The 72,089-nt window shown below is 43.5% G+C and overlaps 2 protein-coding genes across 3 annotated transcripts; one reads left to right on the top strand and one right to left on the bottom strand.

The window, feature by feature from the left end:
* The first annotated feature begins 27,380 nt into the window (after window positions 1-27,380).
* hsd11b2 (hydroxysteroid (11-beta) dehydrogenase 2) lies at window positions 27,381-44,877 on the top strand. 2 transcript variants are annotated; one of them, XM_023790404.2, is made up of 5 exons: window positions 27,382-27,867; window positions 35,148-35,360; window positions 39,829-40,014; window positions 41,863-42,000; window positions 43,329-44,877. In XM_023790404.2, the coding sequence occupies exons 1-5, from the start codon at window positions 27,594-27,596 to the stop codon at window positions 43,721-43,723; spliced, it is 1,206 nt and encodes a 401-aa protein (XP_023646172.1). In that variant the 5' UTR covers window positions 27,382-27,593; the 3' UTR covers window positions 43,724-44,877. The 2 variants fall into 2 exon arrangements, with proteins under 2 accessions (XP_072574457.1, XP_023646172.1); XM_072718356.1 differs by lacking the exon at window positions 39,829-40,014 and having other exon boundaries at window positions 27,381-27,867.
* Window positions 44,878-57,790: 12,913 nt separating this feature from the next.
* Window positions 57,791-65,383, bottom strand: atp6v0d1 (ATPase H+ transporting V0 subunit d1). Its single transcript, XM_023790411.2, has 8 exons — window positions 65,154-65,383; window positions 64,275-64,446; window positions 63,385-63,563; window positions 61,207-61,286; window positions 61,003-61,080; window positions 60,293-60,469; window positions 59,542-59,619; window positions 57,791-59,250 (listed from the first exon to the last, which is right to left on the bottom strand). Exons 1-8 carry the CDS (start codon window positions 65,281-65,283, stop codon window positions 59,089-59,091), a joined length of 1,056 nt encoding a protein of 351 aa, XP_023646179.1. The 5' UTR covers window positions 65,284-65,383; the 3' UTR covers window positions 57,791-59,088.
* Between the last annotated feature and the right edge of the window lie 6,706 nt (window positions 65,384-72,089).

Raw genomic sequence — 72,089 nt, 5'->3', positions numbered from 1 at the left:
AAAACAGTAATTTATGACTGCTTTCCCAGAAGCCTCCAAATATCAGTCTTTTTCAAAAGTTTTTCTTTAATGGACACAAATATCTGTTGTAGAATATAAAAGCAATCGTGTGAGTTTCATTGAGTTAAACAATGTCACAGTCAAACTAAACATGGTTCTATTCTGAGCTAAGTGTCCCCTCCAAGTGCTGGTTTATACTTAAATGTGCAAATAGAACTTGCAAAATTATTCAACAAACAGTTTGAATAAAATTTGAGAGATAGTGATAGTGATGAAAATGTCTGGCATGAAAAACTGAGACTAGAATTTCTATGGAACTGGAACATTTTGAGTTTACAGTGTATTTCTCAGTTTCTTCACACATCTTCAGATTTTCCCCCCTTGCATAGGTTCATTTCTCTCACACTGTTATCCATTTTCCAATGTATCCAACACAACCGTCAAAACTCAAAAGTTCTGTCAACTGTGAGTGTCGAAAATGCATCAAGTACAAGTGCCCCGTATGATAGCGTGTGGCATGTAAAAATTAAAAAAAACAACAAAAAAGATATTCTGGGCTATCAATATATCAATAAATATCAAAATAGCCCTGAATACCTGAGCATTTTAAATACAAGAGAATATAAAGAATGCACATAGAAATAACAAATGCACATATTCCTATAGCAAAGACCCTGTCATTTTCTGCTAATTAGATAGATAAAAAAATACTACAATATTTTTCATCAAACTAAAATGTATTTGTGCATTTTAGTTGATACTTGCATTCACACATCCATGCATTCATGTTCCCGCAGCTCATGCACTACAGGGCTGTGGTGAAGGAAGCACTGGGCACAAGGACAGGGAGAAGCCAGGACCAGATGTTAGTGCATGATGCTTGGAGTTCTGCAGTTTTGAAACATAAATAAGAACTGCAGCACTTTAGTCTGTACTCTCCTGCGCTCCTCCAGAAAGCCTACCACCCAGCATCTATTTGTTCATTTTGCTTAGCCCACATATTGTCATAAATATGTCACGCAGAATGTAATACTGCCCAGTACAATGTGTGCAGAATCTTCTATAGTCCTTGTGAGTTTTCATAACTTCCAGCAGGTCCTTGTGATCGTGTGGATGGTGGTCACATACCATCCCGCACCAGTTCTGTCTTTATTTACAACAGATGGGTGGAATCCTACGTTGTGCCAGATCATGGCAGGAAGAAAATGCTTGAATATGTGTTTTACTGTTTATGTTTCTCCAAGATAAAAACAAACTCACTACATCTCAAAAATGACACTTAATAGGTTTACTGTTTTGGACATCTCCTAATTTTTTTTATTGGAAAATAGTTGTTGAATGGCTCAGTTGGATCTAAGAAAGATTGCTGCAGGGTTATATTAAGGTCCCACTTATACTGCAGGGTAACCTGAAAATAGAAGATAAAACATTACAGCTTTCTTTGTTTCCTTCCCTTATTGGTAATGTCAAACCATCCACCCATCTCCAACATGCTTACTCAGGGACAGGCTGCTGGACTATAAGAAAAGTAACCCAGCATGTGAATAATCATGCTGAGGGTTAAGTGACGCTGTCTCTTCCTGTGTCTGATAGTATTTTCAGTACAACAGAAGTGGACTTTTCTTTGAGTCACACATGGGTCTGTGTGCAGTGTTTTGAAAACGTGAGCATTTATGTCTAAAAATGCACAATTAAATGAGGTCAGGTCAGGTTGGGGACCATGCACTGGTACAGCATGTTGCCACGCCCACCACATGACGAAACACCTTGTGATGCTGGTTTGCGACACCCCAGGTCGACACACGGTCCAGGCCCACCCTCTGGCAATGGTGGCCTATCTCCCGCAGCCAGGTGTTACGTGGGCGTCCCCTTGGCCTGGTCCAGCTGCTCGGGTCCTCAGCAGTGAGGGATCCAGTGAGCTGGATCACCCTCAGTGAAACGCGCCACATGGCTGTAGTGCTGTAACTGACTCCCCCACAATGCAGGTAATGCACCTCATTCGGGACTCCCAGAGCAACTGCTTGTCGACACAAAGTCAAACTAACAGCACCCAAGGATTCTCTGAAGACACCAAAGGAGTCCAGTTTTCGTCTCAGGTCACTGCATAGCATCCATGGTCTCGCAGCCATACAGCAAAACAGGGAGCACCAGGACTCTACAGACTTGGACATTCATCCTCTTACAAAGATATCAGGAGCGCCACACACCCCTTTCCAGTCACCTCATGACCCCCCCCCCCATGCTCACCCAATCCGCCTACTGACATAGGAAGTGTCACCAGAGACATGAAAGTTGCAGCCAAGGTAAGTGAACCTCTCGTCGTGGTCAACATTCTCTCCGCAAACAGACAAACTGCTGGTGGATGGACCCCAGGAGGTCATTAAAGGCCTGGAACCCGGTTTTTATCCAGGACACTCACAAGCCCAGACACTCAGAATCCTCTCGAGGGCCCCAATTAGAGCCTCCATGTTGCTCCGCAAAGATCACACAATCATCAACAAAGTCAAGACTGGCAAATCTTTTCTCACCAACAGATGCTCCACAGCAGCTGGACCCCATGACCCTGCCCAAAACCCAGTCCACGCAAACACTGGACAGTATAGGAACAAGAACTCACTCCTGATGAACCCCAGTCCACCACTATTAAATGAGAGGAGCCATAATTGGATAATCACATTACTTTGCAGGGATTCAAGAATTAATTTTTGAATACTCTCTCTATGTTTATTGGTTCTCTTTGCTGTTCAGAAATATTCATTTGATTCCTATTCTGGGTAATCCTCCAAATTATCCATCCCTTAAATAAAAACAAATTACTTGGCAAAATACAGTACTGAACATTGAATGGTTTAAGAAACAAATGCACCACTTTGACATCTTTGAATGAAAATTAACCACCCATCCCAGGAAGTTAGTCAGATGACAGCTCAGGTCAGTAGCCCTGCCCCTACTTTCCGCTGTTTTTGTACGAGTCATTTTAACAGCAAGTTTTTCGTTTTTTTCGGTAAAACATGCGTATCGGAAGCGTCGCTGAAGCAATGCAGCAGATACATTTACTTTCAGTGGTTTTTCTCATTACATCTTCACACGTTCATGATGAACGCAACAAATAAAACGATTGTTAATTCCATGTGCTCGTGAAGCTGGATTTTTATGACTGAGCATTGTGAATATCTGGCTGAATGGGAAACTATTCCTCTGGGGTTTGAGCTGGGAGCCTTTTGCCATTTCCTTAACTTCAGGACTTCTGCCTTGTTTCAGAGACGTTAAAGAGGCACTGGGGTTACTTAAAAATTGTTAGCAGATTTAAATGATGTCCATCAAAACTGTGATGATTGAAGAAAAAAAAAAACAGGATAGGAAAAAAACAGTCAAAGGGCCTCAGCACACAGTCTGATTGAGACAAACAAACTGCATGATCTTTCTGGGTGAATCACAAACATGGCAGATTCAAAATACAGTATGACTATTGAGGGCAATGAAAGTGTAATGTCAATGTTGCAGGGACTGGAGTGATGGAGGGGGGGGGGGTGTGTTAGGGTGATTCCAAGGGGCCATGACTGACAGGGAGCCTAAAAATTTGTAACGTAATTGCATTAATCCAGTTTGGGGGGCCCAACATTTCTAGAGGCGCTCTTGTACAGGGATGACTGACATTTTCCTGTTAAACTTATCCTGAAAACCATAAATGACAAAAAAAGATATTCAAAAGGTAATCACACTGTGGCGTTGTCCCGCACAGGAATTTACCCATGTGCATCATTCATACATTAGTAAGTAGTAATATATTAATCCAAAAATATATGGGATTAATTATATGAAAAATGTATGATACCTAATGCAATAAAATACTCAGGTTTATTAATAACTAGAAACATGATTGTTATGATTACATTTTCTAGCTCCCATGACCCAGGTTAAGTGGTTAGAAAAGAGATGAGTTTATTTTACAGGGGCAGCGTGTGGCTCAGTGGGCTAAGCCGTGTGTCACAAGGTCGCCGGTTCAAGCCCAGCCTCAGCATGTCTGCGGGTCCTTGAGGAAGACCCTCAACCCCCAGCTCCCTGGGCGCCGCTACAGGTGGCTGCCCTTCGCAGACAGCTTACTCTACAAAGAGCAAGTTGAGGGAGGCGTAAAAAGAATTTCCCCACGGGGATTAATAAAGTGTTCATTATTATTATTATATAATATACTAAGATTAAATAAAATACATGAATTGCTTTCTTTCTGGAGCTGTTAGATGCTCACTATTAAATGTTAGAATTGAGCTGATTAATCAAACTACAATACAGCTATAAAGGGGGATAACTGGGCTAAAAAGGGAGACTGGGAATTGAGGACGTGCTGAACAATGTTTTATGGTTACTTATAAAAAGCAGGGCTTGTTTTGGAGAGCTTCCCCTTTAAGATATTATCACAGTGTAATTCTGATATTTTGCCTTTAATTCACCACATTAATCTAATCACAGGAATCTTGCCAGGTCGTTGCACAACTAAAAATGTTTTTTTTTTTCATAAAAATGGTAAAATCTTGCTAAATAAGACTGATTATTGTCCCAAGATGAGTAACAAGATTGCAGTACTCTGGAACAGAGTAAAGACACACAATTTCTGGTCTGCATAGTGCAAATGTTTACATATACAATAGTCAGATTTGACTCCCACTCAGCCTTTTACCTTCTTTTGTCCATTTCCCATGGTTTAGCAACCATACTCCGATGTCAGAGTATATCGTTGCCATCGTTTTTTTTCACATGCAAGCACACATCTGTTTTGCAGTTGTCATATTTTAGCAGCATGAAGTCAAGCAATGACCACAATTTTGTTAAAGCTTTATTAATCTATTAATGTAACACATAAACACATGTAAACAGAGGAGACTGGATATATTCTTACATCTCACTTACACTAGAGATTCAGATTATTACCTGTTCCTCTCCTATAAACTTCCACAAGCACCAATTCCGATCTATATGTTTCTTCTCCTTAGAGAAATAGAACTTTAAAAGTATAAATATGAACTCCTTTTTTTTTTTTTACAATGCCCATGCCAAAGTTAAATGTTTGACTTTTTGTTTCTTAGAATTGCTCAGTTCCAAAGATACAGAAGTAGCTTGGACGTAGAGGTCTTAGGGACACAGCTGAGCTGGAACCTCGACGCGCTGACGGATCAGGGCGATCCGTAAGGCTTTCCAAATGTGCTGAATCAGTATCACTCAGGCAAAATCTCCGGTGTTAGACCGATTCTCTCTGCCATATTATCCGGGATATTTTTAATGTGAGAATCAGTGGAAAAAATGGAACCACAATTTGCTGACAAAGACTTATTATGCGCCATGGAAAATGACCTTAAGATGACTACATAGACAATTTGGTTCTGCAATAATACAGTTTGGATGTGTGCGTGTGTGTGTGTATGTGTGTGGGTTATGTCTATATTACATTGTGGGGACCAAATGTACCCCTCAATGTAATACAAACCTCTTATTTTGATGTTGTGGGGACCATTTTTCAGGTCCCCACAAAGATCTGTGACTGCAATCAAAAAACTAAAAATGCCAAAAATCGTGTATTTTGTTTGGTTACTTATAGTTAAGGTCCGGGCTGGGGGGGGGGGTTTGGGGTGTCATTGTTGGGATTAGGGTTTTGCCCATAGAAATGAATGAATGAATGGTCCCCACAAATAAATACAGACATGTGTGTGTGTGTGTGTGTGTGTGTGTGTGTACAGTTGTGTTTTGGATTGGAAGGAGGTAGACCAGATAAAGTCTCTTCCAGGGAGTCAGTGGTGGAAATCAGCACCACATGGCTCTCTGCTCAGTCATAGGAACATATGAACTCTACCCCATGTCCTCCTCTGCTCTCTGCTCCATTCCATTTCATTTATCTTCTTTTTCTATATTGCTTAGACGGAAGCCACTGAGCTCCAAACCAGCATCTGATGTTAAAAAAATAAACTAGTTGCAAGTTCCTCAATGCAACAGAAGATAATTTAATAGTTAATGACATGGACTCATACGGTACCTTTAAGTAAGATATAACCGGTTCAAGTTGTCTGTCAGCTCAACAGACAGCCAATCACTCCTTAACAATTATTTCTGCCCAAGGTTACTTTTGATCTTGAATTTCATCACTGTCAGATTACTCACTGAGACAAGTTGGAGTGGAAGGCTGCATTCATGTGAACTGCTACCAGACCCTAAATCGCATACCACTAACTTGTGGTAACAGAGAAATGAATATTATAGTCATTAACTGTCAAAATCCCTATTGTTAAGCATTTGATGAGAAAGGTGCACCTACCTCTAAGTATTTTATTAACCTTGCATTTAACCTTTATTTCAATGAGCAACAAAATCGAACTGCAGACATGAATCAGCCCAAAATGTATAAAATATTAGGAAAGGTTTGTGAACCTTAGTGATCATTTATGAAAATGAATGCAAATTTGAAAAAATCCATAGTACAGGCAGTTCTGCTATTACACATCCAAAATGTAAATTGGCTCATACATGATTGGCAAATAAGAGAAAGATGATTGTATAATTCTAATCTCTCATTATCTTACATTCAATTTCATTTCTTTACGTTTTGCTTAGTGGAATGTAAACTTGAATTTGAATTTGAAAAGGGGTCTGTTCAAAAATGTTTACTGTACAGGTGCATCGATTAATTATTACAGAATTATTACTGCATATTACTGTAACCAGAAAGCAATTTCTAAGGAACTGAGGCATCCAGACAGGCTGGACTTAAGGCCACATTTCCGGAATTCTTTTTCTTTCCAAAAAAGAAACTGGAAAAAGGTCATGGTACTATTAAAAAACAGAAAAAAAACGGGAGTATAGGATCTGGAGGCAAGTCATGCTTTGGATGCAGTGACTGTTTATTAGAAAATGAGTGAACATCATGGGAATGATGGAAAGCAGGAGACCTGACTACATAGAATCATAAGATCATTTGAAGAGCACACTGATGATTCAGAGAGTTTGTAGAGCTTTTTGCACAGATGCACCAAAGTAATGGGCAAAGTAATGCTTGACAAAGAGCCATGCACTACTTTCAAATGTCACACACTGATCCCCATCATCCTGCATGGGAGTGTGACTGTGACTCTTGGGGCTACTCTGCTGACTCAGGACCTTGTAAGCTGGCCTTCACTGACGCAATGACAATTTCAGCGCTATCAGAATAACGGAGAGTAAAATGTCAGCATGTCTGCCCTTGATCTCACGGTGAAGCAAAGTTGGTCTTATAGCAACACAGCAACACAATCACCATAAAAACAAGAAGATCAACAAAAAAGGTCCAGTGAATGAATGCAGTGTAAAATCCCACTGAAGTACTGAGGCAGCTGTCCTTAAAAAAGAGGTTCTGATTGTTTAAATGACAACATAAGATAACATATCACAACTCATGTAGGTACAATTACAGTAAGATAAACTTCCTTAGCTGGACACACTGGGAAAAGCTACTCATTTATAAAGGAACTCCATGTCTCTGGCAAAACGTTTAATAAATTTGGGCCTTTTGTCGTACAAAACATTAAATCAGGTAGCATATTTTTATCTAGTGAAGGGTATATTCAATGCATATTTGACTTTTCAAACTAGTGGTACAATCCAGAATTTTTCAGATAAATTTGCATGGCCCAGTAGTTAATAGATCATTTCTTTACCTAATAAGAATGCAACGTTGTTTACTCCAATTTCCTCTACGGACATTGTGCTTTGACTGCTACTAATTTGTTTTCCTCAAATTCCAGTGAAATGCCATTTCATGTTTAACAACCCACCACAACAAAGACTGATCAGACCAAATCTAACTCATCCCTTGCTGTTCCCAAACGAAGGGACTCACTGTGATATTAATGTTTTGCAATTCCAGCATCAGCATTATGCATCGCATAAATGCATTTTGTACACTGGAATCTGAAGCCGGCTGATGAATTAAATGGCGGCCTGGGGTATGACACACTGGCAGCTGCCTTACTCAATCAAAACGGAACTGATGCATCAATGTGGCCTCCTCCCTGGACTTGAAACATAATTCAAGCAGATGAATGCTGTGGGAAAAAATTTAACTTCCTGGGATTAAATGCTTTTAAAAATCCCTGCAATAAAACTGGATCATAAGAAAATTGTGCCACAATCACACATTAAAACCTGACCCACAGCATATGTGCAGGTAACTCAGTTACTATGCACAAATATAGTAACTGCATGAAATACATGAACTGTTATAATTGATTAATGATGAAAGAACATGGGATCAGTACATAACCAACACTTAGTTTCTGGTTAATTAATGCATTAAGTAAGAGTGTGCTACTATATTTGTGCCCTCCCCCCTCACGTGTTTTTTACATACAGGTGCCTTTGACACTTAAAGAAAGTTTTAGTTAGATATTTATTTTGTTACTGGTAGGTAGAATACAAAGACTGCAGTCTAATTCCTGGGCAGCAAGTAAGTTTGGCAGCATCTCTTGTTTGGGAGAATAATGTCAAAAATTTTCTGAAGTCAGAATGCAGTTGTGCTAGCTCAGGACCAAAGAGTGACCTAATGCCCAAGGCTGAAAGATATCTCTCACCTAATTTTGTGCTCATCAAATTCCTAGAGGAACAAGTGGTAATCCTGTAGGAGAAAAATGCTCAAGGAGGTGCACTTAACTTACTAAAGCCCTATATACGACAATTATGGTGCTTGGAGACCTTGGGAAACAAATCTCTAAATGTCCACAAGGCTTAATGCCCTTGCTATACGGGTTGGGGTTATTACTAAGTTCATAATCCTTGCTCTCCTATTATAAGAATGGGATGATTGCCTCAATGCTGCCCTTGTAGAAGGTAATCTGATAAACAGGAGTGGGATTCCTGAGGTCTTTCTTAGTTGAACTGAAGTCCCTAACAGAAACTAGCATTGACATAAAACCATCACCTGACCTGATTGAAATTCAGTCTCCATGGGTGCAAAGATTATCCTACTGACTTTACCTGCTATTTGTTGACTGTTGAACAGGAGTGGATTTTAGATACTTTATGAGGTGCAACCCTATTAGATCTCAAATCCTCAGGGTGCCAACTCCCATACTAAACTTATTCAATTAGGCTAGCACAACTGATTTCTCTGGAGGTTATAACTCAGAGTAAGAAGGGACAACTAACTTTCTTAATTTTAGGGACACTGTAGTCTTCCTAATGTCACATCCTGCACATCTAACCCTCCCGTCTCCTCCTTTACGTGGCCCAGATGAGCCACAACTGGTGCTTGTTACCACTCGTTAGTCCTTGTATTTGGTGCCAAAAGTCTTGTATTTTGTTTGGTTACTAATTTGTCTCGTCAGATCCAGTCCGGTCACTACATCACATTCTTGTTGCCTGTTCCCTCCCTTGTTCCAGTCCTTCTGTTTTTGATCCCTCGTAATCCTGTTTATTTCCAGTCTTTGTTCACCGTTTTGTTTCGCCACAACGCCTGCTCTTGAGTCTTTCGTCCTTCTTTTGTGACACCTGACATATTAAAAGGTACAACTGTGGATAAAAACACAAACTTGTAACCAAAAGGTTACAGGTTGAATTCGTAAGAGGGTCGTACTGTTGTACCTGGGTGAAGAGAAGCTGCCAAAATGACTTTCCCTACAAAACCAAGGATCCAGTTGAAATATGAGTAGAAATGAGTGCTTGGGATCATTAAGCAAGTTGCAGCAACATTCTTCATGGCTTCAACTAGTTTAAAAAAGAATTCTCTGTTCCATCAATTTTCTCATATTATTGTTCGGTGTTCAGTCGAGATGCTCTACTTTATAATGCACTTAATCCTCGGACCTCAGCTTATGTTGTAATTTAAGTTGTTATGGCAACTTTTGCTCTCAGCTCTCAGCTGCATCCTAATGGAGATTCTGGGCAGAAACTCAGGTCACACAGATGAAAAAACAAATAGCTACATTCCTATTTCGTGTTGAACTTTTTTTTTTCACAGCCATAATAATAGATAAGTTAACAGGCGGCCTTTTGATGTTCATGAACCACGCTGATAACATGAAAAAGAGGTGCTACGGTCAAGACTGGCTGGTGGCCGTGGGAGCATAAACTGATGCAATAAAAGATCATATCGTCGCTGTCCAATGAAAACCGCGTATGTCCACTTTTTGATTGTGACTTTTAGGTATAGAAGAATACACTCATTGGGCCTCATTCACCAATATTTTCTTAATAATTCTCTTAAATTGGTTCCTACGAAATTTGTTAAGAACAACTTACGTCGGACTCATGACGTGTTCTTAAGTAGCATAATTGTTCGCACCTTTGTTCTTAAGAAGAATCTTCGTAACTGAAAGCGCGTGCCAGTTTGTCCTAATTAGCATAGGGAAACGCCCTGCAATTTCCCATAAAAGGGCATGAGACTGTAGGGCCGTGTGCAAGGAATGGCGAAGAGATGCGCAGGCTGTGAGCCGTTTGGCACTAAGAGGAAAATTTTTTTTAAAGATGCTGAAGTAGAAGTATTAATACAAAATCCCGTTATAGTGGACTCACTTATAACTGAATATTGTCTATAACAGACGAGGTCCGCTGGTCCCGGTGTTCTGTCAAAAAATACTACCTATCGAGCTATCGAGCCTTTCTGCGCATGTGCAGTTCCACCGTTTTGGGATTAGGGTTAGGTTTTAGGGGTTAGGGTTAGGGTTAAGGTAAGGGTTTTAGGGGTTTTGGGGGGTTAGGGTTAGGGTAAGAGTTAGGGTTAGGGCTATCTATTAGCACTATGGTAGCATTTTTCGACAAGGTAGCATATATCGACAGAACACCGGCCGTGCGCCTTTAAGAACATGCAGAAAAAGCATTGGATATAGCGGACTCGTATATAACGGAATTTTGCTTACAACGGACAAACATCTTGGTCCCCAGGGCTGCTTTTAGCTGTAGTTTTGTTTTGCTATAACGGACATACAGGCTCCACCTACAAGGCGCCTGGCGTGCCGGTGATATCCAGCAGAGATACGGAGTCGGGATTATTAACAGTTACGCATCTGGTCAGGTAAAGTTGGATTACTACATGTACAATATAATGATCTATACCACAAGTGTGTCTGCTGGGGTGTCGCATGAGTAAATGGTGTCGTGTAGTTGTGTTCTGGGCATTCAGCAACTCTGAATATAACGGACTGTTTTGCTAGGTCCCTTGAAGTCCGTTTTAACTGGATCTTGCTGTACAGGAGGTAAATGCAAATAGACACATGTTATTTAGTAGCGTAACCAGTGGATATAAAGCCCCCAAGAAAGCTGATACATGGAGAGATATTGTCACGCCCGGCTCGTCCGATCCCCGTGTGTGCCACGCCCCCCTTGTTACCTCATGTTACTTCCCGATTGTGATCACCTATTACCTGTTATTTCGGCTTGTTTCATGTATATTAGTCCACGTCTTCCTTAGTTAGGTGTCCGTCATTGATGTTCTGTGCCTTGCTGTCTGGCCTTCTTCCCCGAATAAACCCTCGTTTCCCGCAATCCTGCCTGCTGGCCTCGTCCCTCGCCGCTTCCTGCCTGCACGATTGCCGCGATCGTAACAGAATGCCAGACCTGCAAGAAGACACACAGCAGCGGACCGAGAACCAGCGTCTCGGTCTGCTGCAAGAGGTGGTGTACTGGCTGTCCTAACCCGAGGTCCAGGAGGACCCCGTAGCCCGGGACTTGGCCAGCTGGAGCTTGAGTGTGCATAGATTCTGTTCTTAGCTAAGAACAAATTCAGATAAGAAAACATTGGTGAATGCCAGAATCTTCGTAAAAAAGTGCGTATGTGGGGTTTAAGAACAAATTTGTTCGTAAGAACGGTTGGTGAATGAGGCCCATTCTCTGTCTACTGATAGCTTTTGACATTTAATTGACCATTGAAGAGACGTGTTATGAATTAATTTAATTAACTAGTATTTACAATTTGTATTAGTTCACATTTTTATTCTTGGTTGTCCTTTGTATGGATTACTTAATATTGCTAAATAGCTAGCTAACTAACATCACTATTAATTGACAATGACATATCTGCCCTACTGAGAACAATCCACATAAGTCCATTTAAAACTTTAAAATGTTCACTGACAGCTGATGGTGCAAAGATTTTAATTTGTTTTAGGTTTATTTTGAAAAGTACTTTCTGAGGAAATGCATGTTTTCCAAACTCCAGGAATTTTGGAGATATGTGTTTTCATTGGACACCGATGATATGTACCACATCATATTTATAAAACATAAATTAATAAACTGTCAAGCAGGAAGCTCTTAATATCTCAATAAATGAAAGAGCCATATTGAGCAGCTTTGTGGGATTCACAACCGAAGGAATCTTGAAAAATGTTTGAAAGTTACCCAAAAAAATACTACTCTAATACATAGAGGTACTACAACGAGGAATATAGCAAAGTGTAGCAGCGATGCTGTGTGTACCAACTGAAGATGTACTAAACCGTCATACATCTAGCTATACAAATAACCTTAGGGTACAGGCATTGACAGGTACATATACAGTACAAATAAGCAAATGCACATCATCAGTCACTCTCAACAAAACTGTCATTATTATTTATTCTTAATGTCACGCTAAACATTCAAATCAAAAGATTTTTTTCAAACCACATTCTCTGTTCTATACTGAACATTTTTGAAAAGGATTAATGCTTTAATGCAGCCCACTCATGGGAAAGTGATCCGTCAAATTAAAAATTCTTGCTTTTGGCAAACAGGAGATGAACTAAGAACACGAAACAAGGTACGTTTCACTGCACTCTACATGGAGTTCATCAGGTTCCCCCCCCCCCCCCCCAATGTCAGCAAGAAATCGTAAGATACATGTCTTTAAGGAGAACAGCTCGTTCCTCACTGACTGCCAATCTGGGGTGGTGGGGGGGGAATCACTCCCTGATCACATGACAGTTAAAACAACTTCTATCAAGCAGTTATTCATGTTTATAATATCAGAATCATTATTTTTTCCCCTGGCTTGGATAAAAGTACATTTTTACTGTAGAACATTAAATGGGCCCATATTTTTCCCTATCCCTGTTTTGATTGGTAATAGAATGAAAAGGGAACATTCATGTATCAAATTTGTCACCATCTGACAAACATTAATCTGGCCTACCATTAATGCAATGACACTAGCTCTGCTTAATGTCTAATTCTCATGCATGCATGTGCCAGTCACATCACACTAGATGTGTACCATGCCAGAGTCCAACTGAACCATACCAAGCTCACCTCTTCAAGTGGGCCCAGTTACAGCACAGAGGGCTGGGGGTCAAATGTGCTTAATTTAAGCATGGTATGGATGGCCCAGTGCAAGTACGTCCTTAGAAAAAGGTGTAACCCTCTGGGCCAGTGCTGAGTCAGAATTCTCCTACTGTCCTGATTTGCATTTGTATAGCTCGCAGCCTGTTCATTTACATGAAAAAGTCGAGACCTAGGGCTTGTGGGGTCAATAGCCAAACTTCTCAGGCATGTGAAACTGCCAGGAACTAAAACTCCATGTCAATTCCGGGTATCTTATTATTCTGCCTAGAAATTCCCGTGATCAGTCATTAACCTGCATTTCAACCATTATTCACAGTGCTGCTTATTGAGAACATTCCCACTTTTCAGGCAATGGAGTGATTGCAGAAAAACTGAGTGTAACTGGAGAAAAACAAAACAGACAGACCATGACATCTTGATGAATTGTTGGAGCATGCACCTTTTTAGTCTGATAAAATCAAAATAACTGAGAATACTGCGGTCTGAATGTTGTCCCTACCAGCTTTTACAAAAATGTTTTCAGGTGGTTAGCATTGTTTGTGCTGTAAATATTGAATGACTCCTAACAAGGATTTTTCCAGTCAGTGAAGACTATAATAATTAAGCCCCTGTGCAATATGTGTGCTTCTGTATAAAATAATCCAAGACCAATCTCAAATATTCATAAGGAAAATGATTGATAAAGTTATTTTTAATCAACTCAACATGCAAATGCCTATTTATACCATTTTCAAGGCAGAATCCAACCGTATTTCAGCACCAATACTGCCTTCATCCAGCTACTACCTGACATTTGTATTGATTTTGGATACTAACAGGTTTTAGTGGAGCCTTTGATATTGTTGACCCTAAAATACTTGGGGAGGGTTATCAAGATTAGTTCTTGATTTTTTTGTCATATTTAGAAGGCATCTGCTGTTTTGTCACCATTGCCAATTATGAATCTGAGAGGCCTGACAGCTGGAGTCCCCCAGGGCTCAGTTCCTGAGTCAGTCTTACTTAACCTCTATCGATACGGATATGAAGGCAAAAAAAATTTGCAGTTCTGAGACAAACAGAGGATTATTACAGAAACTGGCCACACGAGGTAAAATTACAACACAAAAGGACCGCGAAGGCTCAGGAAACAAACAGAGGAAAATACTGAATTAACAAACAAAACACAAAATAAAGCACAACTAAGAGACTATGCAAAAACACAGAGTATAGAACTGGGCAGGAGAACCATGGACCAAACACAACATAACATTCATAATGGCAGATTGAGGAGAAGGCCAAAGGCACTTACATAGAAACAGGTAACCAACTAACGAGGGGGCAGCTGCGGAACATGACAATTATCCAATCACCCGAGACACGGAACATCAAGCAACCGGTGGGGCGAGTTACAATAATGGAGACAGAACCAGGGAACTCTAACAATCAGAAAACTGAGAACATTAATCAATCAATAAACAAGAGACTAATACTGGGAAGGGGGCAACATACAAGCGTAATACTATAAAACAAGGAGGAAGTGGAGCGAAGCAGACGCAAGAACAAAAGCAAAGACGGAAACACCAAACCAGGAATAAAGTGAAATAAAATGACAAAACAGGCGAGGGTAGAGCCTCAAAGCCACATGCTAAGTCTGCTAAACCACAAGGCAAGCAAGGGTGCAGAGACCACACACAAGAGGAACCAAACAGGGCGACCGGTAGGACCTACTGACCATGGTGAGGAAAAGACACATGGGGGCCAGGCTAGATCACCCTGACACTCTATATTTTCCCTCTAGGCCAAATCATGCTGGACAATGAGATTTCCTGCCTTAACTCTGCGCTCCCCCTAAATAATTATGCTGCTTGGGTCTGAAATAAATGTATTATTCTTATAATTATTATTGTTTACATTTATATACAGTATGTGGGCAAATATTTTGTCTGCTGGAAACGAGCAAAACACAAACGTTGAGTCGCTTCAGTTGGTGAAGTTAACAAGAGAAAAAAATGATCAAAGTTGCAGAAGTAAGACTGTCAAAATAAGAAATCAGAGCGAGTTACATACTTGTAAAAACGTAAAGTGTGCCTGTAAAGCATTGCATGAATAAGTTATTAGTTTTCAAAATTGTCTTTTGCTATCTAGTGTGAGAAATTCTTGGAGGACATTAAGGTCAAATGTATCTGCCCCCCCCCCTAACAGAAGAACTGGTCTGCCCCCCAGTTGAAATGGTCTAGAATCGGCACTGAATTTAGATCTTGGTTTCAACTGCAAGCAATGACTAAATCAGCCTTTTATCATTTTAAACACTTTGAGGTTTCATGCCCAAGTACAACTTACCAAAGCTTTTAACTCCAGCAAGGTAAAATACACCAGTGCTCTGTTATCTGACTATAACCTAAAAGGCCATTAGACAGCTGCAGCTGATTTAAAATGCTGCTGCTAGACTTCTAACAAGGGTAAAGGAAATTGAGCACATTAATCCCATTCTTAAATCTTTACACTGGCTTCAAATTAGCTACAGAATTAACTTTAGAATGTTGCTTGTCTATAAATCACTCAGTGGCTTAGGGCCAAGCTATATTTCTGATAAGCTTTAGGAATACTAGACCAGGAGTTCCCTTAGATCAGTTAGCAGTGCCTGGAGTTAGAATCAAACATGGCAAAGCGCCATCGAGCTATTATTTTGCACACAGCTGGAACTCGTGTTCAGAAGATCTTAGACGTGCTTCAATTTTATCTTCTTCATTTTTAATCTCTCCATCTTCTACACACTGCCTTTCCAGGTAAGGCTTGTAGTGGCAGAATGCCAAGCGGGTCAGCACAGACATCCCTATGCCAGCTGGCACATGCGATGCAACCAGCATGTCACGGGTCTGCATTTGGGCATCTGCCCATTGGCATGTGCCCAAAACAGCTCCCGTAGAGGCCAGCCTGGTGGCACCCTAATATGATGCCAAAACAACATCAGCTTTTTGAGGTCCCTCTAGTTTTCTGAACTCCTTGCCTTATCACAGAGCATCAGTTTGATGACCTTTTGGAGAAACCGATATTCAGCTACTTGTACTTATGACCTTGTTCATTTGGTAATTACCCACAGGTGTGACGATATATCCATAGACGGACACTTCACCAAGGGCCTCTTCCATGCTCTCAAAAGTACAGTCAGCAAATGCATTCATCTGTCAATCTCACAATGCCACTTACGTACCTTTTAAATGTGACCCAGAGGAACTTCAACTCCATCACTGAGGACAGACTCTTCCCCCTCACCTGAAAGGAGCAGTACAATCCTATCCAAGAGAGCATCAACACCTAGGATCTGGAGGTCTCACAGTTTCACACTTGGCATCCAGTACTGGAGGTCCTGGCTGGATGAAGCCAGAAGCACAATTTTCCATAAACTATGAGATATTGTGACATTTAGATTTGATTGAAATGAATTTGAACTGATGAGTAGTAATTCCAAATTGCCACATGTCTCTAAATGGCAATACTGTATGTATTCCTTCCATGTGCCCCCTGTAATTTGGTTCGACGAGGAGGTTCATCAGGAACTGCTGCTGCTGGATCACCAACAAAGCATCTAATTACACTGATTGTTTAGACCTTAAGAAGCCAACGTGACTGATGTGATTAATGACCATATTATTCTCACATGAAATGTATGCAAACTTATAAATATACACTCAAGAACGGCAGAAACACGATTCATTGACTGCCAGCTCTCACATCTGACACCTTTGTTCAACCTCTGATATTCGCGCTTGGTTTTATTTGGACTCCACGGGTGTGGGGGAGTGAGGCAGGGGAGTGAGGCACAGTAAAAGGGGCTCACATGGTTTGCAGTTTTATCCTTCCACAACTCAGGGCACCTCGATACAGATATTAAGAATGTGGACTTCACTCAATGGTACTGTACAACAAGAGGTCTTCTCCTGGGACACCTAGAACCGATGACCTTTGGATTTGGGGTGTGATTGCTAATGTATTCTGTTAAAAAAACACATTTCCCTGTTGCCTCATGCATGGAAAGAGGGGCTTCTGTTTACCACCGGTATTTTATCAGACAGGGAAAAAAGCACATGCTCCAACAATTCATCAAGTCCAGTGATTCCCAACCCGGTCTGATCTGATCCAATGACCTTTTGGATTGGATTTCCACCTCATTCAACCTCATCAGGAGAACACTTCTCACACCATTAAAATTTTTATACTCTTAAACCTCAAAGAAATATTTTGCTGTCTTTATTAAAAAGCCGTGAATTCACTAGTGCATTACCCAGCACATTAACAGGTGAAAATCAACACATTTTGTGCTGTAATGCTGCCCAGTAATTGAGCTATATAGACGAAGCCAATGCAGCAGGCTAAGTCTCTGTGCCTGAGATTGGATAATCGCCAGTTCAAGCCCCGGCTTCGGCAGAACAGTCACATGTCTGTGCGCCCTTGAGCGAGGCCCTTAACCCCCAGCTCCAGGAGAGCCGCATGTTGGCTGACCCTGCCCCCCCCCCCCCCCCCCCCCAAGCTAAGTAGAGCAAGATGGAGCAGGTGAAGAGAAGACCTCCAATGTACCTGTACTCATACTTGTGCAAATGGAAAATAAAGTATCTTTATCATTGAGATCTTTAGGTAATCTGAAGCTACACTGTCCATTAGCTAATTACACATTGTCAGGAAGCAGCAGTCCAATGTTTGCAATGTACTTGCGAAAGGATCTTGTGAGTAGTAACTGGAATATAGTCATAGTTCTCATGATTGATTACGTAACATATAACTAACACAGATCAGTACTGGCTGCATTCTCCAGGATGATAGCAGTAAGTTAGAGTCACTTAATCCAATTTGACAGAGAAAAGGAGCATGATCCAACAATTCGTCAAGTCCAGTGTTTCCCAATCCAGTCCTTGGGGACCCACAGACAGTCCAGGTTTTTGCTCCCTCCCAGCTCCCAAACAACAGAATTCAGCAAGAAAGCAAAATCTTCAAGTAGATCTAAACTGAGAACACATTAAATCCGATGTACCTGCTAAAATCAAAATAGTAACTGTATAAGAATGGTGATGAATGCAACCTCCTCATTTCCTACGACGATGAATTCCATAAGCGACCTGACTATTCACTAATGATAAAGATATGAGATATAAATGGGGACACATTGGGTTTGGAGTCTCCTCTTCCCCACTCACTAGTGAAAACAGCAGCCTACCGCTGAGTCTTATGAACCAGAAACTGATCATGAAGTTCTTTCAAACAGCTGAAAAAGTCACTACATTATCGCATAGCGCACAACAATTGGCACATATGCTCATCGAAAAACACGAACCAAAAACAAGCTTATGAGAGAGACTGATTGAAGGTGCTTTTAGAGGAACACGGTGCCTTCAGTCTAGGGTGCTTCAGCAGATGTTTTCTTTCTTTAATTTGACAGGTATGATCTATGTACATTTGAGGAAATTACATTTAATCTGGGAGTTCAGTTTTAAGTTTTAAGATTCTTTATTATTACAAATAGAACAATAGGGGAATTGGTCATCAGGCAACATTAGGGGAATAGTGCAGTATTTTAGGGAGAGAAACTTGCAGTGAAACCACCAGTGTGCTTAAGAGACATATCAACCTGAGCTGCTTCTGTTAATGAATACAGAGAATGTGTGAAGTTCTTAGGTGTTTAAACTTTTAATAGAAATTAAGAAAATATGAACATCTTTTTTGGAAAATTAATCCCAAAACACACAGCTTGTTTGAAGATAGTTATTGTTCTATGAATTCATTTTGTGTATTTCACTGCTGGTGAAAACAAAAGTTTTGGGACACACCTCTTAATCATTAAATTCAGGTGTTTCATTCAGACCCATTGCTGCTCGTGTGTAAAACTGAGTACCTTGCCATGTAGTCAGGTTTACAAACATTTGTGAAAAAATGGGTCATTCTGAAGAACCCACTGAGTTCCAAACTTCATCTGCCATTAACCCCAGCACAAAAACTGTGCACTGGGAGCTTCATGGAATGGGCTTCCATGGCTGAGCAGCTGCATGCAAGCCTCACCTCACCAAGAGCAGTGCCAAGCGTTAGATGGAGTGGTATAAAGCACACTGCCACTGGACTCTGGAGCAGTGGAAATGTGTTCTGTGGAGTGATGAATCACGCTTCTCTGTCTGACAGTCTGATATATGAGTCTGGGTTTGGCGGATGCCAGGAGAAGGTTACCTGCCTGACTGCATTGTGCCAACTGTAAAGTTTGGTGGAGGAGGGATAATGGTATGGGGGTGTTTTTCAGGGGTTGGGCTGGGCCCCTTAGTTCCAGTGAAGGGAACTCTTATTGTTTCAGTATAATAAGAAATTTTGGACAATTCTATGCTTCCACCTTTTTCAGAACAGTTTTGGGACGGCCATTTTCTGTTCCAGCATGATTGTGCCCCAGCGCCCAAAACAAGGTCCATAAAGACATGGTTGGGTGAGTTTGGTGTGGAAGAACTTGACTGACCCACACAGAACCCTGACCTCAAACCCATAGAACACCTTTGGGATGAACTAGAACGGAGATTGTGAGCCAGAACTTTACGTTCCTACATCAGTGCTTGACCTTATAAATGCTCTTCTGGATGACTGGGAAAAAATTCCCACAGACACTGTAGGCGACTGTTTAAAACCTTTCAAGTCGCCAAGCGGCTGATCAGGGGAAAGTTAACCTGCCTGACGCGCTAGCTGACAATAATCCAAGGGCTGTTCTTTCGGTTTAATCCTTTATTCGATATCAAATCTTCAAGCACGAAGCGTTAAACATCCTACGAGACAGCTCATGAGACATCTGTAGGATCCACGAGTAGCAATAAAATCCATTAGTTTCAAAGGCAATAATCCGTAAAAGCGAAACACATTCACTGACATTCGCGATTATATTTGCGAACACATTGCGTTCACATTTGCGGTCAGCAAAAGGTAGGCCTTCCCCTATCACCCACTCACTACCGCTTCCACCTAACATGTGATATTACAAATCGCTACCGCCACCACACCACGTGACCCAGCGTGCGCGATTACGCAAACCCCGCCTACCTCCGTCTCCTACAGACACACTCCAAGGTCTTGTGGAGAACCTTCTCAGAAGAGTGGCAGCTGTTACAGCTGCAAACTCCATATTGATGCCAATGGATTTAAAATGGGACGTCATAAAAGTTCCTATGGGTTTAATGGCCAGGTGTCCCAATACTTTTGTCCATATAGTGTATTCTGCATTGTTAAAAGTGAAGGAAGCTTAACACCAGAAGAATTCCCTTTTTAAGTAGACTTTTTCTTCAGCTGAACTAATTAAGTCACTTTAATTAACGAGCTGATTGAATGAAGGCCACAAGTCATCAACATTTTCATGCACTTCAGATGAGGACGTTATATCAGATACGAGCTCGGTTTGTCTTTGAGGTCAGCAGTGTTTTTTTTTGTGACCCGTTCTAACCGAAGCCTTAAAAAAGCATATGACTCGCACAAATGTACCCGTTTTACTTATTAATCAATCCAGAGAATTATCATTGATAATTATCCATGAATTGTGAATGAACGTTTGCATCAACAAAGCACCGGATGCCACCAGGCCACTGAGCACCACGTCCAGACCAGGCTGCCTGTGAACAATCCGAAAACTATCCAGCAGGAGAAACAATCCACCTTTAACAGAGACCATGGGGTGATAGCAGCGGCCAATATCTAACCGTGCAAAAACAGACAAAACCGAGTGATTTAAGTCTTGGATTGTCTTGCCATCTGCATCTGCCTGCTCCAACATTAGCACAGGCTCCTCCTGCTGTTTTCTCTCTCTCTCTCCCACACACACACACACACACACACACACATGCATGCATGGACATTCATGTCGGACGTCTCATTATTCTTAACTTAATACCAAAATGCAAACTATCCCTTTTTTCTCATAGTTATCAGTGTCCTTTAACTAATTGTATTACAGAAGATTTATTTGAGATTAGTCCGTCTGGACAGATAAAGAAGCAGCTGCTGCTTAGGTGGTGAGAATCGTAAGGTCACGTGATTCTTCGTCTCTCTCATGCCTCCATGATATTTGAACACTTATAGGTAATTACATCTGTGTTCTAAACAACTTTGATTATGGAAGGAAGCCCACGACGTGTGTTTGCCGTAGGACACACAAACACTGATACATTATTGGGAATTTAGAGATGCTCAGACTGCTTCTGAGCTTCACTGCCCGAGTGAAATCAGGAAACGCGTATCTCTATTCAGTAAAAGACACATTGAATCACTTAAATTGCACGATATTTTAAAAAGCTGACCCATTCCATTACCTATGCTTACTCTGAACTCATGAAAGTACCTAAATTATTGATACAATTAATTGATAAAATTTGGTAAATATCAACTAAATATTTAAAAGCTGTATTATACGGATATGAGACTGTAATGAGACGGCACATTCGGTCCTACCTATGTCAGTGTTTCACCCAATAATCAAAACCAGCCAATACAACCCCCAGGACCCCCTTAAGTGGGTGAAGACCCCCCCCCCCCCACCACACCATGCTCAGCCCAATGTTATACCCTTGAGTACATCCTTAAAGGATTTTCAGTCTATTTAAAAGAAGACACAAAAAACAAAGTATAACTAACCTGAGAAATACCAGACAATAGTGTATCATTTATATTTTCAACCACTTTTTAGTAGTAATTTAAATTAATGTTTGGCTGTTATCAACTTCTTATCACAAAGTAACAACAGGTGGCGTCATTGAGTTGGAAACACTACAGATTGCCACAAATTAATGTCGTTATGTTCCTATAATATGCCATTTGCCTGTATAAACTGATGGCAACAAATGACACAGCTTATTTTCCAATAGTAACTCTTTAATCTGATTTGAGTGAAACTGGGCCCTTCTGTATTTGTGGTCACATCTTTTGCATAAACTGTAGTAAGTCAGAGGTTATGTGGATGTTCTCACCAAACGATGTTTCAACAGTGCTTTTCGTAAGAAACTAGATGCCCAAATGGTTTAAATTTATGCTGCTGTGAATTATTACATGGGGAATCCCATCACAGGCAGAAACACAAATGGTGTGTGTGTGTGTGTGGGGGGGGGGGGGGCAGATATATATATTACATTGTGGGGACATTTATTTTGACATTTTAAGGATCATTTTTTTATGTCCATAGGAATGGATGGATGGTCCCCACAAAGATATGAGAACAGGTCTGTTTGTGTGTGTGTGTGGGTCAGATATACATTACATTGTGGGGACCTTTTTCTTAGTGTTATGTCCATAGGAATGGATGGACAGTCCCCACAAAGATATGAGTACAGGTCTGTGTGTGTGTGTGTGTGTGTATATATGTGTGTGTATATGTGTGTGTAGTACATCATGATTGTACACAGCATTTATTTGCATTTCTGTCTCTGAGGTTCTTTCGGATTTCTTGTGTCATGCAGCAGACAGAATCACTAGGGCTACTTCCCACCATTTGACCCATGCATGGTAACACCATCTGAGTGTCCATTCTGCTTTCTGGATTGTTCCATGGTGCACCTTTCCCTGGGCAGCCCCAGAGGACCTCGCTCTTCCATGCTCACAGGACACAGTACCCGCGCTGAGCCACCACACTCCCACGACGTGTGTTTGCCGCTTCCCGACAAGATGATTGCATAACCAGTGTGTTGAAACCCCCGGACAAACCATGCAAATATCAGGAATGCAGGTGTGGGGAATTTCGCTTGCTGTGGTCTGGAATTTAACCCCGTACAGCCCATATGACCTAATTAAATGAAGTCCCATGGGTGTCTACAAGCTGAAGTGGATCAAAATATGTATATATTGTTAATGCTGAAGGTTAATTTCTTTTTTATTTTGTCTTCTGCTTCTCAGTTTATGCAAAGTCACTATAAAGAAGCCGACATGTGACCCTCGGGCAGATAACCCAGTTTGATCTTAATCTGGTGGAGAGCACAGGATGCGCATGAAGGGAGTTCGTCTCCGAAGATCTACACATACAGTACACAGAAGGTACATTTGGATACACTCCAATAAGATCAGCGAAATAATACGTACAGTCCGTCACAAATTCCTGCAACCTTAAGCATCCTCATGACTGGCATACCTAATTCTCTCAGGATAACATAGATCCCATGCTGCAAGGACCTTCTTCCTGAATTTTCTCTGAAGAGTGGAATTGGGGGATTGATGAATGCTAGTCCCAGAGGTGGACAGCTCAGCTCCAGGAAGTAAAAATCCAGACCAAGACTTAGTTTCAACCAACCAGTTGAGTTACTCTGTGACTCTTTATACTCAACTGCTTGGCTGAAACTAAATCTTGCCTAGCCCTTAATTGTTCTAGCGACGCTGTTTTCAGGGTCAGAGCTAAAAACCAACAGATACTGTGACCCTCCGTGGGAGAGAATGCTGTTACACTGCTGTTACACTGCTGTTACACCACTGTTTAAGAGGGACGACAGCAGTGGAGGGTTAGGGGTGGGAAGCAGATGCGTTTCTAAGGTCAGATAACATTCTGGGCTTTGTCAAGAAATTGTCACACGTGACGACATGGTGACCGTGATTGTTAAAAGGGATTGTAAGAAAGCCCTCTAGGCCCACCCGTGGCACTGCCCATGTTGGAGACGCACAACAATATTGGCGAGCATATTATGACCATCATTAATACAAAGTTTAGAAAACTGTGAAGATTCACACTTTTCATGTGCAGCTAAACAAACAAGTACAATCAGTACCGGTTTCAAAAATGATACGTGTTTTATGGGTTTTTTGTATGAGATCCCTGGAATTAGTGTAGGAGTCCTTTGTTTGGGACCCTGTAATTAGAGTAGGAGTGCGCATCTATCCATTACGTCTGCAGTTAACCATTGGCTTGAATATGTGGGGTGATGGAACTCGTCCAAATTAATGACTACACCTATAACAATTCTTGTGAAATGTAGAAGGAAGAGTGATGCAAGCTATGAGTCTTGTGTTTTGCTTGTTTGGCCAGAGTTTTTAAGATTATATAATGAAAATAGGACTTTTGGAAATTCTCCTAAGTTTTATTTTAAAGGCAAATGGCCAAAGAGTTCAGCCTGCTTCTTTCCAGACAGTCAGCGGATGACAGGGGATGCTGCTGGTACCGTTTCTGAAGGGACATGGTTCTACGGCTGACTCACATGACGCAAATAAGTGCTCAAAATGCACCTTCTGGAATGCCGAGGCACAAATGTTTCAGTTCCTTTGTAGCCAGCAGGAACACCCCTCCCAAGTGGGCACAGGGTGTCACACACGGATTTCTCCAACATTGTTTGCATTTATAGTTGATCAAGCCATTGCCATTTGGACATACAGTGCATATTGCATTTTCAGGATCGTTGTTGTTCTATGTTACATACCCATAGTTCCAGAGTGTTTTTGCTGGCTTTGTGCCATTTGCAGCTCCTGCATGACCTCTGTGAGTCAACCCTTCAGATTTCACAGCTGGACGGTATGCAGGATCCCAGGTGCAAGTTCACGTGGGTGGGCCGACAAACCACAGCAAAGCTTCACAAGGTCACAGTTTTGCACTGAGAGACTGGCTTTGATGACGACGGCCAACCGGGCTGGATCTACTTCAAATGGCACCCTTTGTAACAGCCCTTATGAAACGGCACCTTCATGACGGTTCTCTTTGGAGACCTATATTGCAGTGCCAGTAAGAACCAAAAGCACACCTGTGTGCTCCTGGAAAACAGCCTGCCACGTAAAATCTCGGAATGGGAGTTTTGGCCTCACCTATAAACTAGGGATGGCCTGCAAGGAACAGATATGACTGTGCCAGTATTACTCCATTACTCCACCACTCAGAATGACAAGCAGTTCAGATATTGCTCAGTGGCGGTGCAAACTGTTTACTGTTTATTGTGAACTGAACCGCAGATGGGTTACAAATATACCAGAGAGCTGATCCACGTTAGACAGTCGTCACCCTGGATAAGCATGTTGTTTTGGGGGTTATGATTGATAGCTGCTGATCTCTTTTTCCTGATTTGCATTACCACGGGTTACTCATCCCTGACTTTTAAAAAGTTCTCTGGTTGTTTTCCTATGCTGTTTGCTTATTTCATAGAACTGACGTGGAGTTTGAAAGCAGAAGTGGACACTCCCCAGTCCTTCGCTGCTGCTCCCCTCGCCAGCCACGGCGTATAACCGCGGCCACCAAAGAAGGGTCACCTTGTCCTTGGTAATAAGGCTACATAGTCTGTCTGCCATTAATGTAGCAGTCCTGCTTTGTGCCTGCATTTCCTCCTCACAGTGCCACCTGCGTGCTTGGGAAGACAGCAGCGTGTGCTAAGGGTGGTGGTGGAGGTCAAGGCAAAAACACACAGATCCCAGCCAGAGTGAGAAAACTTCCAAAGCAACAAGTAGGTATATTATGGCTTCCAGCTATAAAACTGAATTTTTTTTTTTAACATATTTTGCAATATCTGGGTTATCTTGTTACTTTCTTCCTGGTACAAGCCTAGTTAACCACATGCTTTGAAGTTGCCCACAGAACTGGGAAATGCTGCGGCTAAATCAAATGACCCCCCCCCCCCCTTCCCCAGTATATGGAACTACCACTCTGGGCAAGGTATCACATGTCAAAGGTGGGTGTCTGCCTTCTCATTGAGTGCTGAGCCAGGCTCAATATATGCCAGTACTCAGAGGGCATTATTTCACAGCGCCCATAAGATACGTACTGTACCATTGTGTAGGATTGCGCTCTTGTACCAAAGTAGGTTTGAATGGCTATTTGTGATTATATTGCCCATCTCAGGGAAAGCAAGGAGGTCACATACCCTACTCAGTCATCTCTAGGGCCAGGTTCCCCCTGCCCCTCCCGATAGAAAAGGACATATGATCTGTCCAGCAGAAGCGAAAATTCCTGCCTAAATGACACAGAAATCTGGGCTAAATCAGTGACTCATGTCACAGTTTACTTTACGTAGCCATAAAGGACAGCAGGAAGGTGGCATTGCGTTCCAGGCCGCGACTGCAAACCCGACGGCCGGCTGAGTTCACTGACCGACCGGTGAGGTTGCAAAGGAGTGGCAACAGACACTCCGGAGTCATGTGACCCAGCAGTGATAGTGGCATCACTGTGCTCTCCAGTAATACCCAGAATGCACCACACTGTGGTCGTGCCTGTGCTGACCGTACCACCCATGCACTGCCGCCTGCTTTGCGCCTGTTTCCACTTCTAGTTCACAATGAGATTCAGGGCTGTTGCTCTGGAAAACTCATGGACCTCTCGCCAAGAGATGCTCCTGTTTTGCATTCTTCCGTGGTAAGATTTAAATAAGAAAGGTGGAATCGGTTATAGTACTAGCAAGCAGCTTTGATTTAGTTCCAGCTAACAGCAAACCCCATGCTGATAGCAGATTTTTCACGCCCCTTGTGCAAAGCAAAGCGTCTCGATTCTGCCAACTGGGACACCTGCCTAAAGAGTCCAGAATGTGCATGTTCCTCTGAAGGCTCTGAGTCGATTATGCACAGAGCAGAACTGCTGGCTCCCACCAGAACCGGCCAGAAAAGACCTGTTTTGCCAGGCTGGTGCTGGGGGCACTTCCAGGCATGCTTAAGCGGTCGGGGAAAAAGCAGGGGGTCCGTTGGCAAGCGGACGAGGCAGCTGCCGCAGCCCCCACCCCGTTTTTATTCCACAAGTGGCTTCAAGAGAAACAGTTAAACCTCCACCGGGATCTTTACTGGTGGCCAATATCGCCGCACTCACAGTGCCACGCCAGGCACTACGGGCTCTGACTGCCGCAGCACGTATTTTAGACCTCCGCCAGACCCAAAGTCACCCCCGTCTGCACCCTGACAACTTCGAGCATTTCCTCAGAATGGCAGCGGGTCTCTTTACACATGCGGGTGCTTCTCTCGGGGAGACCGATGCGAGTGCACGCGCTGCCCCATTTTCTTTCAGCGCCTTGCACTGCAGAGGATGGAGGCGAAGTGCAATGAACGGGACGCGCATAAAGACAGCACGCTCCCTGGGAGACGAGGAGAGAAAAGGAGTCTTGAAGAGTAGTAAAACTCTTTTGGCACTGATTAGATCTCCTTCGAAGCAGCCCCACCCCCCTTCTGCAGCGTGCTATATATACACACAGTTTTCAGGACTCATTCATCAGCCTGCACTCTGCCTGCGCCGTATGTGTATGCGTGTGTGTGTGCGTGCCTGAGTCTTAAGGGGGTACATGGTCTTTTCTTTGTGAGACACATCCCCTCCTCTGTCAGAAAACGAGAGAGAGTGAGAGAGAGAGAAAGAGAGAGGGAGGAAACGAGTAAGGGGGAGAACTGCACTTCAGATCTCACATGCCATGGAAGAGCATGCGCTGCTCTTCTGGATTTCCATGGGACTTATGTCCGCCATGGTCGGCGGGGCCATGAGGAAGATCCTGGCGACGCACGTCAGCACCGGTCCCACCATGGCGGCCTGGCTGGGGGTCACCATGCTGGTGGAGCGACTTAGCTCGCTGGGCCTCCCTGCCGTGCTGGCGCTGGCCGCTCTGGGAGCCGTCTGCCTCCTTGTGCCCTACTGGAGCCCCCCGGTGGCCCCTCTTCCCACAGAGGGCAGGGCGGTCTTCATCACAGGTAGGGGCGCCCGCCGGCTCCGCCGCCTCTCTACCTACCCGCCGAGGCACTAGTTGCACAACTTCCCCCTCTGTCACTCTATCTTTCTGCCAGCGCTCTCTCCCTCTTTCTTTCTCTCTCTCTCAAATGCACCGGCTTGCAAGGCTCCAACACACCCCTGACATGTTAAATTTCACACAAGGAGCAGCTGCACGACCCCCATCGGGTGTCAGTCTGCATCTGGGCTTCGGAAATGTCCTGGTGTGCAGCCCCTTCCTGGTGCTACATTTTCAGCACAAACTACTACCAGCAAGTCTATGCTCTCATTTATGATGCAGCACACTGAACCCCTAAACACATATTTTCTATCTAATTTCAAAACTAATGTAAGCCTTTTGGTGAAAACTGATTACCTCCACTTCACTTAATGTACTGTTTGAAAGCATAAGTTCTTGTGATCAAGCTTAGTTCTTATATAACTCTCAGGATAGCATCTCTCAGTGCAGTGTGTGTTAAATATTAATGAGCTTATTAAATCCTTTTTATATTGAAGTAATCACCGGCTTATAATCCTGTGTATTACTTTTCAAGATATGCAGCCAACATCTGCTGTAAATTGCTAAAACAGAATTAAATGATTAGTGCTTTAATGCTGTATGTATTGAATAACTATATTAAATCCCTGAGCAAAGTCTGTGTATAGTTCATCAAATACTGCACAAAGTGCTTGTGTAAATGCCAGAAAATGACCTGTAACCAAATTTGGGTTTTCTTTTTGATATTCCCATGTGATCCTTGTGAGTGGAAATTATATTATACTTCATGGGCTTTCTTGACTTCATTAACATCATGACCTCATTATCAACACGTATATCTTATTGCCTAAACTTTCAGTGAAATCCAGGCATAAATTACTTGTAGACTTTGAGCACAGCCAATGGGCATTGCTGAACCTCACAACACCGAAAATGAGGAGACTGATTCTTACAAAAATCATATTTTTAACATGTGTTTATTATTATTGTTGCCATTAGTTTAAAAATACTTTTAAGAGCTATGCTGCCCAATCTGGTCTTTAGAAATCAAAATGCATTACACATTTGCCGTGTAATTATCCTAAATAAATAAAATCCATAGTTATTCCCATTAATCCTAAAAATGCATAATGTAGCCCAGTGTCAACATTTCAACTCCAATAGTTCACGTCACACACTTCTGTACAACATAGAACCCCTATGCAGATCCACATAACGCTTTTGTATGGGAACATGTTGCTTCAAGACTGATATTTGCTGAATGGAGTAGATCCATATAGATATATAAAAGATTAGCTGTACTTTATGGTACCTGCTGCAAGCAAGACAAAATACTATCGTACTAACCCCGATTATTAAAAGCGCGCACACACGCTCACACTGAATAAACACCATTCTTCTCTGGCCTGAATCCAAAGGTGTGGGCGGGACAAACAACTTTCCGAAGTGAGAACAGAATTTATCTGCTTCATGCCGAGTAACGACACGGAGAAAAGCATGCTGACTGATCTGTTTCATAGAGAATCCCGTGTGCGGTTCCGCTCTCTCGCTCCCGGCTGTCCTCTAACCTGCAGGAACAGCGGACGGTGCGTGATGTTCACCTGCCCAAGCGCAATCTCCACGCTCTTCTTACAATAACTGGCTTTAAATCGTGCTTTAACCAGACAAAAAAGTGATTAAATATAAAAATGCACATAAATTTGTTACAGGTTGTCACTTAGACACTCTGGAGAAGTTGGGATTATTTTATGTCGATGGTCGGTTATTCTTTACATCGGTGATCATGAAATATCAAAGCATGAACCCAGATCGACACTGAAGATCCAGTCACAAAAGGTGGAAATGTTTTCACGGCACTTAGAGCAGGTATAGTTACCCCCAGAACACCTGTGATATGCTGCTTCAGCCTGCTCGCCGCATTGCTCTGTTCCTTAACCGATTATAGTGTGCGTAGTACCAACATGCGTGAAACATGCAAACTACGTTGGTCTGAGTGTAAAAACAGATTTAAAAAATACTGCGTACCTCAAGTAAGAACAGTGTATTACAATAGTTTAGCTCGAAATCACAAAACATGGATATGAATATCGTTTGAAATAGATGAGTAGGCAATTTAAATTCCCATGGAAACAGCATTAACCAAGTTTCAAGCGAAAGAGCATAGTGTACTGGCAAACTTAAATAATACGTGTAATAAAGGTTGATGTACGTTTCACATCGTTTGATGGTTTAATAAGGCACTCATTTATGATCGTATACTCTGCGGTGAGTAAAAATTAACGTTGTGTACACAATGATACATTAAAACGTAAGATATAGCGTGCGGAGAAGGAGCGTCCAGGTTTATGATTAAAAGCGTCGACCAGGTACAGTACTTGTACTGAGTGGGCTGCTCACTTCATTACCAAAACAAAAGTTTGTGGGTATGCACTGACAGTTTGAAAGTGACAAAATAAACCTGGAAAAGAATTACAGTGGCTAGGACTAGTAAGAGGCAGTCTAGTGGCATGGAAACGAGACTCGGATCACCTTCTTACCCAATGGCTTAGGGAGCGAAGCGTCCCCGCCCGACGCATAGCGCAAGCCGCCGTGCTTTGGCATAATGTTCAGCTCACTAAGCTGAAAAAGTTGAATTTCATCCAATGACGCTGTTGTTGCCGTTGGAAGTGGTGTCATATTTCTTTATCACAGATATCCGGGAGAGACCAGGATTTCATTCGTGCTTTCAAAGACTACGTAACGTTCAAAGACGCATCGCTGTTTTCGAGGAACAATGGATAATTAAGCGAAAACCAGTAGTAGACCAATGAAACAAAGTATTAAGGATTCAAGATGTTGTTTTTTCCAATGCAACAAGTTCATTGAAAAGCTTACTCATTCAGCCGCACCTAGTACAAAGAACAACTTACTGGATACAAATAAATATGCAAGAGGTGCAATAGTGCTGTGAAAACAAGTGACACACTTTTCAACACAAATAAAGCACAGATTTTACAGTAGTCCAGATTTAACTATCAATTATGTAGACCACGTGGGGAAATCTAGTATTCCACGTTCAGATGTCACTGCCAGATTTCAGGACTGAATGGTTCCTAACAGACATTTTATTAATGGGCTTTTCCTGACCTGCATTGAATCACCTTGTAACTTTGTAAAAAAATAAAGGGAAAAAATGTTAAACCTCTTATGAATCAATTTAAATGGGGGGGGGGGGGGGGGGGGGGCAGCATAGCTGTGGGGATGAAAGCTGGAATTGCACAGACTGGCTCAGTTTCCAACTTGTTCAGTGGGTCACTGTGAATTAACGTGCTGAACAAGATGGTATATACCAGCCCTTGTTTATGTTGCACAAGAAAAACTGCCGTAAAGCCTTATGCTGTGTTTTCTTCTTAATGTTATTTAACCACATTTAATCTGTATCATGAAAAAATCTTATTTAGTCCTACATTACCAAGGTCAACATAGGAAAGTAATGTCTTGGGTTCATTTTAGGAATGTCTGGAAGGTAGTTTACAGCAAGAGAGTTTGAATTACACCCAGTTTGCAGTACTTACGGCCCAGTACTAGATCTTCCCACTAACCTTGTCCATTTGAGTAGGCAGCAAACAGCTTCATGATGTAGAACATGTTTAAGGGGAAAAGCTTAAATTGTGCACGTGTGTGTGGGGGGGTCAGGAACAGCTTAAACATCCCTGGCAAAGTAGAAATAGCTCTTTTCTGTGTTTTTCAATAAAGATCAGAGATTAAAGGGGGGCCTTATCCAGATGTTTTTCCTCGTGATGAGGGCATAGAAAAGCTGAGTCTCCGGGAAAAGCAGGTGTGCTGCTCGTGAAGTTTGTCTTTGTTTTCACTCTTTTAACTGCAGCAGCCCGTGGTTAAATAGTACAGTGACCGGTGAGATTAAACAGCTCGTACAAGTGTTAATGTGCATTGGTTTCCAGGCACGTCCAGTGCCACCAAGGGAGACCAAAAATACAGCGTGTTCCTGGAAGTATCACAGAGGTGAAAACATGACAAGCCTGTCACCTCCAGTCCTATGGGTTCTATTGTTGTAACTTTGAGAGGCTATTTAACCTGCTTTACCTCAGAAATATATAAAACTATCAGCGTGACAAGCTATAAATTGATTTTTCCAACAAAAACAGCAAAGCTGTTGTTTGGTACCAGCCTTTTGCTATGGCATTTCAAGAAATCTGAAAGGACACTTTCTGCAAGCTACAATCGCTGTGTCTCCATGGCACCAAGATTTGCATCACATGCATGTTTCTCATGCCACAGTACAAAAACACTGATTGCACTTGTTTGCGTTCAAAATAATGATACTGATCTAACCCACTTATCTTCGTGTCCATAGTCCCGCTTTGTTGTGATTTCGGCAAAACACGTGCCAGTTTTCCGTCTGCTTTTTAATGAATGCATGTAGAACCCTATCTACACATTCAATTAGGTGCTCAATTTGGTTAATTGGCTAGTAATTGCATGAGCTACTTCTGTGTAACATTTCAGGTGTACCACACTGTTTTTTGTTCTTAGTTCCACATGCTCGGGGGGGCTGGCTCGATCCCCATCGACTGTACATCGAGCTTAAACTTCGTAGACTTCTGAGTAAACGAATTCCACACCATTCCCATCTGTTTCGACGTGCTATGTGCCTGGTGTGATTGCCCATTAGGTATTGATTGTGTGTTCTCATACCATTCGGTTTCTTTGATCGCTAGACGATTCTCAGCTCTTCCCGAGAACCTGCTGAGCTGTTGTTGCGTAAAAGCAAGCGGAGTCAGACGCCATCCGCTGTAGCTGCCACTTTTATGGGACTTCTGCCTCTTCTTTGTCTTTTTTTCCCCCTTTCAGCCCATTTGAAGCTGGGGCCTATTAGCTGAAGTAATACGCTGGCTTATACGGGTCGCCGTGGTCTCCCTCAGGTCAGTGCACAGACTGAAAACAAATAAAGCGAGAATAAAGCGTGTACTCAAAAATGGTTGCGTCAACATACTGTTACGATGTTATCAGAATCATTTTGGAAACCATCCAAGGAATTCATTGGGAACCCAGCACATTCAAGTAATTTCTGGTTAATCTAATGTGGGTGAAAGACTAAAAACATCACACGCAGACAGCGAATCTCAATGGGGGCGTAAACAAGATTATTGGCTTTTGTCTTACTTGTCGCAAGCCTTGCCAGCAGCCTGTCAATATTTGGCTAACCAACACGCTACTGCTTGAAGTTGATTGGCACGAGAGATCAGATCAGTAAGCATGACTTACTCTGTCGTCCTCGTCCTGGTGAGTCACACACAAAGTTGAACCTCTCACACCCCAGGGAACTCTGTGTGCTGTTTATTCAGCAATATTAACCCAATGTCACTCAACAGATTTACTTTATGCCGCCAAACCACGGGTGTGCAGTTTTACGCACTGTTCTTGGACGATGTCCAGCATCAGTCTGTAGTTGAAAGGCCCTGTAAACTTGACTCTAAAAATATCTTCACTACACAATCTTATGCAATTGATACAGCTTCACCTCACCCTATTACGATTTGTCAACAGCAAAAACGAAACTTAGCAAAAAAATACCTGACGAATGAAGCCATCTTATTTTGAGACTTTCATTGTCAAATCGATTGCATGCGTCTCATTTTACATTTTGACTTTTAGTTTGAATACTGGCAATGTCTGTTGCGGCTAAATAAACATTCCAATGGCTGCTCTTGACCACCCCTTAAATTAATTCCCAATGATGAAATCTTTGTTTTATTCCGTTGATTTATTCTGTGTAAACCGAGTGATTCTGTATACAGATGTGTGTGAAATTTAACTGCAACGTGAAAGAACAATTTCACTTTTCAGTAACTCAGAACAAATGTTAGTTAAGCATTTAATCGGGCTAATTTGTGCATTCTTTGGAATACAGCTGCTTGACTTATATGCTATTTACATGTGACACATCTCCTGAGATCTTTTGGCGTGATGGCCCTACCCACAGGGTACGGAATGCACACAGGATATCTGGCCTGCAATAGGACACAGCCTGACCTCCGCATAATTTGTGAATCTGGCATGTATCCTCAGACTACCTTATCTTATGATAAGGTCCAGCAGAAATATGAGAAATATGGAGGTGTGATTATGATAACAGGACAAGTCATCTTTCACTATGAACACGCCGTTCAGGGTAAAGGTGACAAGTGTTAACTTTCACCGGAATGAATCGGATGCATATGTTACCTTCAATGCATTGTTCATTGAAATGCTTATCATCTGCTTATTGTCCAGCCATGGCAGACTTTTCACTCCTTAGTTATCAATCGATAGAATGTCAAGTGTCAAGTACACATACTCCCTGTACTAGACAAAATGGACCTTGTGATGTTTTTCTTGAAGGTTTTCAGCATGCCTTTCTGTTACTCATTTACTTATTGCTAAATTAGGAATGACAGGCTACACCTAGAAATGTCATTCATCAGTTTTGAGGGAAAATAGACCCCTCTTTAAATGACACCCTCTTAGATACTTGCAACAGTGCCAAGGTCCATTTGAGTTGTATATCTAGTTTCACTAAATGGTAGCAAAACCTCATTGCAAACTTACAGCAGATTGTTCATTTGCATTGTTTGTTACTCAGTGTTTACACATATCATGAATAAGTGTCAAAACTGTGTTTCCCAGCCATACTTGTAAGGGATTATGTATCTAAAACTATGTTTGTTTGAAGAACAGGAGACGTGAAATGCTTTTTTTGAGAAGCGCATTCGACTGTAACGCAATGGAGCGTGTCTTTGACTTTATATTATATGGATGGCCGACTATTTGCAATGCATAGTCATGGGTTGTTGCTACCTTTGTAGTTACATATTTGTGAAAGTTATCAAGATGAAAATGCTATTCATTCTACTGAAAGCGATTCCATCCTGGGATAACATTCCAAGGGAAGTTTAGTGACATTCTGTGAAAGCCAGGTAGATCAAGTTGAAAGAACAGTAAGTTCTAGTACACCAAAATAAATCTGGAACAAATCAGTGTTCTCAAATATTTAGATGAAGTACTGATACCAGACAAGGAACAAAACATCACACCACAGAATGCAAATAGGATGTGTTCAATATGCTGGTATCATTGTCATTAAAATAGTGTATATTTAATACTGACTTTAATGCAGTCTCAATAACGTGTCAATAAGGAGAAGGAAAATTCCCAATAACAGAAGTAAGCATGGATGTACCCTCATTTGGTAACTGGGTTTAACACACACTCTTTATTTTCTGTCAGGTTGTGACTCCGGTTTCGGGAAGTCAGCCGCTCAGAAGCTGGATGCGCTTGGGTTCGAGGTGTTCGCCAGCGTCCTGGATCTGAGTGGAGAAGGAGCCCAAGAGCTGCAGCGGGTTTGCTCGTCCCGTCTCACACTCATCCAGATGGACATAACCCAAGCCCAGGACATTCAGCAGGCGCTGGCTCGCACCAAGGCCAAACTGGGGCTCCGAGGTGAGATGCACATTAATGACAGCTGGAGTGATTCCTAACACATGGGGGGGGTCACGTGCTTCTTCACGTCTCATATTGTGGGACAGGCATAAACATTCATGTCTTCGACTTGTAGCTCCCCGCCGGCAATTCATTGTGAATTTCAGACATGCAGTGTTACTGACACATTAATTGTTTTTACACTGAAGACGATTTTATAACATTTTTTATTAGCTTAATTAAAAAAAAAAAAATCCACCATATTAAAGTTTAGGTGAAAATAAGGAATGCTGAAGATGTAATTAATGCAACAAAAGTCTGTTTATTGGGAGGGGTAAATAAATCAAAATACTGGGGGGATACACGTCCTCCAGGTTCCTACGCTCTTAACACAGTGAGTGTCTCTGTCTGTATGCACAATTTGGGGGGGTTGTTTACTTAAAAAACAGTGTATTGGCTGTACAGGATGTGGCCAATATGAAATCTGACTCCTGGCAGATAGGGGCAAACTGGATCTCCTCGCATGCGGGGATCACTCACCTGTCACTCATCCCTCCCACGTTCTCTGTCCAACAAGCTCACACTTGCTTAGTCACTCAGTCACTCGCGCTTTTCTTCTGCCTCACTGCATGCTCACCTACCCAGTAACCTTGCTCACTTTACAATTTCCAGCCGAGAGCTGCGGGGCCTGTTTGTTTCCATGACTCTTCACATGCAGAGTGAGCCCGGCCCTCGGGCACATGTATCTCAACACGCCGCACACGCTGTGCCTCTCGTGTTCCACTGAAGGCGCAATGTGTATGTCCAAAGGGGGGAGCTATCCCGATGACATCAGAGTGTGTGGAGAAGAGGGAAGGGGGGGGGGGGGGGGCGAAGACCTCTACACCTGTGGAATCCCTATAGGATGCTTGGCCATGTTCGGTTGGGGGAGGGGGGGGGGGGCGTGGCTTCGATCAAGATCCCATCTGGTCGATACAGGGTGTCCTAAAATGTCCAAATGTATCTTAAACAGCTGCAGGAACAATGAGGGAGATGAATCTCCTTCTCCCTGAGCCTAATGAAGAAACGCCGCCGTTCCAGAGAAACCCAGCTTGGCCGTCGATTCGCTGCACAGTGTCGCTGAAAACAGGCGATTATACAAGACGAGCTCAAAGGGAAGCGTTTAAAGCAAAGCTCCCGGTTCATATTGGGACTGGTGAAGCATGTATCAGCTATTATCGATGCCCATTTCCCATGACGGCAATTTAGTGCAGCTTGAATCATCACCAAAACTGTCTTGTTGTGAACCAGGGAGGCAGGGAAAACAATGATACGCTGAGAGAAACACAGGAGACATTCCCAAGCGCCCTTGACAGCCCCGCTGTTAAAAGCAGGAGCACCGGAGGACGTGTTAAAACATCCTGTTTATGGGTCATCCCAGGCTGTACATCAAGAAGGCAACAGCGGGACCAGGGCTGGCCGCCTGCCAAGGGATGAAGTTCACATGTGAACACAGTCCTTTTAAATAGCTCCTGCTCCAGATTTTGCTCTCGCGTTAAGGTCATGTTTTGAATTAGCTCTATTTTAGAATTGTTCAAAAGATGTGAACGCCAGCTTAAATGAATGTACAAGGCTTATAACACACGACGCGGGATGAATGTAACTCATCGGATCCTGATATTATGAAATTTTAACTAGGTTCTTAGGAATTCTTGGGTTGCCATAGACTCTGTCTGGCCCTTCGTGGACAGACTCAGAGCCAGCATTCAGCTCCCCTTGAGTAGCTGGGGTTGAGGACGTCACTCAAGGGGCCCGACACTGTTATGATTACTGTCCACGGGTTTCAAACGCACTACCTTCTGGATGCAGACATAGCTCAGTAGCCCGCTGAGCTGCACAGCATCCCTTTGCGTTTTTTTGTAAACACTGTGTTGCACTCTGTGGCCTCTGGTAGCCTCTGGTAGCCTCTGGTAGCCTCTGAGTCATTCATTAGACAGCTGCGATAAGGGCTTTTATGTTTACCTCTAGCTATGCGGGACACCTGCTTTAGGTTAGTGGGTGGACTAACAGGGGGGGCCCCTCATTAGCTGTGCAGGCGTGAGCTACCAGCGCTGGCAGCGTCCTAGACTACAGTCAGCACGGTTTGTTTGTGGGCGAAGTGTGAGCATTTGGGGGGGTTTGCTGCATCCTGTCCGCAGAAAAGCATGCACCCCCGTGAGCAGAGCTGAGTCATGGAAGTCCAGGAGATGGAGACAGGACCACAAGACCAGCAGAGAAGCAGACATTCTCCATCAAACATTTTGGAGGATGTATGTTCACACAATAGCTTTATAGAAAGAGGAACTGGGAAGAAATAGTGTACATGTTAATTTGCAGAAAATACAGGCACTATCAGAGAGGCACAGTTCAATTAAACTCAACAGGGAACAAAATCAACGCAATTTTATTTTAAAAAAACCTTTCTAATAACAAAACAAGGCTTTTTTTCTTTAGTTATGTTGAAGGTAAAAAAAAATATAAAACAGAAACTGAAAAGTCAAACCAAATGAAATAATCTATACACTGTCCTTCACCTGCTCGCCAAAGCAAAACAGTGCAGTTACTCAACAATCTATCAGAATTACAACATGATCTGTGAACCTTGAAACAGTAAGAAAAAGTAGATGTGCAGGTCATTTGAGCTCATGGACTTTATTCCCCCATAACAGAGACATGCAGAGGAAATGAGAAGATAACTGAGCTGCAGTGAAGGGAGGACAGAATGGACTCATGGTTTGGGCCAATCGGAGAAATGATGGGAAATCATGCATGCAGTAAAACATTATATTGGCTGTTGCTGCCTGGTGGGGGGTGTCCAGTGACCAGACATTTGAACACTACATGAACTTTTTCGAGACTGAATTTACGCTGATTTTGATTCTGGCACCGTGGAATATTTCTAAAAATTCCAAAAGCATAGATGGGTGATGCCAGGCTTTGATGAAGGTCCACGCCCCTGTGGGTTCCGCTCCTGACCTCTTGTCTGCTTCTCGTGTCGTGAGTGTCCATGGGAAACGTCTAGGCCCCATGAACGTTTCTGCCAGCACGCGTGTCTGCTCTCCTCGTCCCCCTCTGGGTCTCGCTGTTTCACGTGGACACGGAGCACACACTGTTCCCTGTCTGGCTTTCTGCTTTTGGCCCTCTCTGCACTCTTCTCTGCTCTTTCCATCTTGCACCCCCCCCCCTCCCCCCCGCCCCTTTTTTCCTCTCGAGTACGATGGAATCGAAAACGAAGCAGGGGGTTTGGAAATCAGCATAAATCACGAAATCGGCTGCACTCTTGGAAATGTAAGGCAAAAATTTAACTCGAGCACAGGGGAGAGGATGGAGGTTAGTGTAGGGAGGGTGGGGGTTAAGGAAACTACCTTAAGCAAGGGCACTTGATGTTACCGCAACATGAATGTCTGTGATTTTGAAACAATCGGACTTTTCTGGACCGCCGTTGCCTCGTGTTACACCCATAGCTCTCTGTTTTACTCCCCTTTACTCCTCTTCCTATGTTTGCCCAAGCTGGCATCTCTGACAACATCCATCCAGATGTCTGTAGACCACCCAACCATGGCGGAACATTCTGGGTGAAACATAGAGGGAAGGGGGGGACTGGGCTAGTCCAACTGAGTTGAGCAAAGCTCACCATGCCCCCCATGCCAAGCTCACCATGCCCCCCATGCAAAGCTCACCATGCCCCCCATGCCAAACTCACCATGCCCCCCATGCAAAGCTCACCATGCCCCCCATGCAAAGCTCACCATGCCTCACATGCAAAGCTCACCATGCCTCCCATGCAAAGCTCACCATGCTCCCCATGCCAAGCTCACCATGCCCCCCATGCAAAGCTCACCATGCGCCCCATGCAAAGCTCACCATGCCCCCCATGCAAAGCTCACCATGCCTCCCATGCAAAGCTCACCATGCCCCCCATGCAAAGCTCACCATGCCCCCCATGCCAAACTCACCATGCCCCCCATGCAAAGCTCACCATGCCCCCCATGCCAAGCTCACCATGCCTCACATGCAAAGCTCACCATGCCTCCCATGCAAAGCTCACCATGCTCCCCATGCCAAGCTCACCATGCCCCCCATGCAAAGCTCACCATGCCACCCATGCAATGCTCATCATGCCCTCCATGCCAGCCTGCTGGTAGGAAGCTCCACAATGCAACCTGTTGTCTGTGTTATATGGTGCCCCCCCCCCCCCAGTGGTGGACACCTGGTAGTGCAGGTGGTATGAGTGTCCAAGGCTTGTCACGTCAACTCTGGTACTGTAGGGCTCATCTACCTGAAAGCTGACCTGCTTGATCATCATCTTCACTGAACCAGATAAACCCCATACCAGCATCTCCAAGCCTCACCATATGCTTCACACACAGCTAAACTGAGCCCTGTCACAGGGTCTGATCTCAGCAGCTAACAGAGGTGAGCTCAGCTTCCAGTTAGGTGACATCCAGTCCTCCTTCCTTTTTCTCGACAGGCCTGTGGGGGCTGGTGAATAACGCTGGGGTGTGCGTGAACTTCGGCGATGCGGAGCTTTCTCTCATGTCCAACTACAAGGGCTGCATGGAGGTCAACTTCTTCGGCACACTGAGTGTCACTCAGACATTCCTGCCTCTTCTGCGGCGGGCGAAAGGCAGGATTGTGACAGTGTCCAGCCCCTCAGGTACAGAGACCCGAAGGCGTTCTACACCTCTCCACTGAAATGTTCTGTCGCCGTGCTTTTTCAAATGAACTTGCTCATGACTTCCACTCTGTTCTACAAATCCGTGGAACCTGGAATCTTTCCTGTGCATTTAATAAACATTTTCTAATCCACTGAATGCTATGAAGATGTTGAAGGGTCCTTCACCATTGCTTAAAGCCACCACAGACACCACATGTGACAAAATATTCAACCTAGCAATACATCTACATATGTCTGCTTTATATTGAGGTAATGTCCAAAAGAACATTTGACAGGCTGCAGAGCACCTGAAGGCCTAGGAGAACATCTGAGGAATTTGAGAACATGAGATGGGCCTGTCTCTGTAATATTTGTGCAGTCCCAGTGCCCTTCGTAACGGATGGCCTGAGCATGACTGCGCCGTGATGACACAATGATGGGATGCCTCTTCGAAGTGCCTGGATCACTGCAGGGGTCTCTTCGCTTTTGACATCATATTATAAATGTTTTGAGTCTCGATCACAGCATTTCAGTCCAATGGTGGCGCGTGAAAAAAATTGCCAGCTGGGCGAATGTCGGAAATCCTGCCGGCCGGTGGATCGGGTACGGAAAAAATGCAATGCTCTTGGTCCTGCAGCAAACACAACCAAAACTCACAGACACACAACTCCATGCAAGCTGCCAAGTAAAAGGACTGGATTAGCTTGACTGAAGAGCCAGGGTTGTTCAGGCACTTTGCTATAAACAGTCAATTTAGTACCTTCCAAGGCGTTTTTCTCCCCGTGAGCTGGTTTGCCACAGAAGCCCCTGGAAAGGCTGCTGTTGGTTCCCCTCCTGGCCTGCTCTGCTTGCCAATGCATTCTCATTCACACATGCGTTCTCAGTATCAACTAGTCAGATTCTAGTAGCAGGGCTATTTTTACCACCATGGCGTCCTTATGCAGCAGCACGAGCAGATGCGGCTGTCGGGCACATGGGGTGAAAATGGCAGGCCGTCGTGCTGCATCGCAGATGCTGTCCCCCAGCTCCAATTCTGCACAGACCAGAGGCCTACAATCCAATGTCCAGCTCCGGTGCTCAACGAGTATCGTGTCAGTTGACTGGATAAAAGGCTGCGCAATTTGCTTTGAATAGGTGTCAGTTTACTGCATTGGCTGTGAATGATCTTGCAGTTTATGCTGTGCCACCCTATGGTATGCTTTGCTAGGGAGTCCTGTCTATTGGATTTCTATGTTGCAGAGAGGAGTGTTGTGCTACACTTTGCTGATCTATCCTACCCATGCTATACCATTATGCATTGTGCCGTCTCCTACCCATGCTATACCATTATGCATTGTGCCGTCTCCTACCCATGCTATACCATTATGCATTGTGCCGTCTCCTACCCATGCTATACCATTTTGCATTGTGCCGTCTCCTACCCATGCTATACCATTTTGCATTGTGCCGTATCCTACCCATGCTATACCATTTTGCATTGTGCCGTATCCTATCCATGCTATACCATTATGCATTGTGCCGTATCCTATCCATGCTATACCATTTTGCATTGTGCCGTATCCTACCCATGCTATACCATTTTGCATTGTGCCGTCTCCTACCCATGCTATACCATTATGCATTGTGCCGTCTCCTACCCATGCTATACCATTATGCATTGTGCCGTCTCCTACCCATGCTATACCATTATGCATTGTGCCATATCCTATCCATGCTATACCATTTTGCATTGTGCCGTATCCTACCCATGCTATACCATTTTGCATTGTGCCGTATCCTATCCATGCTATACCATTATGCATTGTGCCGTTGCATGCTGTGACGCGTGCCGTACGCATTACTTTGCAGGGGAGCAGCCGTTTCCCTGCCTGGCAGCGTATGGTGCTTCCAAAGCGGCACTGAACCTGTTCATCAACACTCTGCGGCATGAGCTGGAACCCTGGGGTGTCAAGGTGTCCACCATACTCCCGGCATCATTCAAGACAGGTAATGTGTGTCACACCAAAGGCACTCCAGTGCATCGTGGGATAGCGCACATCAAAGCTCCGACAACATCAAAGCTGTGCCCACGGCAAGGTTCTGCCCACATGAAGCCTCCTCCCACCTCATTATAACACTAGTTGTTGGAATCACAAAAAAGTCCATGCAGAGACATAAATAACAGACAACAGAAAAGGCTTGGGTTCGGACATTTAGAAATCGGTTAAAGATCTGATTGTTATTCTAAACACGTACACAAAATCGGCCAGTGAGATTCCATCGTGGGGCAGCTTCTTGGACCTCCGGCGATTGGCTGTATGTTGATACGTATCTGGCTAGCAAGCCACCTGCCCACAGGGTGCAAATTCAGTCGCAGAGCTCCAACATGTGCATCCACATCCTCACGGGCCAGCGTCCAAGGATTCACATGTGCAGATTGTACTCCAAGTCAAATCAGCCGGATCCTGGGGCATATGGCACGTTAATGTAAGCAGCTGCCTAACCGTGTAAAGTGGTAATATGTTAAGTTACATAAGCTGGCTTTGATAAAGACTGTTATTAGTATAGTATTCATGGGCTTGCCGAGCCCCTGTCATTTACAAGCAGGCCGTCACAGCCTACAGTTTAAGGTCTGACAGCATCCCCTGGACCTTCCTTTAGACGCATGGGTCAGTTGTTCCATCCTGCATCCAGGGGGCTATGAGATACATTTAAAGGGAAGGCTGCTTTGTTCCACTTCTGTGCTCACCTACCGCTGTGGGATGTTGCGTTAAGGGAAGGTGCTCTAAATCCCTGGATAAACCGTACCCGCGGTCTTCTTGACGTCGATGCTTCCTGTACACTTAATCAACCGGCTGCCCCTCCGGCAAAACTGAAAAAAGACCAGAAGAACGAGATTAGGGGGTGAGCGTTGAAGTGAGCGCAGTGGAAGGATCTAAACAGTGCAGGGGGGGGGGGGCATCCCCACCCAGTGAAATTCAGTTCGGCGAGAAGTGCTGCAGTCCCACATGTGCCGGGGGGGGGGATTCAACACAGTCACTGAATTGAATGGTGTATCTCAAAGAAGCCACTCCTCCTCCACAAGCACAGCTCAGCTAATGGAACATGATTCAGTGTCAGCTAAATAAACACATGAACACCAGTCAGACTTGCACTGCGTGGGGCTTCTTCTGAGCCAGCAGAGTTTACTTTGGGTTTACTTTGATTCAGGGATTGAAGTAAAAGCCCTGCGCAGACGGTGGCCCCTACTGGACACCTACTGGATCACTAAATAGACAAACAGCCAAGCCCTCATGTCTGAGTGACCCCTGCCCCCTGTCGGCATTCTTTTCTAGGTCAATCCAGTAATTCTGAGTACTGGGAGCTCCAGTACAAGCACCTCCTCCAGAACCTACCTCCAGCCCTCCTGGAGGAGTACGGCGAGGAGTACATGCTGGAGACGAAGCAGCTTTTTCAGCAACACGCCAAGATGGCGAATGAGGACCTGAGCCCCGTCATCGACACCATCCTCGACGCTCTGGTGTCACCGCGGCCCAAGGTGCGCTACTACGCCGGCCCAGGCGTGGGCCTCATGTACTTCATCCACAGCTACTTCCCCATGTCCCTGAGCGACCGCTTCCTACAGAGACTCTTCGTGAAGAAGAAAGTGCTGCCTCGGGCACTGCAGAAGCACGGCAGCAACAGCAGCGACAGCCACAACAACAACAACATCGACAAAGTAGGCGAATAAACGCGGATCGGCACACGCAGAGATGCGATAGGACCAGCCATTTAACGTACTCACAGTGATGTTTTCCCACTGTACCCTCTTCCTTACCTGTGTTTTGTACTTTTTGAAGGGATCACCAAATCGCACCCAAACGTCTACATCTTACTGGAGGACATGGCACATATATGCGTGTAATAAGGTCAAACAGGGGACAGTAGGCTAAAGTTCACAAAGCCAGACTGTCAAGCAGCTTTTCTGTGCTGTCTTGGAAAGGAGGTTTTCTGCTGAGGGAGATTATACATACTGTCCACCTGATAACTACAGATACCACTAGATTGGTTACATCATGTGACGTGTTAAAATCTCAGCTCTTGGGAGTTTTACTTACAGAAAAATGTTCTGAGAGAAAAAGGAAAATTGATTGGTTCAGATAGATAACCAATCAGATTGTAGAGGAGGTGGGGCCAAGAAACTAGAACAGGTGGGACCAAGACATCTGATTGGTTCGTCCCACTTCCTCTAGTTGCTTGGACCCACCTCCTCTACAATCTGATTGGTTATCTCTCTGAACCAGTCATTTTTCCTTCTGCCCCCAGAAGATTTTTGTGTAAGTAAAACTCCCATGAGCAAAATGTCAACCTAAATGCACTGACACGTATGGAAAAAAAAGCTGCCTGCCTTTTGTCTGTATGACTGTATTTGTGTGCGTGCGAATGTATGCGTTTGAATATTTCGGTGTGTGCTTGTGTATGTGTGTGGGTGTTTCTGTGTTTGTCGGCAGGCTGCGTCTGGGGTTTCGCTGTACACTGGAATCGTATTGTTTCTGGGCAGAACCGATCCAGCAGGACCACTTCACCAATGCCACGTACTGATTTGGGTTCACAGCACAGCAGCTGAATCTCACGCAATGCCTCAGCTCTCGGTTTTGTAAATAAACACCTTGATATTCACTTTGGGTGCAAAGACCGAATTGCCAAGGGTCATTTTTACTGTATTACTCTCTGTTCGTGTTTTTTTCCTCTTATGTTGTTCTTTGAATCAAAATATTTATGCCAGTTTCTTCACGAATCAATAAGACTGTGAATTTTGTAAAAAAAAAAAATAATAAAAATAAGCAAATTGTTCATACAGTTAATTCTTTGATAGTATTAAAAAATAAAATATTTTGAATTGTCTCTTGTGTTCCTAAAGGTACCATGCTTTTATTTCTCATCAAGATTTCATTGAGAGCCACATTAATTATTTAAAATTTCTTGTCCTCAAACACTTCACCCGAGTATATTTTAGTTTGCCCCCACGTTTCCTAATTTCTTATTACATTTTGATTCATGAAGTGGGAAATTTCCCACTCTGCCAACAACCAGCTATAAAAACAAAGCAGTTGTGGACTTTTTCCCCGCTGGTCAGCAGTTTGGCCGCCTTATTAGATAATGATCGGCAGTCGGTCTGTACCCGTTCCGGGAATCTTCCCCGGGCTTCGTTGAAACGGCAGGCTGGCAGAAACCCCACAGAGGCTGGCATAGAGATTTCCTAACGCGAGTGGGGTGGCACTTTTGGCCCCTGTGGTGAAGAATGGCTGCCAGCCGCGTCATTTGCTAGGACAGGTGCCCTCGCTCGCTGTTTCCATGTCACATGATGCAAACTGTCAGGTTGCATGAAGTCAAATTCCACTTAGGGCGTTTCTAAAGCTACTCTCCATGGAACAGTATGATTTATTACACAGTGGCTCGGCATAGGAGCACGGTGGATTGTGGGTTCGCTTCCGGGCCCCTGGGCACGAGAGCACGGTGAATTGTGGGTTCGCTTCTGGGCCCCTGGGCACGAGAGCATGTTGGATTGTGGGTCCGCTACCGGGCCCCTGGGCACGAGAGCACGGTGGATTGTGGGTTCGCTTCCGGGCCCCTGGGCACGAGAGCACGGTGGATTGTGGGTTCGCTTCCGGGCCCCTGGGCACGAGAGCACGGTGGATTGTGGGTTCGCTTCCGGGCCCCGGCTCTGTGTGTGTGCAGCGTGCATGTTCTCCCTACCATTGTGCCACTTTCCTTTGGGTTCTCTGTTTTCCTTCTGCACTCAGTCAGCTTGAGCCCTGCAATACATTGGCATCCCATCCACAGTATCTGATGCCCAATTTCTATGGACAATGGATACATTGTATTACGAAGAGCATTAAGTCAAAATATGGTGCCGTGATCTATAAGTTGGTGGGCCTAGATATTTTTCGGATAATAGAGCTGTTCTTTCACATGTTTCTTATTCAGCCCCTGATCTGAACGGGCACCAAAACAACTATTCAGCAGCACAGGTGCATCTTAATTCCACTTAAGATTTCGATGCACCTTTTCCTCATATGCAATTACTAGCCGTTATCCAGTCCTGAGATGACCGGTCATGCATTCAGTATGTGGCTACAGTGTACCTCTCTCTTATCTGGGATGACTGGTGGGCTTAAGGCCCTCCATTTGCCCCTCACCCAGTAACAAGTCTCTTCTCAGCCAGAGCAACTGCATGATATTTCCTTTATCCCTGCAGTTGTTGCCAGCTTTCTTAGTTCCGTTGGCGATCTTTGCCATCTTCTCCCCGCTCGCTTTCTCCCTCATGATCCCCGTGCAGAGCCCCCACGCAGTGCGAGTCACCCCCAGGTCAGCACTGAGCCCTAGACATGTTTACTTAGCTGGGCTGCAGACTCGAGAGCTGTGCTTCAGAAATGTTTTCATCCCGCTCGCCAGTTCAATTGCAGCTGGGAATGATGTGGTTTGTGTGAGCCAGTTTTGAAAAGACTCAGTGTTTACCTCCCTGTGCCAGATCCAAACTTAGTGCAGTGCCTGAGGACATAGATGGAGTATCAGGGTGAGGGGTGAAGCTTGTGGGGTAAGGGTGGTGGGGGGGGGTGACAAACTGCTCTGTGTATGACAAGACAATACAGTAAAGCAGTGTTTCCCAATCCGGTCCTTAGTGGCCCATAGTTGATGTTTTTGCTCCTTTTGAGCTCCATGTCAGACAGTCCACATTTTTGCTCCCTCTCGGGTTGTAATGTAATGATTGTAATGCATGTTGGATGGGATATTGTCCATCTGTATGGGTCATTCAAGAAGAGCAAAGGGGGCTTCAACAGTGATTCCCATGTGAGCAACATCCAGAAATTGAGACAAATTTTGGAGAAGACATGCAGGTAAGAACAGAAGTGGAGACTGGCGTGGGGAAATCCAAAAGGGGCTTTATCAAATACAATTACAGGCAGGGCAAAAGGAAATGGACCACAAGGGGTCAAAACAGGGTAGGGAGGAAATGGCCAGGACACAGGACACACTGGGGAGCACATGCAGGCAGCAACATCAATGACTGGACTGGGGATCTCAAGACAGGGAGGCACTATATACATGACTGACGAGGGAGCAGACGAGAGGCACCTGGGGGTGATCCAAACAAGGGCTGTAACGAGACCTACACCTTGAGGTTCATTGATGTTGTATCTGAGTCATGTAAATTAATAAAAACTTCAAGTTAGATACTTTGAATGCTAACTGTTTAGCACAGGGCTATTCCAAGCACAGTCCTCAAAATCAGTGCACTGCTCATTTTCCAGCTTTCCTTTATCCATGAGCCGGATGTGAAGCCGCTGTGGCCAATCAGAATCAGAAATTATTAAACTAACTACCTGGGAGAACTGAAAACAAGGCCTGGATGTGGAATTAAGGTCAAGATTTGAAGGGCCCTGGTTTAGTCATTTTACATAGAGTCTTAACTAAGTTTCCAGTGACGCTTTCAGACCAATCATTCACAGCTAAGCAACTTTAATCAGAGAGGATGAATAGCTGGAAAACGCAATTTGACTTGGATTCATCTGTTTCTTTTGACCTACCTCCACCCACATCCAGTTACATCAGTTTATGTTTGCCTGGAAATGACCTCAGCGTGACAGTCCAGCACCAACCCAATATTGTTGCCATATGCACACCTATAATGCATAATCCAGATGAAACACTGAACTGTCCCACAGTGTTATGTGTGGGACTCGCACCTGTAGCACCAGTGGTACGTGTCTCACCGCCGCCGACTACAACAACTCCCTCGGTGGCCCCAGAGGACCGATCACCCAGGGTGAACGACTGCTAGCAATATGGCCCTGCTAAAATAAATTAATGACATTTCCAAAAGTGAAAAAGGCATTTCTTTACCATGGAAAATGGCTATTAAACATCTGTCATTTTTAACTTCTCGATGGGGACAAATCCAGGACCACACGAGCTGACTTCCAGGAATTACCGAGTTCTTAAATTCTGAGTATCCGCTCAAAATGTTCTATGTTATTTGCTTTTTGTTTTTTTTTCACCAAGAGATCATGGGAGGACATAGTACTGGCAGGGATATAACTTATGGGAAATTTATTGAAAGGGATTTTTAAAAACAAATATTTTCAGATGCCAACTATTTCGCATTGTTGAACGAGGATTTTACCGAAAGAACCGCAATGGCGGGAAGTCTTCCAGAGCTTTGAAATTAACATATTATCATTTGAAAGCTTATATCACATATTGTGCTCAGGCTCTGAATGTGTAACTGGCAATGTTCGGCAATAGCCCAGTTCCCATAGAAACAAAATACTGGAAACTTTACAACCACAAATTAGCATTGATCTATTACCCAACAGGCACATCTTCCTTCTACAAATCTACGGACACGTCAAGACATTGTAGCTTAGTGGTCGTCCTAAAGCCAGTTCTTCTTCTGGGATAACGGCTGCTCTGCATGCTGTAGTCAGCTCCTGACCTCACCCGCATAAACAGCTTTCTAAACCGATTGTCTCCCACAAAGACATGAATGCCTCGTTGGCACTAAACATTTACGTACTGTGTTTATTTAAGGTGGAGATTCGCAGAACTGCGATGGCTTTTGTGTTACTGATGCGGTCATTAGAAACCATGGTATTACAGTGGATTAAAATGAACTGTACAGCTAAACCCAGTTACATGACAGCCGTGCATTTGCAACCCCAAGCTTGTACTTTTGTAACATTCTGCTGACTGTCTGTTCAAATTCTGAGATAAATTAATATACAGACTGTTGGCTGCATTAGAATTGACAATAAAATGTTCCTTTAAAGCACCAACTGGACTTGGGCCAACAAATCCAAGTGGATTTCTCCCTAAATTACTCTGGATTAGTCACTCAAATGTTCAGTCTTGGAAGTGAAACCCTTTCTGGGTATAATTATTAGGTCAAATGGAATTTGACCATGGGATAGGCTATAGTTTCAGGGGGTATCTGGACCACAGAACAATGCCATGACTCCATCTAAAGTTCATGACAAACCTTTTTTATAGAAGCACTTTAATACAAGGACGTAGGTTTGGTTTCAACATGGGGGGGGGGGGGGGGCCTAAAGAATCAACCTCGTGTTTAAACAGCATATCAGTGCCTCCACCTCCACAGGATGTTTAAGAAGTTCAGCCTGATTCTCAAAGCGTTCCACACCTGCACCACTGAGAGCCTCCTGCCTGGGAGCATGACACTGCCAGCCTGGGATGGCACAGTGTGACCTGCTGAACTCGCGGGCCGCCCACAGGAAGCAGTGCCAGGACAAAGCATTAAAATAATAAGAGACCCTGCCCAGCCCAACAATGGGCTCTTCTGACTGCGGCGGCCGGGGAGGAAGTAATGCTGCCTGAAGATCAAAACTGAGAGACTGAGAAAAAGCTTCGGCCCTCGGGCTGTTCGTGTTCTGAACGAAGCGTCCCAAAGCTAATAAGTCACCTTACGCACTTTATCATCCCACAATGTCATCGCACATCTTCCAACTGCCGATATACTGCTCTCTATTGTTATTGTCCGTTGGGAATTATTTTAATCTATTCTGGCTGTCACTTTATTTTTCTTTATTCTTATCTTTTTATGCTATTTCGCTTTTCTTTGCATTGCATATTTCTATTGACGCACAGCCCAGGAAACAGGTGGAGAGGCATCTCACTACAATAAGTACGGTGTTTGATTGTGTGTGACAAAAAAAAAAACCTGAAACTGGAAACTTGAGGTAATGTGGGAGATGGAACGGAATTAGCTAGATATAGTCGCCTTGCCTCCACACTCAGTGTGAGCTCTGGAACCAGGCCTTTTGACAATGGGTGGAGCCTATCATACTCCTACTAGAGTTTCTCATCATGGAGGACCTCAGGCAGGGCAGCTCCCTGGCTTAGGGCTTCACAGGTGGAGTTTATCCTGGGGAACAAGAGGATCACATCTAAGCAACTGTGAGGTGCAGAGAGAGAAAAACTCTGTTCATTACAAACAGGAATTTGGAGTAGCTTGGCAAAAGGCTGGTGAGGTGCTGGAAAGGATGTCTCCCACAGACTGTGGTTCTATTGTGAAACTTCAAATTACATGTGCAGAATGATGGAGATAGCAGAAGGGTTATGAGTGTGAAGAATGCCCTTCCAGATCTAAACCTGAGTGATGAACTGCAATTGTACTTTCATGCCATGGATTGTTTATGGATTGCTCATAAATATACATGGTAACAGAGCTCTCTAGGCCAAAGGTCGGCAATCAGCTTTGTTGTTGCGCCATCTGACATGAGACACTGTGTTTTGGGAGGGGCAGAGCTATCAATTGATCATCACTTCGTGGTGGTTTGGATTCAAGGTGGCCAGATGGCCCATCGCAACTCAGACAAGCAGCCAAAGTTCGTTGGGAATGTTTGGCTGAAGCTACTGTACAAGATGAAATCAACTTACACCTCCTGTGTGCAGAGTGACACTGGGAACATTGAGTCTAGGAGAGCTATCTTCAAGGGCACAATCTTTGCAGCAGCTGTTAAAGGATTGTGGCCAGAAGTCAGTCCATGACTGTCACGGCGCTAACTCTTGGACCTGATGGTGGACACCAGTAGTGCTTGATTAGGGATCTTCTAAGTCAACTGAAAGGTACTGACAGTCTGCTGAGAAGCTGCCAGGGTGGCAAAAGCTTATGGGAGGGTTCTGGGGAGCATGTGCTGAGAGACTGTTTGGTGTCTCCAAAGTTTTTGAAGCCTTCGGAGGAACAGGTTGGACTCTCTTCATTGCTCTGGAGGTGTTCAGAAGGAGTAGGGGTGTTCTGACCAGTTCTGTGGTGGATATGCCTTCTCTCAAGGAGGCAGCATTAGAAACATTTGGTGGATGGAGTCTATGACTGCAGGTGCTGTGGTGATCAGAGGCCTTCATGGTGGAAAGGCTGCAAGGGTATTTGAAATCCATCTGAAGATGTTAAAAACACTGGATGTTTTTTGGGGTGATGTGGCTGATGTGTGTCTTCACTGTTGCATGGAGGGTGAGTAAAGAAGCCATGGATTGGTGATTGAGGGCTTGGTGGCCCTGATTTTAAAAAGCATGTGATCCAGCTGTAAGAGGATCAGGCTTCTCAGCTTCACTGGGAAAGCTTATAGCAGGGAGGAGACTCTCAACTCTCCTCTTCGCCCATTCACAGCTGTGTGAGGCTTTATCAGAATGTACTGTACATGTGCTTCATGGACTGGGAGAAGGCATATGAGCACGTGGGCCTCTTGTCTCCACTTCTGTTTGTGATGGACAGGATGTCAAGGCACAGGCAGAGCGAAAAGGGTGTTTGGCATGGGGGGAGGGGGTTGGAGGTCACCTCCGCACTATTTACAGATGATGTTTTTCATTTGGCCTCATCTGAGCAGGACCTCCAGCAGGAACATGAGTGATCTGTTGTTGAGTGTGAAGCGGCAGGGATAAGAAACACCACCTTTACATTTGAACCGGCGGTGCTCTCTCAGAAGGGAGTGGACCGCTCCTTTCAGGGTGAGGGAGGAGGATCTGCCCTTGGGGAAAGAGTTTAAGTACCTGGAATCATCTTCACAGTGACAGTAAGAGGGAGTATGACAGGTGGATCATTTAGGAAGCGCCGGTTTTGTGGACAATGAGCAGGTTTGTGGTGGTGAAGCAGCAGCCACTGTCGTTTGCTGGCTATGTGCCTCTCTTCACCTGGGGTCATTTGCAACGAGTCATAATGAAAAGAAGAAGGTCATTAGTACAAGTGGGGAAAACATTTTCCCACAGGGTTCCAAATCAAATCAAACTTTGACATTTCAAAACATGCAGACATGCAACAAAACAAAATACTGTAGCATTTTTCCGAGACTTTAAACAAATGGTTTTACATGTAAGACAACATTAAACACACAAGACAATAATGAACAAACAAGCAAACAAACAAACAAATAAATAAATATGTGGTACAAATAGTATAACTTCCTTATAGGGCTGTGCAGTGCATTAGATTATAATCAGCTTACAGTGGAAGACTAGAGGTTTAATAAGCCTATAAAGTACAGTGTAAGGCAGTTCTTCCCCTTATTATGTGCAGCTGATGCACAGAGTGACCAGAGACTGGGCTCAATTTCCGCGATAAGGTGATGAACTCAGAGATTCACCTCCCAAGGGAGCTGTTCCAGGAACATCCCACTGGGCGGAGGCTTTGGGCCAAAAACAGGACATATTGGGGAGATAAATCTCAGCTGGCTTGGAAACATCTGGTCTGGTCTGTCCTGCTCGGCATGACGCCACCATGATCCTTACCAGCATGAAAATGATGATCATGGTAATGATGAAGATATACTGTAGTAATGCTTTTTTTCGGAAAGATAAATCAGTTTTATAAACCATTTTTTTATATCAAATAAAAATGTAAAATTCCTTTTTTCATTATCTCAGCCAGATGTAATTCTCAGTCAGGTGCAACTGTGTAAACGAAATCCCTATTAAACAGCTGTACAGTACAGCTGATACCTGCTCAGGTATTACATGCACTCTGCAACTCGCAGTGAAATAAACCTCAGGTACTACAGCACTGCCAGACCCTGCAGGAGATTCTTATCCTATGCAAGCGAAGAAGCGAAAGTGAAGGATAACCATTTCCATATTGCCTTGCCTGCTGGGGGAGTGCAGAGCACACAGGAACACGATGTACTGCAGCACAGCGAAGCGGGATTGAGAGAGAACACGGAGCTGGGTGGCACTGCTTTTGGTTTGCACTGCATACGGAAACGGCCGCACCCATCAAAGCCATGCAGTAAACCCTGTGTGATAATGGTTGCCCATGCCACCGTTCATGGTTTATTTACTATCAACGTAGCTGCAGGTACTGTGTATGTTTTGCACCGTGTTCCACTGTGGTATGCTTGTTTCCCTCACACATGGCTGATTATCAGTGCTTGGGGAGATTACGGGAAGTAGTTTCGAGACCTCAGGATGTGACACCAGGTGAGGTCATTCGGGGCCTTTCGCAGTGCTGGACTGCATAACCCTGGAGTTGATGGAGTTAACAGTCAGTCGAGTTTCTGCTGGCGGTGGGGGGGGGCAAAGGAGTGTAATTCAAGGTTAGATGGGAAGCAAAGAGCTCACAGAGAGCTCACAGAGAGACAGGTCACATGTGGACACCCAACACTGCACCTCTGCTGGAACTGAGCTAGGAACGCTTCTGCTCCAACTTGCAGTGGTACCTATAGGAATATCAAGCACTGTTAAAGAAGCCATGGAGAAGGGCAGGAGTGTATGTGCGCGGAATTAGGGAATTACGCAACCCCCACTCCAGCGGCCCCCTCGATCGGAGGGACATGAAGAGCCCCCTCACTAGTCCGCCCCCATTTCCTGACTGCAGAGCGGGTTCAGGAAATCTTTATCAACATGCATCATTTGCCTTTTACGCTTCTCAAGGCTCTCACAAAGACATGCCTTTTAGCTGGGGAGCCGTTTCTGGCCATCCACCTAGGATCTGCAGTGAAGGAAGGAGGTCATGGAGGAGAGGGGTCTGCCCTCAATTGTTCCCTCCGTAAATTCCCGGTAAATCTCAGGGGAGCTATATTAGTTATAGCAGTCACACAGTGGTCACAGTGGTTATAGCGGTTATGTAAAACCATACCCTACAGCTTTTGCCAGCAGGTTGCGCATTGCAGAACGAAAGGCTTGCGGAGTTTCTCCCACCATTAGCAGAGAGCCAAGTGAGTGTGCACTAGTGCAGCATGGGCTTGCTGCTATGCATACCGGCCTCGTGTGAACCGACAGCAGCTTTGTGCCACGGGGGGGGGGGGGGGGGTTGGGGGTGGGTAGAGCGCCGTGGCCTCGTCCTAAAGCTCTCTTTCATTAAGAGGCTTATCCGGCACTTGTACTGGAAGTGGGGGTGTCCATTTGTCTGTTTTACTGTAGCACGTCGTCCTTGTTATTTTGTAATGCTGGAGACCAGGGGTACACAGATCCGGTCCTGGGGGGGGGGGGGGGGGGGGCGGTTGCAGCCCTGCACAGCTTAGATCTTCCCCTGTTTCACCACACCTAATTAAGCTCAGGAACTGTGTGGTAATTAGTAAGGAAGCTGAATCAGGAGCGTAAAATGAGAGGAAACCCTAAAAATTACAGCCTTTGTTGATTTTCATAACGTTTTCGACTCAGTTCATCGAGTTGCCCTGTGGGACATCCTGAGACTTTGCGGGATCCCCCCAGGGTTGCTGCACATCATGGCCTGTACACTGGTACTGTGAGTGCTGTGCAGAGTGGAGGGAGAACCTCTGGGTTCCTCCCAGTTGATTCTGGGGTTCTCCAGGGGTGTTTTTGCTCCTACTCTGTTCAGTGCTTGCGTGGACTGGGTGTTGGGCAGGGTCATGGGGTTCAGCGGCTGTGGGGTACCTGTAGGTGAGGATCTTGACTTCGCCGACGATGCTGTGATCTTCGCAGAGTCAATGGAGGCTCTGATAGGGGCTCTCGAGAGACTGAGTGAGGAGTCTGAGAGTCTGGGCTTGCGAGAGTCCTGGATAAAAACCAAGATCCAGGCCTTTAATGACCTCTTGGGCACAGACATCAGCAGTGTGTCTGACTGCAGAGGGAATGTCAACCTCGCCGGGCAGCTCACTGACCTGGGCAGCGACATTCATGTCTCAGGTGACTCTTCCTATGAAGTCAGTAGATGGATTGGGAGAGCATGGGAGGTCATGGGGTTGGCTCTGTGTCGAATGGGTGATTGCTCAGGAAGTCCAGAAGGAGGCACATTACCTGCGCCAGATAGACAGCCATTTCAGGAGGGCTTCGGCCTGGGTGGGCGTCGCCTGGGATCCCGAGGTGTTCGTCATGTGGTGGGTGCAGCACTGTACTGAACCAGTGCAATACTCTCCAACCTGACCTGACCCATGAATACTAAGTACGAACATTAACTACTATGAGATACCTAATAATATATAATTCAACATGAGGTAGTAAAGTGATATGCGGCAGAGTGAAGTACCAATACGACGTGGAACAGTGGGTAGAATATAGAGAATGCTGCAGCAGTATTAACGTAATTAATAAGCATTTTAAACCATTTAAGTGTCAGGCTGCAGTGTCTGGTGACCGCATATCTTACATATAAAATGTATTTTGCATTGAAATCGCTAAGAGAAGTGACTGGACAAAAAATCTGCATGCATATGATACTTTTGGCCTGAATTATATTCCCACAGTAATTAATTTGACCAGCTCAATCTAAACCTTAACGAGGTGAGGTTACCTATGAGACCATCTGGTTATCAGCACTCTACACTCAGAGTATTGTACAATGTGCTCGCTGGTCTGATTCCAAAGCAAGCATCTTCAAATAGATTTGGTCCAACATTCTGTAGAGTTCTTGTCCACCACCCCCCAGCCCCCATATAGCTATGACCTTAATGACAAATTCCATAGTCTGCATTTGGGGATCCCACATTGTGGGATGTAGAGTGCTTCTCTATTGCTAAAGGATCATTTCATTGATTTTCAGTGCCATACAGCCATCATTTACTAGAACATCTATAACCTAATTATCTATCTACAAAGCCAGTAATTAATTTCTCAGTCATTTGGCTCAACATTTCTTGAGTGAGTTTGTGAGACCAGTGACTACACACACGTACGGAATCCAGGGTTGCCACCCTTAGATTTGTGATTTTATGGAAATGACTGTCTTTCCACTGACATGCCATATTTTCTACCAAAACACAATTTTTACCTTTAAAAAGCTTTAAAATGGATTTATGGAGTTGCGGATACAGTGAATTTAAGACATGTTTTTACACTGCCCATAAATTCAGAAACGGTTGGCAGCTCTGTCTGAATCTGCTCAGCTCCTGCTTAACCCTAAACCTAACCCTAACCCTAACCCTAACCCTACATCTCCACAGCAGGACGGCCTCAGGTCAATGACAGCTGGAGACACACCTTCATCCTCCAGACATTATGAGTTTAACAAAATGGATATGTCTTCTTTTTTGAGACCTTCATAACAACTCATCAATAAAATGTAATTATAACAAATATAACAAACCTACATGGTTATTCAGCAACAGGATAATCACCCATCTATCCATCCATCCATTTTCTATAACTGCTTGTCCTATGTAGGGTTGTGGGGGTCAGAAGCTAGAGGAGCATGGCAGGGAATAACCCAGGATGGAGGGCCAACCCATCACAGACAGGATACATGACTATACTTAGGTTTAATAATAATTTGCATTTCCATTTGATATGCAGAAATGTATACTATATGGGAAGATGTCTTACTGTTTATTTCTGCTTATAATACTGTTTAAAGTAGCTTGAGAGTCTTTGCCTATCCAGCATGTCAGCTGGATCATACCATCAAAAAAACAGGGGTCCAACACTAGACCGAAACCACAGCTGGTCCTCTTCCACTGAAGGTACCAAGCTCATATGAAGGCAAACCAGCTATCAACAAAGCTGTTTCTAATTGGGATTATCCCAGCTGCAAGGAGCTCCAGTTTCTTTGAGGGTCACGTTTAGACATCTGGATCATGCTCGACTCAAACCCATAGAATCAGTCCATACATTTCCAAGACTTTCATTTCCATTTAGTGTTTCCAGTCCCAGTAAGAAGCCAAGCAGTCATAAAGAAATTACGGCAATTAAGTTTACATTTTAAACGATTGAATCATTCTATTTTTATTGTTACTGGAATGATCGAGGGGGGTGGTGTTTGTAGACTCATCCATATGTAGTCAGAAAAGGGGAAAGGAAGAAAAGCCTTGACTCAATGTGGAAGATTTTCATAAACGAGTGTTTATATGGTTTTAAATCATGCTGCCCCAGGTCGTCATCAATCATCAGGGAGTAGCTTCAGTACAGGGCCCTTTCTTTGAACCCACGCAGGCAGCCTCGAGGTGCATAATAAGCGTTCCTGCACAGGAGCCAGCAGTGCCCTGGTGGTCAGGAAGCGACGCTGGAAGGTGGCACAAATACCTTCCTATACCCAGACCATCAATCTATATAAAGACAGGCTATCGCCAGGTTCAGATTTATAGAGAGGTGTGATTTTCATCACCGATGAACTCTGATGCACCAGGGGGTGCCTGAGGAGAGGGAGGATGGGTAGGGCAGATCTGTCATGGTGATGCAGACCAGTCCCTAAACATCTAAACACATCTATCGAGAGCCGTTGCTTCGGTCCGACAAACCACAGAGAACAGAAAGCCTGGCTGTTTATACGAAGGTGCTCCTTTCCTGGGGGTCTAATTCATTACTTTGTCAGAAGTTCGCTGCCAGTTGGCGAAACACCCACACACATACACTCCCCACCCACCTGAGGCCGAGTCTCTCTGGTCCCGCAAAGCTCTCGGAGGCGTCAGCACCCCAGATTTTACAAGACTCTGCTCAGCGCTCTCGTGGTCTCAGCCAGATCAGCGTTTGGCGGTGAGAAAACTGCTGATCGTGCCGTTTCGTATGTCAAGTCACTTTCTCAGTTTGTTCCTGTGTGGTGTGATAGGTGACAGAGAAAATCTGCCACGAAGCCTTTCAGCTTCAACTTAAAACGCTCTTGAAGCTTCGGCTGCTCATTACATTTCCGTTTCCTGGCATTTATTCAGGAGCACCATTCGTTTGACCCATACAAAAGTAACACTGACACCTTAAATATGGGTCCGCACAGAATTCTAGTCCGTGGCTCTGGTTTAGTAGTTTTGGCTGGAAAACACCACCATCATGAGGCCATTCTGCCCAATTGCAGCACTCAGAGCCCAATGCAATAATACCCAAAGAGATCAAAGTCTAGAGCAGACAGTAAAACAAAGCCAGCATGCAGTACATATCCTACTGCCATTTATTCACAATTATATATCATAGTTTATGATATAAACATTATATAATTTATAACTTTATATTTGTTACTGTTTCACAAGTTCCATGAAATTACTTCAATATGTAATTTTCTCCATATTATCACACAGGAATATATAATTCACATTTTTGTTCGAAAGCAAAATCTATACTACATACACAGAAATATATTAAATTATTGGGGACACACAAATATGCAACAAGCATGCTGCCATTTAAGGAGTTCACTCATCAACACAAGTAAATCATTTCAAGACGTTTCCTAAACAAAATCAAACCATGACCCTGGCAACTGGCAAAGATCTTTGTCTTTTGTTGAAAAAGCAAAGCCTTTGTATCGTCTTCAGGAAGTCAGCACCTATACAACATCAAACGTCCATGATGATTACAGTGTGTTATCAAGCCTTATTTTTATCTCATCCAGCTACAGATTAAGACAGCAAAACATCAGGAACCTCCAATATTTTTAAAACCAACTTTTTGGGCATTATGAAAGGAATGTAACGTGTAAATTTTGTTAAACTTTAACCCTTGGGGGGGGGGGGGGGGGGGGGTTCCCTTTCAAGACAGAAAATCCGTGGCCGTATCCTAATCTGCAGTTGGACGGTTGACCTCCTGATCTACTCTCCAGGGTTCACCTGAAACTGTACTGGAAAACTTCAAAGTACTGTAGGTGGAAAAGCCGGCTTTGACTGCAACATGTTGTTTTACGGAATAACAAAAGAAAAAGAAAAACAAACTCTTGCAGCAAATAAAAAAAAACAAAAAAAACATTACAGTACACATCCTCATATTCTGTCCGCCCAGGTTCTGCTCCAATGAACTCTTATCGCTGACAGAGCAGGAGGCAGATACCAAAATTACCAGCGGGCCGAAGTCAAGTGTCAGACAGACAAAGCCGGTTAGTTAACAAATCAAAAATATTTTGGTGTTGACCAGCAATTGACAACAAACACAGACCATTGCAAGACTCATTTTACTGTCATACACCTACAATATCCAGTTTGTCTTGAACTGTGAAGGAAAAAAAGGCCTGATCCCTCCTCCCTGACAAGCTATTAGTCTTACAATGGGGAGGGTACTGGGAAAAATAAGGGCATGTTATCTGAGTTGGTCATGGAGGGAGGGGGAGTTGTTAAAATAAGATGAAGCTGTCATTTTTGTCATGAGTGGAGGTGGCAAATCTGGGGGTGAGTTTGGTCATGAAAATGGTGGGGTGGTGGAGGGTCAGGAATCATAAAATCTTGCCATGGGGCTGCCTCATTAAAAGATGGGGATGTAGTTGTCGATCTTGGCGCGGTGCCTCTGGGCGATGCACTCGGCGATCCACACGATGTTCCGGCACTCTTGCTCCTTCAGCTTGACGTAGGCGTAGAACACACTGAAGTGGAACTGGTTCAAAAAGGCCAGCTTGTTCAGCTTCACCTGCCAGCCAAAGCAGAGTCACCGTGACCTTTCAGGTCCCACGTTCACCCCCTGGCTGCCAAACCGAAGCAGCACCTTCGGAAACTCTCACCCCCACTGGCACAGCACTGCCAACTGGACCAGAACCAGAATACCATGGAAGTCCAATACAAATATTAACAGTAAATCACTGTCTAATTATGCCGACTAATTTCTTCCCAGATGTTACCTGTGACAGCCTGGAGCAGAGAATAAGACATCAGCCGTCCACCTACTCCGTACAGCCTGTCTGAACACAGTCACATTGCTCACCTCATGCTCAAAGAATCTGTCTTCTAGTGTCTTGTCTCCTGGGTTACTTCCCGCCCCTTCAAAAAGCAGCTTGTATTCCTTTGGCAAAGCAGAAACATGTCTTTATATGACAATCCTACATCACAGCAGATATAATATAAATTGTCCTTTTCAAAAGCTACATGCGTCATCTGACTGATTCGAAATCATTCGTGTCACTTTTACAGACTGGATATCCATTTCAGCACCAGTACATTAAATTTGAGTTTTGTCTGTGATCCAGGGCCACATGACCACAGTCTCACGGAGCAGACTGGAGACGTGAGTTTCCAGGTTTGCATTTTAAGGGTTTTTTTTTTCCTTTTCTAAATCACTTAACTCAGCAACTCAAAGAACCACAGTAAAGAAGTACCATTTAAAGTTCCTTTTTTTTTTTAGGGAAATGCAAAGCGTGGCAGTTAACGGCAAATTGTCTCTACTGGATTGTTAATCTACCAGAGGAGAAGGATGATACAAAACAACCACTAACAGCTAGAGTCTGAGCACTGAACGAAACAACCTTTTGTATGAGTGCAGTATTAGCACATTCAAACCAAAACGAATACAAGCCCACTGAAACGAAAATGAATGAAAAACACAGAACATTACAAAAATGTTTCTTTCTTCTACTGTATTGTATTCCTTTGAGAAAAGCTTGATAAATCTGACCCTTCAGCCGCATGTGGGCCACACCCTGACCAGGGCATGGCGTTCACGGGGTTCAGACACTCACGGGGTAGTACTCAGCCACGGCCTTGACCTGCTCATAGTCGTCTGCCCTGGCCAGTTGGGCCAGCCCCTCGGGGTACAGCTTCCCGCAGTGGGGGAAGAGCTTGGCCCGATCCTCCTTGGACAGCTCGGTGCCGAAGGAGTTGATGGTGATGATGAAGGCTCTGCGGTCAGCCTCGAACTGGTCACGCCATGGCGGGGGGGGGGGGGGGGGCAGAAAGAAACATGAACATACAGTCCCATTTGCTATAAATATTTTATTCTCACTGCATACTTGCACAATTGCTCATATTTGCACAATGTAATTGCACAAGGAGATTGCGCAGCAGTACACAAGTCTACACTAACTACACTGCCAGCATATTTGCATGTCTTATAGTGCATAGTCTAATGTTAAAATGTACTAAATAAATCGCATAGTATATTGTTGTATGTATATTGTTGTATGCATTGTCATGGCCTCCCTGATCTGCCCCCACCCTCCCAAAAGTCTTTAGTAGTTTTATCTTATTTTTATGTGTATGTATATTTAGAGATGTGTGTGTACAGGTATAATTGTGCTGTTGTCCTGTTGTGTTGCATGTTGCACTTGGAGGGCATTATATGCTTTAATGTACATGGTCGACATGACAATGAAGCTCACTACTGCTACGGCTTAGGGTGGTTCTGGGGCAGTTCTGGTCCGTCGGTAAAGACGGCACAGCCATTACTTACTTCTAGAATGGGGCACATTGTGTCTGCAGTGGTTCCTCCGAGGGATGAACAGAACTTGTAGAAAGACTCTAAATAAGCCTGTAAAGCAAAATACCAGATCTCAACTATTTTTGGTTTCACATCATCATCATTTAGAATTTTTGAATAATAGTAACAGAATGCAGCCCCGAAATGCAGTTTGATGGAATATGGGTCTTTTCTTACCTTATACAGAGTGTTCCTTATAATCTCAATGTTCATTTCATCCAAGTCCTGCTCAGATATGCAGTCTTGGAAAAAAGCAGCTGGAATAGATACAGATAAAAATAAAAGTCTAGTTAAAAGTCAAACACTACGTCTGAGGACGGCATGCTGGTATCAGTTAACGTTTCTAAACTTAGTGAAATCCTCAATAAAGCAGTTATAAGACTTAAAGGTTTTATCGGAAACAGGGAAGATTGTCACGAGACAGAAACACTTCATGACACCTTTTATGGGCTGGCCTGGCTTCCACTAATGTCATAAAGGTTAAGTAGCTTACATTTCCTTTTTCCAGTATTTGACTGGGCTTGGTAATAACATAAACATACCCCCATCACAGACTACATTTACTATGACTGAAATCATACTACAAATGTGTTATTTACAGGATGGCATATTAATGAGTCAGAATCAACCAACGAAGAGACAGACCATAATTGAAAAACGTATACAAAACATGCAAGTGCGCATGTGGCCGGGCGCACACACATTACATGGCAGGCATCTCACACACACACACACACACACACACACACACACACACACACACACACACAATATATAAATAGGATGAAGGCAAACACACAGGACAGAAAAATCACACAAGCGAGCAATAATAACTGACAGCAGGCAAAAAGACATGGAAGTTCATATACATCACACTTTAATGACTGTTACTTTGTACGGCAATAGAATTCCTGTGGCAGTTTTTTTGTAATATATAGTTTTTTTATAGTCTTGTCAGACTAGCAGCTGTCAGCAAAAAAAGGACAAAAAGACATCTTAACTTAGTAAGCAGAAAAAGGCCAGTTTTGCCCTTTTACGGAAGACGTCAAATTCAGAATTTAAAGCAATCCGGCACTCATTCACTGGTACAGAACAAACGCCAAAAGTCATGTTTAAGCTTACTGGTTACAATAAATCACAGCGAGAAGCAGCATGAAACGACCACCTGCAGTACATTCTGTCAGGACATCATAAAGGGGTCAATAAAAAAATAGTTAATATTTTTAAGAGAATTTTCGCTCTTGCCGCTGTAGTACTGCTCCAGTCTCTTTGTGAAGTTATCCAGATTTTACTCCTCGCAGAAGGTTTTTTGGATTTTAATGAAGCCAATTTGGCCTGTAGATCCAGCAGCTCTGGTGTGGGGGCCACGGCAGAGTGGAGGCACAAGTGCTAAGGGCTGTATTTGGCAATGCAGAGAAAGCCTTTTTTAAAAAGAGAACTGGGTTACTCCTCTTCAAAACAATACTGATAAATGCCCTCAAAACAATCATGTCATATGTACTTCAGGCATGTTTCGATAGAGATGAGGCAAGGCCTATTGATGCTCAATCAGGCTCCTGTTTATATATGCATCAGGCCCTCGTCCGAAAGCCCCTCACACATAACAGCGGAGCTTACTGGGAAATAGAAGCAGAGAGTTGTAAATACTGGCCCCCACCGCCCCCAATAACCTCCATGCCCTCACCACCAGCATTACTAGAATTAACGAACAATAAAACTAAAAGAAAATCCAAATGAAATAAAGATTAAAAACTCCCATTAAACAAAAACTCAATATTGCGTATGAAACTGAAATACATTTTTTTAAAAATACTTTCCATTACTGTTTTCAGTACCATTTACAATAAGGCTCAACTTCGCCACTTGTAAACTGGAGCAACTCATTAATAAAAAGAAAACAGTGTTATAACTTGTTTAAAATTGTCTTAATTTACAAAGTGTTACAACCTAATTAATAGCCAGATTATAAAGCATTCATAACCCCTTTATATGGGCGGCCTTATAGTAAAGTGGCACCCAGCTTTCTAATACTGTTCGGTTAGAGTAATGATTTCTTTATTTTTGATGACCTTTAATAGTACCTGAAAGATGTTTTGCTCATTTTGAGGACATTAGTATAAAATATGCATGTAGGACTCTCTAAAGATCAGACACATAAATAGCTCTACAGCTTTCAGTGTACCCCATGAACTTAAACTGAAACTAAGATACATAAAAACTAAACAGAAATAAACCATTAATATAAACACTAAATAAAAATTAAACCACACAAATTTAAAAACTGGCCTTCAAATGAAACTTGAAAATAATATAAAATAAGGAATTAAAGCTGTAACTGTAAATGACAGCTCTCACCGAGGGGCGTGTCCACCAGGATGGCGTTGTAGAGCTCGGCGGGTGTCTGGGCGATGTTGACGGCCTCCATCTGCTCGAAGCTGCCCAGTGGGTGGCACTTGGGGACCAGTTCGGAGATGGAGCGCTGGTGCAGGGTGCCCGTGATCAGCAGGATGACATTGTCGATCATGTAGCTGTACCTAGACATGGGCAAAGGGGCGGGACACAGAGACGCCAGTCAGAACAAACCACAAGCCTCAAGGCATGACAACCAATCGGCAACTACCAGGAAATACCAGGCTTTTTACGCTCAAAATGAGACACACGTTGTCATTTAACAGTGTATCAGCTACCAGTTTCAAATTTATGTTAGGAAAATAATATACATTTCTAAGAGGCTGTACATATTTCATCTCCCTGCCTCATGCCTTTTGCTTCCTGGGAAAGGCAACAGGCTTGCTGCGACTCTGAACTGGATAAGTAGTTATGGATGGATGGATGGATGGATATTTGAACAGCTGCTGACTTTCAGAATTTAAGAATGGTGGCAATTGTGGCAAGGAAGGTCAGTCTTCGTGTTAATTTGTTCCACCAGTCCCTTGTCACTGATGAGAGCTGAATAGGCTGTACTTGGTGAGCACAGTATTTTAATGTTTGAGATGCCATCACGCATGCTTGTGTAAGGTCTGTTGGTTCAGCCCTCCTCATTTGAGTGTGGAGGTTCTCTGTGTTTTCTTGTCAGAAAAAAAATGCATGTTTGTGCTCTCTTTCCCATGGTAGTCCCTGCCCTGTGCAGTATGTCCTGAAAGGGATATCTGTCTGAAGCCCAGGTCTCATCACCCTGATATACATCCTTAATGGAAGGATTGTCACGGAGACATTAATTGCCGCTCTGGTTCCTTCAGGCTTACGTGATGAAGTCCAAGAAGCTGGCGAGCGGCTCGTAGGACTGGTTCCTCATGTGACGAAACTCCACCACCATCTTCTCCTTCAGCTTGTCGTCAATGACAGACACAGTGAGTGGCGAAGCCTCGTTGGCCAAGAAGCTCCCATAGTCTGTGCTCTGCAGATGCAGTTTAAGGTCTGAAAGTGCAAAAATATGAATACCCAGAGGTCCATCATCACAAACCAGCAGAAATTTTTATATTTAAAAGACATAACAGCCCCGAAATATAGATAAACTATAGGCAATAGAAATACTTTTATGAACTACAAGGACAAGGAGCAGCAGAGTAGAAATCAACATTGACTGTATTTTGATATTTTACTGTCCGGGTTAAAATGAGACCAAATGATTTTTCAATTTTACGAGAGAAAACAAAGAGAAATTACAACTTCAGGATGCTACAATGGCTGACGTAAGGTTCAGCTTTAAATCGTTAAACCAATAACCGGGCGAACTGGATGCCACATTAGCCAGTATTGCTTAACAGTCAGGAGGGTTGATTCAAACTATAACCCAATATTCCGCTCCGGATTATCCAGATGTTTCAACAAGGAAAAGGTAAGCGACGATGCCATGTAATACCGGAAAACACAGGAGACCTTAATCTTTATAATGTCTATCAGCAGGGGCTAACACTGCTATTAGCAATGCTAAGAACCAGGCTATAAGGTTTTTCGGCTCTGTCATCTAAAATCCAATCGTAAGCGAAACCTATGATGAACGTATGGATTCGGTTTAGTTCCACAACAAAAATACGACATCATTCGACAGAGTCTTTTAAAGTGAAGGCCCAGAAAAGCCTGCAGATCGCCGCCGAGAAGCCACATCGCCGCGTCTCACTTACCCTCCAAGGTCTCACATTGCACCAGGTTGAGATAGTCGCCCTGTGAAAGGATCCCAGCCTTAAAACCTCTCACCAAACCCTCCAAGTAACCATTGTCCACATTAAAGTACAGCTCCGGGAATGTGGGCATGCTTGTGCCTTTTAATACGTCCGATCTTCCAGAGGTGCGTAGCCGTAGCTTCAGGAAGAGACCCTGCGGACGGCGGTAAGTCACGTGACCCGATCATATGATTCGGCATGTCGTCAGCCTACGTCACCATGCCGGTACGGCTGCGCTCCCAGCGGGTGGCTGTTGCGTCCCTGTTGTTTTTATTATTGTTGTAGTTGTAGTATAATTTGCTTAGATGGGACTTTCTTTTAAAATGGCCGTTTAAAATCTACTGTGCTTAAGGTTGAATGCATTAGCAGAGCCCGAGGACATGAGCTCGAACTGGCAGCATTTACGAGCTTTCTGCTAAAGACCGGTCACTTCCGACACGCAATAGAAAATTTGATATTTAAAGACCTAACAATAGCCCCGAATTCCCAGGGGAGCGGTATTTTCTCGTTTCATGAGTCGCCCGTTTATTTATTAAATTGTTTAAACTATATATTTACATACAATGTCTAATCTATATGTAGAGATTTGCTACATGTTTATATATAATACTTAACGTTAATATATTTGCCGTGCTGAGTCCTTCAGGTTTCCGTGCATCGTTACACCACTAGGTGGCGATAGAGAGCGCGTATCGGTGGTGAGAGGCATGATATTTTTCAGTCCAGAATGCGCTGAAACCGAAATCCTTCATTCAAAAACGAGAAATGGACGTTCACAAACGACACAAATCCTCTTATTTGTTCTGACTTGTAATTTGAATCGATTGCTCTTTTCTTTTGACAAGGGTTTCTACTGGCTGGATTTTGGGTAGTTATATGTTTCACAGCCCTCTTATACCGAAGACGAAATCAATGTAAGGACATTTACATCAGGAGATGCCCGCAGGGGCGGAGCCAAAGGGGTGCCAGGGGTGGCAATTGCCACCCGCAACAGAGCCCTTGCCATCCCCAGTGCCACCCCGCTGGAAATGGTAAACATTAAAATATACCAATGAGGAGACCAGGCAAAGATTTGAGCGGAAAACTGTAATTTCCGAGTGGCCCTGAAGGCATCCCGACGCAGCAGGACCCTGCGCGTGCTGCTTACTGACATGTCACTGGCTAAAAACTCTGGCAGTGGCACGCGTTCCTACATGATCCAAAACACATCCGCGGTATTGATAACAGCAGGAGTTAAGCAGGTATTTATAACATATTACACTAATGAGAGGTGGTCACACTTGCAGTGCATAAAAAATAGCAGCATGAAAGCGTTGCGCACTTCTGCTCCATGTCTCGTTTAAATTAGCCACTAAGCCCTGCTCGTGCTGATATAGATAGTCTTTTAGACAGTGTCTGTGTACGTATGTATGTTTTAGCGCGCATGCTGAATTATAGTGTTGTTTTATTATTTTAGCAAAGCTAGCCCTTGCTTGAAGTCTGTGTGATAAGTGTGTATGTGGAGAACCAGTCATTAATTTTCTGTGTGTATCCTTGCTCTGCAAAATGTCCTTATTTGACTAAGTGGTTCTGAAACTTTTGCAAATACATCCAGGGGAATACAGGTCAGTTCTGGTGGTATTCATAAATCTTACTGTTTACAATTTAGATACAGTTTTATTTGTTTATTTATTTTTTGAGAATTTGTTTTTAGTCCTATATCTGTGTTCTGAGCTTTAAATTTACATGTGCACTGCTCTTGTTTGGTCATTGGTGCAATTTTATTTCTGGTTTGGTCATGGTTTAGTCTAGGTTTAGTCTGGGTTTAATCTAGTTTGAGTTCATGTTTGGTCCTGGATTAGATTAGGCTTGGGCTTTATGATTGGTGTTTATGATTTTGTAAATGTTTGTTGTGTTTATTCAACAAACATTTACAAACTCATTGTTTATTATGAGTGTGTACGAGAAAAATAGTTTTTTTCCCCTTCATTTGTCATATTTATATGGACACCTCTGAGAAACCCTTTGGCCCCCCCTTAAATAAAAGTCTAGCTCCGCCACTGGATGCCGGAACAGAGCAACCAGGATCGTCAAAGATCCGTCTCACTCCAGTAACTGCCTCTTCCATCTGCATAAATCAGGCAAACGCTTCAGGAGTATTATGGCAAAACAGAGAAGCTCAGGAGGAGCCTCTATCCTCAGGCCATAAGACTCCTAAATCAGGAGATACCACCACAGCTTAACTGTGTCATAATAACACACTCTGACCTCTCAGGGAGCTCTACCTCACTGCCACTCACTGCTATTATGACATCTCTGTGTTATGCCTATTTACCTCAACAACAAAGTAGCACACTGAACTTTGCAATACAAATACATATGTATGTATATTCTATTAGACTGCAAACTGTACAGATACTGTATATAATTGTAATGTTTATTTGAATATATATTTTTTCTATATATTTTCACTGACTTAGTCTTACCCTTTTCGTATTTATCTTTAACTCAATTCGTTAAACGTTACTGTAAGAAAGCAGACTACCTGGGGGAAAGTATACAGGCTGAATAAAAGAAGCGACGTGGATGAGAATCCATAATCTTCTGTTTAGCCAGAAGTCTGGGCTCCACTTTGTTGATCTGAAACACTGTCAGTAGAAAGTGAAGAAAATAACTAATAAGTTATAAATAAGGAAAAAAAAGGAAATTTTCATTTTGGAGTAAGATGGCTGTGAAATTACTTCCGTCATAAATTTTCAAGTTCAATGGAGAAAAATCACTCCAGGCATGAGTGCATGTTTGTTCCAGCCAGTTCAATTCAGTCCATTTAAATTAGTTCTTACAGAGCTTCTGTACAATCTCAATTTTCCCAAAAGACGATTTATTGTTGTTGATAATCAACAGTTATTGAGATATCAGAACAGTGTGGGGACTTCCCAAACGGAGGTTTCACATTCTGATTCTATCAAAGCATCTCTGTGGTATCGGTCCTAAGAATCCTGGAGGATATAGAGCAGAGAAGTTGACCAGCCTGAATAAAAAGTTTCTGTGTTTGGCATAAAACTCTAGAACTGTAATCTATGCAAATATATGGCATAGGAACGAGAATCTGAATTATATTCAGTTAACTAGTATGTGGAGGATGCAAGGTCCCCATAACCTGGTCAAAGAGCTTAGGGTGTGAATGTTTAAAATGATGTATTTAATGTTTCAAATGTATTGTTATCAACTAGAGATAACTGTAAAGGTTTTTGAAATATATTGTAATTTTATGTTTTGAGATGACATGCATCCTTGGAAATAACTTAGATAATTAATTAACAGAAAGCAAATAAAAGATTTGATCCATGCGTGTAAACTAACCGTCACTGTTGCTGAGATCATTGCTTCATGATGAGAGGAAGCCATTAAAACTTATTTTACTATTAAAGGCACAGTACTGTTGTATTATTCTTGTAGCAGCAACCATGGCATCAAACAATTCCGAAAGAATATTCTGAATATATGAAAAACATTATTCAAAACATTAAATACCATACGTTTTATGACACATATAGATAACTAAACCTGTGTATATTAAAATCATATATTAAAAAAATCAGCAAGTGCTTGAATGTTTTCCTATATATTTTGTTGTTCTGTTGCCTTTTTATATTAAGTATGGACTGTGGTTGTAATGTCCTGCCCATCATGTCCCCCAGACCCTCCTGTCTCCTCCCTAGTGTGGCTCTGAGCAGCCACGCCTCTTGCTTGTTACCCCTCGGTGGTCTGTGTATTTACGTAGACCATCTCAGATGTGCACCGTGGTTGGCAGGGGAGTGACCCAGAGTCGCCAGTCCACCTATATTTGTACTGTAAGAATAAACCAGAGCTTCTAGAACACATGCTGCACAGAACTGGGGATAAATTAGAACTACGACCCTGGAGAGGTGGAAGATCCATGCTCTTCCCTGAACCACCACCTTCATAATGTGTTTTTTTCACGCTGTTTGGAGACCATGAAGGCCAAGGCAGGTTTCATGGTGCATAAATCTGATTTTTCTGTGACCACACAAGGGTTATCTTTCCTTGCTGATAAAACCACTGTTGATGAGAGTGGGCTCATCTTGTCATCTCTCAAGGCCTGGATGTTCACCAGGTTGCCCTCAAGGACGACGAAGAGGGGCATTTCTGACACAAACAGGGTGCCATAGACCAACTGATTTTGTTCACACTTGGCCCATGGTGAGAAGGAAATAAATCCTGCTGATTTTCCCTATTTAACGCCTCCCCCCCGTGTACAGAGAAGGATGTTGCGAAGAGAAAGAGGTGAGCTGCAGCTTGCGGGAGGAGAATTGTAGGTCACCTTTTCACATTCTCAAGGGTTAGGGACAGGAAAATCTCAGCGAATTTGATAATTCACAAATAATACTTGGGTCCATTATTAGAAATGCAGAATTAACGGCAGTAACAAGTATCTGCGAGAAACGCGAGATACACAGCCACGAAGACGAGATACAACATCCCGGAGACGGGATACAACATCCCGGAGACGGGACACAACATCACGGAGACGGGACACAACATCACGGAGACGGGATACAACATCCCGGAGACGGGACACAACATCACGGAGACGGGACACAACATCACGGAGACGGGACACAACATCACGGAGACGGGACACAACATCACGGAGACGGGATACAACATCACGGAGATGAGACACACTATTGCTGAGGAAAGATGTGCCACGTACCAAAGCCAAGATACCTAGATTGCACAGTTTTTTTTTTGTTTTTTTTTCCTACTAAAAATTGTTTCTAATATTAAGGCTCTCACTTAAACTCAAAGCGACAGGTATTTTAGGAACTGTAGCGACTTGGATTGATAACTGGTTAACGGATAGGAAGCAGCGAGTAGTTATAAGAGGCTCGATGTCACAGTGGGCCTGCGTTCATAGTGGGGTACCGCAGGGTTCAATTTTAGGACCACTTTTGTTCCTTATTTACATAAATGATATAGACACCAATATATACAGTAAACTGGTGAAATTTGCAGATGACACCAAGGTGGGTGGTGTAGCAGATACTGAACTAGCGGCTCAGCAGCTACAGCGGGATCTTAATTTAATTAGTGACTGGGCTGACACCTGGCAGATGAAATTTAACATAGACAAATGTAAGGTACTCCATGTAGGGAGCAGAAATATAAAGTACAGGTATTTTATGGGACCAACTGAAATAAAGGTAGCTGATTATGAGAAAGACCTTGGTGTGTATGTTGATGCTTCCATGTCTCATTCTCGCCAGTGCGGGGAAGCAATAAAAAAGGCCAATAGGATGTTGGGGTACTGTATATCTCCAGGTGTGTGGAGTTTAAGTCAAGGGAGGTAATGCTAAGATTATACAATTCCTTGGTGAGACCTCACCTAGAATATTGTGTACAGGTTTGGTCACCATATCTTAAAAAGGACATAGCGGCCTTAGAAAAGGTGCAGCGTAGGGCCACAAGAATGATTCCTGGTCTTAGAGGAATGTCATACGAGGAAAGGTTATTTGAGCTAAATCTGTTCAGCCTTAAGCAAAGGAGACTGAGGGGGGACATGATCCAGGTCTATAAGATTCTAACAGGTTTGGATGCTGTTCAACCGAATAGTTACTTCAGCATTAGTTCAAATACAAGAACTCGTGGCCATAGGTGGAAATTAGCGGGGGAACATTTCAAACTGGATTTAAGGAAGCACTTCTTTACACAGCGTGTAGTCAGAGTATGGAATAGTCTTCCTGATAACGTAGTGCAAGCTGAATCCTTGGGTTCCTTTAAATCAGAGCTAGATAAGATTTTAACAACTCTGAGCTATTAGTTAAGTTCTCCCCAAGCGAGCTCGATGGGCCGAATGGCCTCCTCTCGTTTGTATATTTCTTATGTTCTTATGTTCTTATTATAGTATGCACTGAACCTGTCACACTGACAAATATTTAGTGACACTGATATAGGCCTACTATATGATTTTATGTGATCCAAATCATTTTTAGTAGACTATTGTTCATATGTTTTGGCTTACACATCATCTGCAAGGTTCTATGATCTTTCAGCAAGCTTCAAAAATATTGCCATTCACTTGTTCACGGTTAACTGGCAGATATCAGAAACTGCTAATGTTAAGTTTATGTGTCTCAAGGTGTGACTGTAATATAAATAAAAAGTCATGCAAAGCATCGCTTTGGTGAATCGCTGAGTGGTAATGACTGAGGGAGAAAGCTCAGAAAGGATAGCTGGGTCACTCCCTTCTCACCTGGGTAAATCTGGTTCCATCTACAGCTTGGACACACAGTTTTCAAGCAGAAACAGAACTGTGCATTGCAGGTGCAAGTTGCACCTGTACCCCACACTGGGGAAATACCGCACCAAATTGGTGTTTGATGCCGATTCCCTCCTTTTGGAAGAGAGGCAACAATCTTGCAAATGACGCCCTCACTGGATGGTGGTATTGAGGCTCAGATAACTCTGCGGTGGTCTGTGGTCACCACCCATTGGGTTACAAATTACAAATTTACACAAAATTTCACTGCCAAATATTTAATGCTCTTCTAGCATTCTTTGTGACCTTCATGAAGACTATAATGACGCTGGAAGCTATTTTATTACTTTTATCACTAAAAGTTGGGATCTGTTTACTTTCTTCACAGACAGGCTCTGATCGTGGCGTGTGGACATATGGTGTTAACTGCAAAACATTCACAATCTGACCAGGAGCTCAAGTCATGTGCAATGGTCCAGTCCACTAATAGTGAAAACATATTTAAAATATTTAAACCTTATTTGTATATAGTTTGTTCTATACAGTAACATCAAAAAGTAATTGATTTTTATTTTTTTGAATAGCATGCAATGTAAAAGCTCTCAGCAACAATAGCTTTTAATTCTTTGAATAAA

This window comes from Paramormyrops kingsleyae, chromosome 11 (genome assembly GCF_048594095.1).
Source record: "Paramormyrops kingsleyae isolate MSU_618 chromosome 11, PKINGS_0.4, whole genome shotgun sequence".
Classification (NCBI taxonomy): Eukaryota; Metazoa; Chordata; class Actinopteri; order Osteoglossiformes; family Mormyridae; genus Paramormyrops; species Paramormyrops kingsleyae.
The sequence above is the reverse complement of the archived record's forward strand: the minus strand, read 5'-3'. Positions and strand labels throughout refer to the sequence as shown.

Excerpts from the sequence above, each read along its gene's own strand:
- hsd11b2 (XM_023790404.2), top strand. The coding sequence starts at position 27,594 with ATGGAAGAGCATGCGCTGCTCTTCTGGATTTCCATGGGACTTATGTCC. Across the intron at positions 35,361-39,828 it reads GGCCAAACTGGGGCTCCGAG|GCCTGTGGGGGCTGGTGAAT; the intron begins GTGAGATGCACA and ends TTTTCTCGACAG. Across the intron at positions 42,001-43,328 it reads CCCGGCATCATTCAAGACAG|GTCAATCCAGTAATTCTGAG; the intron begins GTAATGTGTGTC and ends ATTCTTTTCTAG.
- atp6v0d1 (XM_023790411.2), bottom strand. The coding sequence starts at position 65,283 with ATGCCCACATTCCCGGAGCTGTACTTTAATGTGGACAATGGTTACTTG. Across the intron at positions 63,564-64,274 it reads AGCTTCTTGGACTTCATCAC|GTACAGCTACATGATCGACA; the intron begins GTAAGCCTGAAG and ends GCCCATGTCTAG. Across the intron at positions 61,287-63,384 it reads CCTGGTGGACACGCCCCTCG|CTGCTTTTTTCCAAGACTGC; the intron begins GTGAGAGCTGTC and ends TATCTATTCCAG.